Source organism: Oreochromis aureus, linkage group 15 (assembly GCF_013358895.1).
Source record: "Oreochromis aureus strain Israel breed Guangdong linkage group 15, ZZ_aureus, whole genome shotgun sequence".
Lineage (NCBI taxonomy): Eukaryota > Metazoa > Chordata > Actinopteri > Cichliformes > Cichlidae > Oreochromis > Oreochromis aureus.
Genome location: NC_052956.1, coordinates 7345498 through 7417054, shown reverse-complemented (window position 1 = coordinate 7417054; position 71557 = coordinate 7345498). Strand labels below are relative to the sequence as shown.

Below are 71557 nucleotides of genomic sequence, written 5' to 3'. Positions count from 1 at the left end.
CTACAATAATATGGCAACCCCCTCTAGTGGTGCTATAACACAATAAGGGGTTGTTACAACAGACACACAAAGGTGGGCGACAATTTTGGACATACATAGATATGTCATCAGCTCTACATCCTGGATGCCTCACTGGAGACATCCAGGATGTACCCTGCCTGTGGCAGCTGGAGAAAGATAGTGAATGGATAGGCCAGTTGTCATCAGGACCTTAAAAAGCATGTAAATATATGAACACATCAGCGCGTCGTAGTATTTGCCATATTACTGATGTTGGTACGATGGTGAGCTTTATGTATAATTTTGAGCTATCAAATTACTAGGAATTAAATGAAGTCCTTTCTTTATCATTTTATGCATGCAAGCTGTATTAGCACTGAGAATCTTGTGTTAACGACTCTGCTAAATGAGCTGAATTAAATAGTATTCAGCTGTTGGTGAAGGTTATGCTGTGTATGGAAAAGTGCCTGTAAAATAGAAAATAAGATGCTGAGCATAGTTTTGATGAAGACTCATGTGTTTAAGTGTTACTAAAATCAGGGAAGATGGAGAACAGATGCCATGGCATCAGCTCATCGGGCCAGATGAGCTAAAAAAAAATTGAATGTAAGAATCTCATCCGGATTTCTCATCCAGCACTATTCATTCGTTCAGAGTCTATCTACAGATAAAGAGGAGAGCTGGGATGATGATCTTCTCTTGCTAAGTCCCTAAGTCAGGTCGCTTTGTGTTTATGTTTTTAAATCAGCCGACTTTGTGAATTTGGGGTTAATAAAGGGTCTTTTGGTGTGCAATTATCCCATTAATGACAACTTGTCGGCTTAAATTGCACAGAAGTTACATACACTCACCAAAATAAGAGCCAGTCAGTGACGAGGTATCCAATTATAAATGAGAACTGAACAAAAATGCATTAGAATGATACTTCCTGTGAAAAAAATGTGACCGTGTATCATACAGGAAAACACACACACACATTCAGTGTAATTCTGTCTTTAATCTTATCATTTGATATAAATGGAAATAATTAAACATGTGAGTGTCCTTCCGCTTGACGACAAAGCGGCACTCGGAAAGAAATAGCTCTTCCTCTGTGACTTTTCATAGTCCAGTGTTTGCCAGTGATGGAATTTTACTGGAGAGTTTGCCTTGTGTTGGACAGCCCAGCCCTCATACATACGAGTGAATGGCAGATGGAAGGACTTAAGATTTGCCTTCTTTTCAGCGTCCAGTCTTTTGTTGCATCATGTCTCTTTGTTTGACTGAATGTGTCCTCATTAAGCCCAGTGCATAAAGACTGGAGGAACCCTTGACTCTTTGCAGTTCACTGTATGACTTCTTGTCACTGTGGCAAGACAGACTGAACACACACACACACACACACACACACACACACACACACATAGAGCACAAATGGTTTTGGCATTCTCACAGGATAACATAGATTTGGAGATGGTGTTAAAATTGCAACAAAGAAAGGTGGCAGTAAAGACAGGCAAAAAAGGCAAAAAAGAAGTCAGTCTCAAGTTGTTGTTTTTTTGACCCCCAACTGGGAAATGAAGAGAAAACAAGACAGCAGCCTTGGTCCTCATCAAGGAACCCATGTAGCCTTTCTCTTTCGTAGAAATGGACTGAAAACATATTTGAAGGAAAATCATTATGACAGTTTATACATTTATACAGTTAATATCAACAAACCATTACTGACTTCTCTTTTAACAAATATTAAAAAATAGTAGCTTGGCCTGTAGGTTTTGAAAACTGTGTCAATACCCCCATAACAACCACCACGTCTTTCAGTTTATTTATTTATTTTGCCTCTTATTTAATCCTCAAGGTTTTTCTTCCAGCTTCTCTGTACTGCTGAACATCAGGTGAGGATTCAGTCTCAGCAGTGCAAAGCTTTACCTGACAATCACCACTGCCCCCTGCTGGGGAATGGTGATCGTCAGGTGACTCCTGTCCACAATGAAGTTTTTTTCTTTTCTTTTTTGTTCCATATTATTCAACACATTCACTTACAGAAACTGCGACCGACTAATGAGGGATTTAAAGGAAGGCTGCACTGACCTTGTGTCATAGTCAGTTTATTTACAAGCCAGGTGTGGCTCACATAAAGGAGGGCTACAGCCGGCACAGCTGCAGTAAAATATATGCTTTTAAATGCTGCAAATCCCATTGTGTTTTGCGGTTGAGAAGGAATGCGAACAGCGCTGGTAAGCCAATTCATGCTTTGTTGAAATAAGATGTGATGTCAGGTTATGTGTTTGCTGATAAGTGCAGAGACGTTACATCAAAATGTCTGCTTTCACAATAGAGCTTGACCCGAATTTCCCACCTTTTACAAAGAGTGAAAGAAGGACACGTGTTGAAGGCACTCTGAAGTAACAACGTCTGTGATGAAATATGCAGTTTTGACACAAGTGCAAGACTTTGCAAAGTCTAATATAGGGCTGACAAGAACTTATTCTCTGGAGACCAACCTTGTCTGAAGCAGTCAGGGTCAACATCACCCAAGAAGTTTGTTTAAGCACAGGCAACCATGGTAACACACCTTAGAAATAGCAATGGTTTACGAAGGAGAGGGAAGCTACAGAGCCAAATCTGTCACAGGCGTGCAGATGCAGCTTTTCAAAGCCCACATTCATTGTTTTGGTTTTTGCAGCTACCTTCAGTTTTGAAGCAGCAAAAATCCCTTTGGTGGTGCCAAGAACTAGCTGGTGAACATAATTTAACCTTAAAGCATTTACAAAGCCACAATAGTCCACCAGAGCTGGTATTGTTTCCCCCTCTTGATTCTGTTGGTCTATATGTGTATATCATCATGACGAAATGTGGTCACGGATATGCCGACTGTGCCAGGAACTACCACAAAGGCTGTTTTGATGACTTTGTCAGGTGTTTATAGGTCTGTGGACAGAGTTTTTAAAGCCATGCAATCACTGAAGATACAATCAAGCGCTTTACAGACAGACGAGTGTTTGATATCGAAATGAAGACCGACTTCTAAGATTGGCAACGCGGTTGGTATGTTACCATCACAAGAATGTCTCTGGTTCTTCTAAGGCAATGTTTCTTAGATTGTGAGGCAAGATACTCTGCAAGGGGTACAGAGGCACTGTCGCAAGGAGGTGAATAACCAGGGGAAATATAGAGGGAAACTACACTCCAAAAAAATATTCTATGCACTCATAAATATGAACCAATAATAATGAGTAAAATGCAACTGAAATACATAAAATATATACATTTTATTTGTTGAAATACGTAATCATGAAGCAATCATGGTATAAAAGTAACTTTGACCATTTGACCAGATTCCATTGAATGCAATGTTTTACACTGTACAATATAGTACATAGAAAATTTACATTTGATTATATTACTTAAAATATTTTTCTTTCAGGAACTAGAAGGTTTTCCATTTGGGTGTTCATAGTTGGTGAAAAATCCATGAAAAAGGGTGTAACTTAACCAGACTCTACCCCCTGATGCTTAGATGGGTCACTATTGCCAGAGTCAGCTTCAGCCAAGGAGTTTGTTTAAGCAAAGGCGCCATGGCAACTCATCTTAGAAATGACAATGGTTTATAAAGCAAAGGAAAGCTATCGGGCCAAAGCTATCACAGGTTTGGGATGTGTATGTTAACAGGTTTACAATCATTGGTCTAATAATAATAATAATGGATTGGATTTATATAGCGCTTTTCAAGGCACCCAAAGCACTTTACAATGCCATTATTCATTCACGCTCACATTCATACACTGGTGGAGGCAAGCTACGGTTGTAGCCACAGCTGCCCTGGGGCAGACTGACAGAGGCGAGGCTGCCATATCGCGCCATCGGCCCCTCTGGCCAACACCAGTAGGCGGCAGGGTAAAGTGTCTTGCCCAAGGACACAACGACCAGGACAGAAAAGCCGGAGATCGAACCGGCGACCTTCCGGTTACAGGTGCGCTTCCCAACCCCCCTGAGCCACGGTCGCCCTCTAATGAGCTGCTAGAGGCTAAAACAGCATAAAAAGAACATTGAGTTTGATCTATGTTCACAGTGTGGGCACAAACATGGCTTCAAATGCAAATGCTCTTCCCTCCAAGTCTGATTGATGTGCAAATATGTCACTAAATGTTTGCTTCTAATGCCATACCAACTTTATGAGAAAAAAAAGTATATGATGAAGGCAAAGCTAAATACTCCAGCAAACTAATGAAAGGAAATTTGGATGCACATGCTTACCTCATTTGTTACGTGACAACGTGTGGACAACCTTCTTAGCAAAAACATCTTAAGTCGATTGGAAACCATGCGAGAATGCCGCTGCAGGTGTCATAGCAACAGACACTAGTAGGAGGAAGTTAAAGGCAGCGACAGCCATGGTGGGAATCCAATTTGGGCAGTGCTGCACAAATCAGCACAGCATGAGATGACCCCATATCACATTAGAACATCCTTCAGAGGTTCAATAAATCACTGGTTTACTTTTTTGTTGTTGTTCTTGCTCCTACAGGTGTAAAATCCTGCTTTTATTCAAAACAAATGGTGTAACAGCAATTCCAGGGCTGGGCTCTGTTTAATGTTGGGCATCGATCCTGGTGGAAAATACGTTTGTTGTTTCTTTATTCTACTAATCCTTCTCCCCATTCTCTTAACTGACTTTCTTATTATTAGCCACCGTGGGCGAACCCTTTAAAAAGTCAAACGCATCTTATCCAGAGAAAACTTGGCTTCAGGAGGTGCAGGACCAGTTCTAAACTAAAACAAAAACTCTGCAGCCCAGCAGGAAGATGAATGCAAAGGAGGAGAGTGCCGAAACTGTTTTTAAACAGTTCAAGAGGATCCCTAAGGAGCCGAGGAGCTGGGGTAACACCGGCATTGCAAAATGCATCAAAAGCCAAGAAGACCACAGGTTTTTCATAGAGTGTGTATGCTCGAATGAGAAAGACAGATGCACACTCAAGCGTGTGATCGTGCTTGAGCGTGCATGTGTATTTATGGATAGTTTGACTATGTGTGTGTGAGAGAGAGGGGGATAGAAGCCAGCTCTTGCATTTGGCCAAGTGTCAGAAAAACAGGGAAAAAGAGCCTCTTCAAAGAGCGTGGAATTTGTTGAAGAAGCTAGTGCTGTTTAGCACGTACACCCGAATAAGCATGGGGGGGGGGGTAGTGAATGAGAGGTTTTCGATTTGAGGACGTAACGTGATTGAGAGGGGGTGGTTGATGCTTGGGCAGAGATTCATGTAACTTGCACGAAACCTTTACCCAGCATCAGAAAGAAACCAATCCAGTCTTTGATCTCCGCTCCTTAGTTGATAAAGCCTATATTTCTGTTTCCAGTTGTCTGCTCTAGTTGCTTTCTTTTCTCTTTACCTTATTTTACAGCCGCGGAGACCTTACCAAACTCATTTCCTCGAAACGGTCTAATTGTGTTCAGTTGACTTCCTTGGATGCAACAGGCCTTACAAGTTAATCATCCAGGAAAGCCTCTTAGTGACAGCTATGCCTTAATTGCATACCAGACTGAGCCCATCAATTTGGATGCAGCAAATCCAAAATCCACAAATTCCATCTGCATGGGAATGAGGTATTCTGTCAAAACCCTTTGGTTCTCACTGAGAGAAATATACACAGAGCAGTATGAAACATGAGAAAGCCTTACTGGTCAGATTTGTATTAAAGGTGCCACCTCAAATTCTACTGTTCAGATCCCACGGTATTGCTAATATGACCCTCTTTGAGGTCTCCTTTTGTTTAGACTCTTCAGCAGAAGCTATCACCAGGGGCCTTCCAGCATTAAAAGCAAAACAAACAGTCCAGTGTGACAGTAAAAGGGGAATGCATCGGACCGGGTTGGATTTATTTTTGCGAGAAGTGCCGTACCCGCTCTTCCTCATTCCGGTTTCATCTCGTTTGCTTATTCCATGCTGTGTTTTAGCAGTTTATCCAGGAAAGCTGGGCTGAAAACACTAACCTTTTCCACACAGCAATAACTTCCCACCATGACATCGAACCAACATTGCTTCAGGGTCCCTAAGCGCTTGCTGTGAAAATGTCAGACAAGCTCTTTTCATGTGAGGGAAATCCTATCTGATTTACTCTCCCCCTTCTTCCTCAGCTAAGGCGCCTATTTGTACAGGGCCATGTTTCATTTGAATATCAAAGCCGGTGAGGAGCTGGTCAGACACTTTAAATGACATTTTTTGGGCTTCTCTTGAGGAATGTGATTGCTTAAGTGCTCTCGACGGAGGGACCTGATCACGGACACAATGCATCCTTTGTGCCGTCAGTGTGACCGTAATCTCTATTTATCTACACTCTGAGCTCTGTGGACGAGATGAGCACAGAAGTCTATTTGCATCCCAGAGTGCGGCTTTTTTAGGCCTCACAGTTTAGATGGCATTTGAGAAATTGTTCACATTTTTGTCCGTGAAGCCGTGGCGCCACGATGGCGTAGATGCTTCCGACATGACCTACTTGTCTTCACCATGCTTCATTCACCATTGATCACAAACCCAACTGTTGAGGAAATGCACAAGAGAGGCCCTGCTGAGATTTCTATTACACTTCAAACTTGCTTATATTCAGCGCTAGATTCTCCCAAAGTCTAACAAACATGCCAAATTCATTAGCTTCTCATAAAACATTTACAGGGCTTACGTCTTCTGTGCCTTGTTGTGTGATTTGTGTGTGTGTGTGTGTGTGTGTGTGTGTGTGTGTGTGTGTGTGTGTGTGTGTGTGTGTGTGTGTGTGTGTGTGTGTGTGTGTGTGTGTGTGTGTGTGTGTGTGTGTATGGGTGACTGCACCTGCTTTGAATATGCAAAGAAAAAGGAAGACATTTTTGAAAGTTAACCTCTTAACATTCACAAACACAGTACTGGCAGAGTGAAAAGCCTCCATATCTACTTTAAAGTGCAATGGTCCCAAATCACAATCCTCTACAAAAAAAAGTTAGTTTGCTAGTGAGTTTTTACTCTGATTTCCGATATGAAATCAGATTAAACTTGCGAACACATTAAAAACAAGTACGTAAGCTTGTTTTTGATGTGTTTGTTCTGAAAACAAACTACTAGACTCAATTCACTTAATTTTATTTGTATTGATGTATAATGGTAAATCACGACAACAGTCGCTTTACAGACGTAAAGACCCCAAATTACTAGACAGAAAACCCCAATAATTAGATGATGTCCTATGAACAAGTGCTTGTTGACAGTGGGAATGAAAAACATCCTTTTAACGGGAAGAAACCTCTACCAGAACCAGGGTCGGGGAGGGGCAACCATCCGCCATGAGCAGTTGGGAGTGAAGGGAGCGAGACAAGACAAAAGACAAGTTGTGATAACTAATGATTAAATACAAGGTGGTGTGTAAGCACACAGGGAGTGAAAAAAGGTGAGTGAAGAAGAAACACTTATTGACTCAATGGATGCCCCCAGCAGCGTAGGCCTAATGCAGCATAATTAAGGAAGGGTTCAGAGTCACCTGATCCAGACCTAGCTATATGCTTTATCAAAAAGTAAAGTTTTATGCCTAATTTTAAAAGTAGAGAGGATGTCTGTCTCCTGAATCCAAACTGGGAGCTGGTTCCGCAGAAGAGAGCCCTTAAAGCTGAAGGCTCAGCCTCCTATTCTAATTTTAATAAGAACCACAAGCACTTGTGTTTCTGCTTGTCCTGCACGTCCATCTCTGTTTGCAAGAACCAACAGAAGTCACCCATCACACTTGCATTGTTTTCCCTTTGCCAGTTTATCCTTTTATATCTCGATGAAACCTTTTCCCCATGCTCATCACTGACATCGCCCAGATTTGGTGGAATAAAAGTCAAGATGGGAATGTAAAAACTGCATCTTCAGTGACATTCTGGCACTCATTAGCTGATATGCTTTCATCACGTTATCCACGAGCTCAGCATAATTCATAAGCAATTTATCTCTGTGATTGCCAAGAAAAGTCTAGACAACCGCCATGAATGCTTCCCCTTTTGCTGATTCAGCTGGCTTCAGTTTCCTTTTCATTATCGCCAAGCATCAGTTCATGGATTTCAGGACCAACAAAAATAACCTTAACATTAATTTTGGCTTCAATTTTTACACGACCAAACTTTTAAAGCTTTCAAAGCTTTACAAGTGAAATGTTTGGGTTTTTTAAAAAAAAAAAAAAATACGAACATTACAGCAAAGATAAAAACGGGAGCCATGAGGCTTAAGAAACTGCAGTTTCTTCAGATTTTTTCTGCTGTCAGTTAATGCGCTCACTTAACGAATCATTCTCCAAGAGTGCAGTAAACAAGTCTTTCAAGCTTTTCAACATTTTAGTAAAATAATGGGCTGAATGTTAAGTGGTTGAGATTACAGCTTGTCATATTGTGTGCCACATTAAAAACTTTTTCAGTGACATTGAAAGTTATGACAAAAAGTTCTTCATCTAATGTCTTAAATATAAACTTAGCTGTCTTTTGTCTGCAATATCCGATATTTCTCAAAAACTTGAGGCAACCTTGAGTTTCCATTAAGTGTTCCTGATCAAAATGCTGTAAGTATTTAGCCCCAAAGATGATTTTTTAACCTTTACAAATATGCAACAGTGACATCCTGTTTAATTCACATCCTGTTTAATTTCAAAATGACCCAAATGTAGGACATACTATCATACAGGCACGCTGCATTACTAAATAAGGATTTTAAACATCTTGCATAGCAACAGTGGAATGAGGCTAGAGAAGGCAACAAGAACAAAACAACACACAAATAAAGAAAGGAAGTAAGAAAACTGATACATAAGAAGAGTGATCTTTCAAAATAAATAATAGAAAAACTCAAAACCAAGATAGCGCCCCTAAGGGAGGACTCTAAGATGTCCCATGTAAAGAGTCCAAAGTCTTGGGGGATCATATGAAGGATGGCCAGAAGGTTGTGCAAATTGGCAGTGAAATGTGGTCACGGTCTACACTGTCAGTGACAGTGTAGACCTTTCAGGACCAAGGCAAGTGGAGGGTGGTGAGGACAGAAAACCTCTAGAGGCTGGATAGGAATCAAAAACCCTCATAAGGCAGAGACCCTCCGAGGAAGGGAAGTTGTCAGAGGGGAGACTGGAGGTCAGGGCAGAATGCTAAATAACCAGAAGGCTGGAAACTACCCACCCTATAGTGCCCCGCAGACAGAGCAGACCTGCTCCTCAGGCTCTGTCCTTGGCAGGGGGTTGATGACAGCAGGCGGACTTAGGGGTGTAGAGATTGGAAAACTGATTCAGATACAGGATGCAGGGTCGACGGAAGTGGACACCTCTGGGGAATATTTGGCAGGTCAGCCAAGTCTGAGGCACAGGAACTGTAGCCCAACTGTGAGACATTAGTCGTCTCTGACCAAGGTACATCAAAGATGACCAACTCAAGGGGCAATGAGACATTGGCTGACTTTTTTGGCTGGATTAGACAGTCACTTCTGATTCATGATAGGTCAGAATGAGGACTCATTTGTGATGGTGAGAGGCAATGACAAACTCAGTGGGAATAGTGGCCTGGCTTACTTAGTGATACAGATTTAGCCTCGGCTGACTCAAGAATAGTTTGGTGCTGGTTAACCCAAGAACAACAGTTACTGACCAAAACAGGATGAGGCATTGCAAGACCTTGGAAGTGCCAGGCTTGGCATTTGCTGATCATGGCAGGAGCCTGTTAATGCACTTCACATGAAGTCAGACATCAAAATTTCCAAGTTCCCAGTCAGAATGACTTGAATGCCCCCTCAGATTTCCAAGTCCGGAAATTGGAGCAGCTTCACCAGCTTCGAGTTCACAATGCAAGATGGCAGAAGTGACCATACAAAGTAATGCACTGAAAAAAGAGACCTGTTGGAACAATTTAATTATATAATGTCAAATTGTAACACCTGATTTATTTAAGTTTAGAATTGGTAACTTAAGTTCACAAATCACATCAGTCAGACAAAAGTTACACACAGTGCACAATAAAGCCAACACGCACACTTACACTCACACTTTCACTGTCACTTACACTTCCAGTCAAATGTTCGGACACACCTTCTCATTCTATGGTTTTTCTTTGTTTTCACGACTATTTACATTGTAGATTCTCAGTGAAGGAATTACGGAATACGGAATTTTGTAGTAAACAAAAAGTGTGAAATAACTCAAAACATGTTTTATATTTTAGATTCTTCAAAATAGCCATCCTTTGCTTAGATTACTGCTTTCCACACTCTTGGCATTCTTTCCATGAGCTTCATGAGGTCGTCACCTGAAATGGTTTGCCAACAGTCACCATCTCGTTTGGGTGTAAGTCAGGTGACCAGGTGGCCAGGCCATCTGGCTCAGCACATCATCACTCGCCTTCTTGGTCAAATAGCCCTTACACAGCCTGGAGGTGCGTTCAGGCTCATTGTCCTGTTGAAAAATAACCCATCTGGTTTGCATTTAGTTGCAAACCAGATGGGATGGGATGGCGTGTCACTGCAGTGGCTGTGGTAGACATGCTGGTTCAGTGTGCCTTCAATTTTGAATAAATTCCCAACAGTTTCAGCAGCAAAACACCCACACCATCACACCTCCTCCTCCATGCTTCACGGTGGGAACCATGCATGTAGAGATGATACATTTACCTTTTCTGCAACACACAAAAACACGATGGGTGGAACCAAAGATCTCAAATTTGGACTTGTCAGGCAAAAGCACAGATTACCACTGGTCTAATGACCATTCCTTGTGTTTCTGCAGCCACTTGAACCCAAAGGTCTGATTTGTGCAGTCTCCTCTGAACAGTTGATGTAGACATGTCATGTAGACATTTATCTGGGCTCTAATCTGAGGTGATGTTAATTTTGCGATTTCTGAGGCTGGTGACTCGGATGAATTTCACCTCAGCAGCAGAGGTGACTCTTGGTCTTCCTTTCCTGGGGCAGTCCTGATACGAGTCAGTTTTGCCGTAGCGCATGATGGTTTTTGCAACTGCACTTGGGGACACATTTAAAGTTTTAGCAGTTTTCTGGACTGACTGACCTTCAGCTGTTAAAGTAAGGATGCACTGTTGTTTCTCTTTAGCTGATTAGTTCTTGCCATAATATGAATTCTAACAGTTGTCAAATAGCTGATGCTACCAACCCCATTAGTAAGCCAAGAAATTCTACAAATTCTACCAACCCCCGACAGGGCACCATTTCTGATGACTACATCATGAAGCTCATTGAGAGAAGGCCAAGAGTTTACAGGGCTGTCAACAAAGCAAAGGGTGGCTAGTTTGAGGAATCTAAAATATAAGATATATTTAGAGTTATTTAGCAATTTTTTCTTTGCTACATTATTCCATATATCTTGCTTCACATATTTGATGTCTTCAGTATGAATCTACAACATAGGAAGTAGTAAAAATAATAGGAAATAAAAAAAAAATTAAATGAGGTGTGTCCAAACTTTTGACTGGTAGTGTACCTTTCACCACACCTGTTGTTCTTTGCTTTTTTAAAAAAAATTTGAACACTCAACATCGATCTTCTGAGTTATCACAAAGGTGACATATGCTTGGATTGTTCAACCAAGGACCTGACTTCTAGTGGTCAGAATTAATACCAAACGTACCACATTACCCACACTAGCTAGTGTAATTTGTCATTCGTTGGGTTATTTTGACCCCTCTAAGACAAACCTATAAATAAATAATAATAAGAAGAAACATTTTAATAGAGAAAATGTGCATTTAAGACAAGCTGATTTTTTTTTTTATGTAACACTTATTACTAGCTTGGCTTGAAAGCTAGAACTTACAATGAGGAAAGTTTTTTTTTTTTTTTAACTTATCACATGATGTAGGAGCAATTAAGGGTTTCATAAAGGTCCTTTTTTGGAAAACAGATAAAGCCTAGAGATAATGCTTAGAAAACAGCAAAAAAAAAAGAAAGAAAGAAAGAAAAATGGACAATGGCATAGTGTTCAGATGCTAACGTTATCAAACATCAGATACTTTATCTTCCTCTTTATCTGTCCCCAAAGAGTCTACCTGTATCTTCTGCTTTCTGCTCAAAATGTTTTGCATGTTCTGTACAATACTTGTGTTGGTGTCTCTCATACTTCTACATCTGATGAGTGCGGCTTGGATAGAGATGGCCCTATCTCTAAAAATCTAAAAAACAACATCAAAAGGATAAAAGCAATGAGAGGAACCCAAAACACATGATGTGGTTTAGACTAGGCGTTATTTTTCCTTCCTCTGGAACATTGAGTTTAAATCTTCCTTGAAGGCAATTGACTTGTACTGTTATACTCGGCCTCTCTCTGGGTTAAAAAAATATCTCTGAAGCACGCTGCCCCGTTTTGCTGGTTTTCTCCTGTGTATTAGATAAATTGCATACATATCAGCGTGGCATGTCTTTATTGATTTTTCTCTTGTGTTTAATTTTGCCTGATATTCTGCTGCTGTGTTGTTTGTGGGTTAATCTATTAGATTTCAATCTCAGATTGCATTTTGTCATCCTTTGAGGCTATAGGCTTACTTTTCATGAAGGTTCATAAATCTATGAATTAATCTCATTGGACTTGAAAATTAATTTACTTTTGGATATAAAGCTTTTATAAAAGTTGCTTATTAAAAAACAACAAGGTTATCCAAAAGTAACAACATATACAGCTTTTATACTGCAAGTCAGTTATTAAAACAATTAAAACGAACAAATGTCATACACGAACATGGGAACAAAAATGTTCAATAATGTTTCTGTAGTTGTGTAACCTGTGGGATTTTCCCTTTTTTTGTCCATCTTAGATGTAATAAGCGGTTTTCGCCATCGGTGTCGCTCTTTTATTCTCGCGAGATTAACAGACAGGAAGGAACGAAGGAGAAGGTCAAGAATTAAACATGGCAGCCCGCAGTGTGTTCAGGTCTCTCTGGACCTCATTTGCGGGCTTAAAACTTGAATCCAGAGGCACCAACTTGAGTTCTTTAAGGACGATAAATGTTCCGCAGCTTACTGCTTTAACTATCCAGAAAAGGGGGATTCGTCAAGGTGAGACTTGTGTGCAAACGTTACAGCTTTAACCTGTCGGTGGGATAACTAGCATGTTTTCCTAAATACACCGCATGTGTTTCATTTCATATCACTTAAAGGACACGCTATTCTCCTGTTGTGTTTTCCAATAAAGAAACAATACATTAGAACCGTTAAATGATGACGACCACATCTGCATGACACATCAGTCGGCGGCGTCTGCAGGTGTTGACTTTTCAGTTAACTTTCCTGAGGCTTATGCTTTATGCACTGCAAGAACTTCTGAAACCTTTAAGGCGCTTCTTTTTTCAGCTTTCTAACAAAGTTATAGAAACCATTAAAATAATTTTAAAATGCCAGTAAGCTTGCGGCAACGTTGAAAAATCCACATTTTACCAAAATCGAAAACACTAAGCCTAACAACATATTCTAATACAGGTACTACATTCATCAAAACCAACTACAGATCAACTCTGTGTCATGATTATTTCACAAAATTGTCTTTTTGACAGAATTCAGCACGTGCATAAATATTATATAATATGCATTAATATAAAGATTAGTGGTTCATTTTTAACAACTAACTTTATGTTAGTTAAAATGAATGAACTTCTTTCATTTTCGAAATTAAAGGAAATTATAGATATCTAGTTTGAATTTGGTAGACCCAAGACGGATCAAACGGAGGAAAATATTACTTTGAAACTAGTAATGTAAAGATTTTAATATTGCATTGTAAGAAGTTGTAGTCATCTGTTCTCACCTTAGAATCAAGAAATGCAAATTTCTGTAGCTTTAACCAGATGTGTTAAAGCTACAGGAATAGCTTTAACAGTTAATGAAAATAGTTTGAAAGATCAATTCTGTTAATAGTTTTGGAGTTAGTAGTTGAACGAGTAATATTGATTGTTGACTAAAATGGAAAAAGCCCTGTTTATATCTGCAAGTACAGACTAATAAAACTTGAATCTAGGATTTTTATTGTCAGTTACAATGTCAGTGTGGAAACCACTTTTGTTTCCACTATGCAGTAGTTGGCACTGTCACCTCACAATGACTGAGTGGTGGTCTGTATCTCTGTGTTAGCCCTGCGACAGACTGTCCAGGGTGTACTAGAACCTCTCACCCTGGGCTCCAGCCTCATAGCGTCCTACTTTGGAATAAAACAACATTTAATACATGAATTAGTGAAATTCAACTGCAAAATTAAAACGTAACGTAAAGTCTGATGTTTCATAATGTCTGTTGCAGTGTTGGAGAAGCAAGATGGTAAAACAACAAATGTAAGTAAAGCTCAGAACTATTCAAAATTTCATTGTTGTGAAGTTAAATAATTGCATAACTGGTTTTGAATCATCACTGTTTTGGATAATTACACAAAACATTTTGATGTATTTTAATAAGGCCTAATATAAATACGTAATAAACTCTGTAACCAGCAGTGAGAGACCATGTTGGAGTTGAGGAGTTTTATTCCGCACTTGTAAATAAATAACATATGCTATTAGTATAATAAAAATGCTTTGATTTTGATAAAGTAACTGTCATATCTCTTATTTTCATGTTAGATTGAAGGACAAATTCTGGAAGTTCCAGTCGGATCACAGCCTCCAAATCCCACAGCCAAGTGTCCAATCTACAGATGGAATCTGCAGAACAAATACAACTACACAGTAAATACTTTCACTGTTATTAGTGACATTATTATTAATTTTAGTGCATTAGCCTGATTTTCTTTCTTTTCTTTTTTTTGTATTTTTCCCTTCCCAGGATGTTTTGTTGCTCAGTCAGTTCATCAGGTCAGATGGAGGGATGTTGCCCAGGAGAGTCACTGGTCTCTGTCCAGAAGAGCACCGCAAGATTGCCATTTGTGTGCAGATGGCTCACAGAGCAGGTCAGTGGAAGTCCTGCTGTTGTGCTTTAAGTTTTCAAGTTACCCATCGATAGCACCTCCACAGCTCTAGACACGTGTCATATATCATGAAGCCTCCTTGTACTTTCTTTCCGCCTGCAAGTGGGTTCTTTAGTTTACTCAGATAAAATAAACACAAAGATTAATAGCCACTTTGTCTGAGTCTATTTTTATTGAGCTTGGGTTCAGCAGAGTGACTTTTATATGTCCTTTATTTAGCAAGGTAAAAAATGTTTGACAATAAAAATGGTCTTTTTCAAAAGTGATGTAGCCAAGAGGGCAGCAAATTGTAACAAATGTAACATAACAGTTATATAAAGACATTTTAAGAGGCCAAACAGGAATGAATTGATTATAATGTTGGTGCAGTAATGCAGCACTTGCAAAACAGGTCACAATAAACAAAGGAATTCAGTGTTTGGCAGTCAGTCATTTTTTTAAGCACGGCAGGGGAACAAACTGTGTACACTGATCATGATTTTCATACTTTTCCTGAGCCCATCAGAGTATTTCTGCTGCATTAAACACACACGAGGGCCAGAAGATCACAGCATAGTTAATTCTTGGCTTTTTCTCTTGCTTTGAGAGATTTCACCTGAGTACACAATTGTGAAACCCCTCTAAGTCTTTCTCCTACAGATTTATGTGCATTTTTTACGCCCAGTCATTATGCTGACTTGTTGCTAATGAATCTAATGAATTCCTAATGAGTGAGATATTCCACCTGTTGGACCCTTCCAACATTTTTCCTGTTTTAATATAAAACATTGACATAGTCATGGTGATGCTACCCACTATTTTTCAGAGCTATCAGTTACCTTATATGGATGAATACTAGCAACATGCATTACTATATAATGTTTGTTGGTAATTCCATTAAAGGACAGCAGAGAGTTGCAGTTCAGGGAGTCCTGTTATTGGAGGGGGAGCCTAGCAGACACTGAATGGCTCTAGCTGCCTATGTCAACAAACACAACTGTGTCCTTAACTCCAGTATTCAGGTGGATGAGTTGTTTTAAAAACAAGTCTAGTCATGAAATTTCCTCTCTACTAAATATTCCACAGTTAGTATTATTATAATAAAGTGGAAGTGATTTGGAACGACAGCAAATCAGATATGAACCGATAGGCCATGTAAAATTAGAGTGGGGTTACGGGATGCTAAGGCACTTACTGCACTGAGGTCAAAACAACTTTCTGCAGAGTACTCACTACAGACCTCCAAGCCTCATGTGGCCTTCAGATTAGCTCAAGAGCGGTGCGTAGAGAGGTTCATGGAGTGCGTTTTCATGGCCGAGCAGCTGCATCCAAGCCTTACATCACCATGCTGTCTGGCAATCCGATGGACAAGTCTGGGTTTGGTGTTTGTCATGAAACTAGTACTTGGGTGACTCCATTGTGCCAAGTGTAAAGTTTGGTGGAGGGGGGATTATGGTGTGGGGGTTGTTTTTCAGGAGTTGGGCTTGCACCCTTAGTTCCAGTGAGAGAAACTCTTGATGTTTCAGCATCCCAAGACATTTTGGACAATTTCCCTCTCCCAACTTTGTGGGATCAGTTTGGGTTTGACCCCTTCTGGTCCAACATGACTGCTCACCAGTGACAAAGCAATGTCCAAAAAGAAATGGATGAGTGAGTTTAGTGTGGAAGAACTTGACTGGCCTGCGCAGAATCCTGACCTCACCCGACAGAACACCTTTGGGATTAGAGTGGAGACTGTGAGTCAGGCCTGGTCATGAAACATCAGTGTTTGACCTCACAAATGTGCTTCTGGAAGAAATGCCCCAAAATTCCCATAAACACTCTTAAACCTTGTGGAAAGCTTTCCGAGAATAGTTGAAGCTGTTATAGCTGCAAAGGTTAGGCCGACGTCATATTAACGCCTATGGATTAAGAATGAGATATCTCTCGAGTTCATATGTGTGTGAAAGCAGACAAGCGAATACTTTTGGCAGTACACTGCATTTTCTTTGTACTTTTTAAAATCAAGCACAAATAATTTTTCAAACTTTTGTGCTCTGTTTATACCTTCATTTTACAAAGCATCCCAGCTTGTTGTGAAAGGTTTGTGGATATGAAAGGTTTGAGTTTGACACTGCCTAAAGACAAAACATTGTGTAACCTGGACCAAGACATGATAGTAGGGTTGTAAACTTGTTCTTGTTTGTTCCTCAAGTCTTTTATTCATTATAGAACAACCTGGATTTGTCTGCTTCATGTGTTTATCATCTTCTACACAGATGATAAACACTGTCAGCTGTAACATTACATTAAATGAAAACTGAGCAGTAATTTGGTGACTGTAATGACAGTGAGAAGTAAATCTTAATGTGTCATCGGTACATTATGTCTTTATAACTGTCTTTTGAGAGTTTGCAACAGTATTTATTTTTTTTAATACAAGTACTGAGAAATTGAAGTCAATAAATGCATCTTGTTATTTTGTGTGTTCAAGGTCTGCTTCCTGACCATAAACCCAAACTTCCAGAAGGCCACGTCCCAAAGAGACCCAAGCCCAAACTTAACAGGTGACGCATGTATCTATGTTTGTGTATGCTTTTTTTCACCATTTGTATCCAGTGCAGTGCAGTTAATATTTCCCCTGCATCTCTGTTTGTTGTGCAGATACCTAACTCGCTGGTCCATCGACTCAGTGAAACCCATCTATAAAACTGGACTGAAATGGTGTAAGAAGCGCATGCCTGTTGGCCACCCAATACTAAAGAACAATGTGCGTTATGGTGTCAAGCCCTTGTACATAAAACACTGAAGGACCAAAAAGCCTGACAGATTGGTACAACTGGAGGAAAGTGGGTGGGCCCATTTATTCAGGGATGAAACCACCATATCCCTGACTGTTAACCTTGACCGTTGTCATTCAGTTCTGAGAAGGGGGGAAACAATTCCTAAAAGCTTCATCCATCTGTGTTTATTCTAACTTTTGTTTATTAAGCTGAGTCACTCTTTTAAAGAATCACACTCAGACCCACCCGACACCATCTATTCTGACTGTTGCTTTTCAAAAGAAAAAGACTCTTGAAGGAAACCTGCTGACAACTTAATGCAAGCAACAACCTGATCAGTGTTACAGTTTCAAAGTAGGTGGTATGGTGAGTGTGTAAACTCAATGCAACACAGATGTGCAAATAAAATATGTGTGTTTACTTTGCCTCTCAACATGTGTTTACTGTGTAGGCACGGCTTTTGTGAATTGGAAGTAAATACAACAAAAAGTCTGTAGACACTAAACTGACTGTACCAACCTAGTTTTATTTGTTTTATAATACAAGATCTTAGCAGATTTTGGTTTTGTGAATTACTGAGAGTATCCAGCTTGAAAAAAGCTTTTATAGCATGAAAGGAAGGTCCAAATTCTTGGTCCCGTCACCTATGTAGATGTATCCATGCTGTGGTGTCATTGGCACGTGGTAGAAGGTCAGGCCGAGCCACAGCAGGCTGCGAAGCACACACACTTTTCTTGCGAACTCAAACTGAAGACTCCAAGATCCTAAACACAAACACACAAGACTTGTAAACAGTTAATAGTAAAAACAGGACGCTGCTAAATTATGTTCTCCAACTGAACCGTGAAGCTGAGCTGAAATAAAGGCTAAACACTAATCTTTGGAAATCTTACACTATTCAGCCAGAGGATACACCAATGAATCATGCTTTTGTGCTTTTGATGTCTATAGTCTAACCCGTTTGCCAAGTATGTTCGGGGTGTGACCATGAATGCCAAGAACCTAGGGAATTGAAAACAATAATTTAATTGGACCTGCTACTATGAAAACATGTGATTACATAAAAGAGTTTAAAGGCCAATTTTTAAAAAAAGTTGCAACTTTCCCGTTTCTGGATTTAATTTCAAAATATGATGCAACTAAAAGTAAAAAAAACCCACGTCAACAGCATGTAATGTGCGTAGCAGGAGGAGAAACAAACGTAAATCAGGAGCTGGAAGCGGTTTGTGGGATGGTTAAGGAAAAGGGGGAGAGCCCAGCTTAGGGTCTCAGAGGAAAGCACCTGTCTTTTGGTGGAGATACATGATCCTGTTTTTCCCCCAGTGTCCCGTTAAGAAATGTTAACTCTTTATCCTTTCAGGCAGGAACATGCAATCCGCTGCAGTGAGCGTGGCACTGAAACAGCTGTGTGCTGTCTGCTTTAGACATGATGCAGCTGACATCCGCATCAACACAAAGAACACACACCAACTTGTACACATGTGGAAGCTCTCTGTCAGACATCTGCTGCATGTTCGGTTAAGGGTGCTACACTTTTTTTTTTTCTCTCTCTCTCTCTCTCACACACCCTGTTAAATCCAGACACTCACTCTTTACATTCACTCTGGTCTGGAGCGTATCCAGTCGCTAACCTCGCAGACATGACTTTGCATGTCTGATTTCACATTATTCTTTGCACAGTGTTCACTGTTGATGTTTTCCTGCTGGGTGTGATAGTTTTTTTTTCCAATAATGTGCAACCAGGATTATCATGTCATGCTTTCTGCTACATTGCCACATAATGATAGATGGTAGTAGTCTGTAGACGATATTATGGTTTGAGTTTGACTCCCATCCAAATGTGAGAAAATTCCATTAATCATGCAACATCAGTTTGGTTTTTGGTGGTCCTATTTTACTGGTTTCTCTCCTGGTTTTCATTTTCCTCTCTCCCCTTAGGAATTGTTTATGGTAGAAGGCCAAAATCAAATTAATGTGCACTAAATCCTGTACTCAAAGCCCAGATATTCCAAATCCAAAAAGCCTGAGTGTCAGACCAAAGCATATAAACTCTGGGTAAGCAGACACAGGGAAATTCTTCTAAGCATATATTCCCAAAAATCCTTCCCATGTGGCTGGTACGTTAATGTCAGACGGTTTTAGAGGTTTGTGTTTATTGGTAGCCTCACTTGACCCACCGTTTTACTGGTAAAATTATGCAGTTTGTTTCCACTTGGAAGAAGACCCTTATGGTTTTCAATCAGCTGAATCACCACAAGCATTTTGTGTGAAAATCACCCCTTGTAATGCAGCATGGGAAATGGAGCACATGTTAACATCAAATCACTGACCCAATTCTGCTGAGAGATCAGTTATAAAATAAGAGCAATTAGCAGAAAATGAAATACTTGTTAAAAACAAATCTTAAGACCTGCACTGTTGAATTTATGCAATGAAAAAAATATGTGACATGTTCAGGACAGATAAAGCTCTGTAGTGTCACCTTTAGGAATGTCATCACTGAGTGCATCCAGATAGTCCATTGCTGGGTTCCAATCTCCCATGTCCAGGACAGATTTCTTCTTCATATTTTCTGATTGTCTTAAGTGAAGGAAATTGTCAAGCTTCCTTGCTTCTGCCTCAGAGAGACCTGAAGAAAAATCACACAATTTTTCCTATGTTTTACAAAAGATACTTACTACAAAATACTGTATGTGTTGTTGATAAATGCAATAACGTGTCATTTTGTCCATTCCATATAAAAAAGATGTTTTGAAGGTTCATCATCATGTTGGCCCAAAAGTAACATGAAAAGGAATAACAGAAACAATGCACGTGTTTTAGTAGGCAAAAGTCCGGATCTGTACATATGCACCTTTTAATGATAGATCTGATTTCAAGAAAATTATTTCGTGGATCTCTTGGCTGGAAAGGACCACAGCACTTTCTCCAAAGCCATCTCTGAATCATTCAATCAGGGGTGATCGTGGCTCAAGAGTTGGGAGTTCGCCTTGTAATCGGAAGGTTGCCAGTTTTAGCCCCGGCTTGGACAGTCTCGGTCGTTGTGTCCTTGGGCAAGACACTTCACCCACTGCCTACTGGTGGTGGTCAGAGGGCCCGGTGGCGCCAGTGTCTGGCAGCCTTACCTCTGTCAGTGCGCCCCAGGGTGGCTGTGGTAAGCTACAATGTAGCTTGCCATCACCAGTGTGTGAATGTGTGTGTGTGTGTGTGAATGGGTGGATGACTGGATGTGTAAAGCGCTTTGGGGTCCTTAGGGACTAGTAAAGCGCTATACAGGCCATTTACCATTAAGATGTTAACTGGAAAACTTAAGACGAGCCAGTCATGTGCCTTCTTGACTTGGGGAACCTTGCAGGTGCTGCAAGGTTTCGATCCATTACAGAGTAGTGCGTTACCAAAGCTGTTCTTGATGACTGTGGTCCTCCCAACTGCCTTCAGATCATTAAGAGACTGTTCATTTCTTTGTAAGTCAAGTGAAGCAAGGGGATCGAATTGTTATTTTCCCCACAGTATATACATATTTACCACCAAAGCTGCGGTTGAGCTGGACAAGACCACGTGGACTCTTGATGAAGGCACCACGAGGCACCACAGACACTTCTGCATCGATCTGATGAACGGCCACTGCCAGTCTTTTTTCCTCAGTTACTGTTATCTGTAACCAAGAACAAACTGTCACTGTAACCAATATAAGCCAGAAAAAGAAGAAGAAAAAAAATCAGTGAAAAACCTCTCTTCGGCATTTGTCTTGATTGTTTACATTATGTTCAATTTGGTTGCATGTACATTCTTGTTTGAATTCGTTGCATCATCGAACACTGCAGTAACACTTATTGGAACAGGAAAACACTTCATCCTGTAATTCAACTTGCCTTCTTTCTAAACAGCACTGATCACACTTACCACTGCCTTCTCATTTACAGGCTCATTTCCCTCTCCTTGCCTGTGGATCTCTTGATGTTCATACACAAATGAGGGGTCTCCCATGAAGCGACCCTTTGTAGCTTTGGACACTTCCTCTATCATAGAGTCTGACGCAGGGGGAAGTAGGAACCAATCCATGCAATTCAAGCTGAAGTTAACACGACAAAACAGCAGCCAAATGGTATTTCTCACGATGTTAAATAAATGTACAGTGGTTAAAATAAAAATTTAAAAAAAGACACTTGAGGCGGATGTCTTACCTATACAGGTTCTTTTTGTCTTTCATCTCATCTTCTCCTCTCCCCTGAGCAATAAAATAAACCCCATTAATTCCTAATATTTTACCCCAAAACAACACTCGACTGAACTTGTAGTTTTTCTTCAGGAGCACTAAGGAAGACTCCAGGGCGGTTCTTTGCTCGGGGGTTAAAATATGTCCACTACCGGCAACGAGCTCCAAAGAATAATACAACGAATTTGAGTCCATTATGTAACAGGTACACGCTTTTACGAAGTCGTTTTCAATAAATTAACGTGTTTTTTCGACTACTTGTTAGCTAAAATAACAGCTAAAAAGCCCTACAGGTCGTTTCTTTGCACTCTAATGGCAACAAACACAGTTGCCATGGTTACGCAGGGTTATTTTGCTCATCGTGTTTATTTACTATTTTCAATAAATTTTTTCCCCAAGTGTGTCGTGCCTCTACAGGACATAACGGTTAAAACAGACACGAAACATAGTTCATGTCGGGCGTGTTTGCTTATGATGTTTCCATAAACCAGACCACGAGCGACTGACGTCATTAACTCAAGTGTGTGCGTGCCAGCAGCGGGTCGGGGTGAAGCAGGCGGATAAAGTGCATAAACGTATAAATGTCAACCTGTCTGAATACTGTCACGTTTGTGCCGGAGAGAAGATTTAATGAAAGCTTTCCGTCTTAACTCTCGAGACAGGTATTAACACACAAAAACATGTCGGAAGACGAGCCAAATAGACTACTGTGTCTTGGCTGCTGGCGGATTGATTTATTTTCTGTACAAGCAGCAAGTAAAAGTGTCTTAACCGAAACTTTACACAGGGCGTCACAGAAGCCATTTTTACTCAGGTGTTACTAATAACATTAAATTGGCCTCTGTACCTAAATAGAAAAACATCCTGTCAGCGTGAATGTTTTCATTAACATCTGGTCATGCTGCAGTACTGTAAAAAGTATTGTAATATGGCTATTAACATGTAAAATGGGTACATTTGGTTGGGGAAAAGTGCAAAAGGTAACTTCTGCCCCCCCAAACAAAGCAAAACAAAACAAAACATGAAGCCAACATGGAAATGGGGCAAGAACTGAAGTATGACTAAGTGCCACTAGAGCACTCACCCAGCAAAGATTGCAATCTGGCCCACTGAAGAGTTGGAAAATGTGAAGAAGGGTATAGATTTTGGACTTTTTAACTGTATTGTGATAAATATTACAGCTTTATCTGCTGATAAAGAACAAATTGGTCATTTTCTCTAAATTAACAAACTCTCTATTTTTTAATACAACACAGCCTGGGAAATATGCTGCCAGAAATATTTTCTGTAATTTTACACATTTGTTTCTTACAGTTTAAGCCCAAAGATTTGTGCTGACAGATTTCTTACATTTACCATCGCAGTATTTCAATAGCATGTAGAAAACTGAGAGATACTGGTAAAATGACACTTCTTTCTTGTTATTTTGTGATATCTAAAGGGATTAAATGTGTAGTGTTCTTTACACAGACAGAAAAGCCAGTTTGATGTTCTCTGTACTAGAGGCAGGCTCCAAAATGGATCAGATCCACAAAGTCTAGTGTTCAAATGTTCAGTTTAACAGTATTACAAAGCATATTTACAGTCTTAACCTCACATTTCCTCCACTGTTTAACATGGCAAATTGGGCAAGATTAAAACACACAATTTTTTTGTTAGTTTAAAAAAAAAGTTTTTACCATATTTTATTCTTTTACATATGCTGACAGCCTCTTGCAGCTTGCAGCACTATTCCTGGACATCTTCACCTTTCTGCACTCATTCCTGGCTGAAGAATTGTAAAATTTGTTGCTTCTATAGTTAAATAAATATTTGGTACGTTACTAAATATTTACTATCATATAAGTAGGGCGAATGGTGGAGAGATTTTCTTTTAGAGCCATGACTTTAGTAAAAGAAACAATAAAATGCTGAAAACAGCTCTTTACACACGAAACTATATTATTGGCAAATTGTGTAAAAAATCCCCATCAGTGTTATATTGATTAGTAATACTGCTGTAGATGTTTAGAAACTAGCACTGTGTCATGTTAACTGTATGTACCTACAGCAGGATTAAAAATATTAATGAAAAATGAATCTATAAATAAACCTGGCCAACTTGCTGGTTATATTATACTGGATGTGCAGCTTGAAAAGTGCAAGCTACAGCTTTGGTGAGTGAAATTCTAGTCATTTAGTAGTCCTCTACTCACAATGACTTAGCCAATACGACTGCATTGCACCTGTACAGTCTTTGAATACAGATTGCTAACCAAGTTAGCTATCCTGATGGATTATCACTCGATCCTCTCATTCGTATAAGTTAACCTCTAGCTGGAAAAAGCAACAGGGCGGAATGGACGGGTCTCAATGGTCCAGACCAATCTCTCCTGTTTGTATTCTGCTTTGCCTCTGCAATCTAAGAGAGAAAACTGTGACTACATTTCGCTGCGAGTGTACTGTGTGTGGATTGTTGTAAGCGTACAATGAAAGTCCATTATTTATTTATTGTTCGGAATAGCAAAGTGACTTGAGCCCTGCTGTCAAAGTTGGTTGCTAGTTCAGTTCAAATGGTCTGCTGCCGACCTGTTGATGTCATAGTGGCTACGTCCTTTATTTATACTGTCGATGGAAAAGACCAAGGACAATTCCAGGTTTTCTAAATGGTGTGTCACAGAGTTCAAGAATACAGCTCAATTTTCAGGTTCAATTGCCCTCGTACGGATGGTTTTACATGAAAAGTGGCATGGCTTTGCAAAACTAGCCTTTTGACCTGTTATTAAAGTATGGCTCGGGTCACATTCCTACTTAATTGTACAAAAGCGTGCATTATATTATTGGGTCATAATCTTTGTTTTATTAATGTGTAATGAAACAAAGACACATTTTTAGTAATGTGTATCATTTTGAAGTTCGACACAGGTATGATTCTAAAGCAGGGTGTAATATAGGATATCATATTACTATATTTATATTTTAAAATCCATAAAATAACAAGTACTTGAAAAAAAGTATAAAATAAATCATAAGAAGTCCAATAAATGTAACAATAAATCAATTTGGTTTAGACTGTGTTCGCTTTAGGCACTCACTCTCTTTCACCCTTTAAGTTCAAAGAAAGGAAATCATACAGAGGAACCAAACCAGAGACTTTGGTTTGGCAATTTCGACCAAACTATGCATATAATTGGTTAAGCACTATAAACATCTGGTAGGACGCAAGTTTAGATCTCTCTGACTCAATGAGTGATTTGCACATGGAGAAAAAAGCAATGCTAACAGCTTAGTGTGATTTTCCTGGGCTCACAGTCATTTTATGTGTATGACAGTTCACTAAATATGCATAATTAGCGATGAGATGTCATCCTTTCACAGACAATATTTCATCACAGCTTACTGGATTGTAAAAATATATTTGTATGGGTGTCAAGCAATTTAACAACCAGGACTTAAAAGTTAACAGACTCTTCATTTGTCTGTTTCAAGGTCATCAAAGGGCATCAAAAAAGCCAAACACCATTACAAAAAGAAGGTAGAAGAACACTTCTCCAACTCCAACCCCCGACGCATGTGGCAAGGACTCCAGACCATTACAGACTACAGGACCACCAAACCCTCCCCCGCATCCTCTGATGTCTCCTTCCTCAACGAGCTCAACAACTTTTATGCTCGTTTTGAGTGAGGGAACCCCACAACCACAACCAAAACAGACACGACGCCAGACCACCAACCTCTGACTCTCTCCCCACCGATGTAGGGAGCGGTGCTGAGCAGGATCAATGTCCACAAGGCTGCAGGTCCTGATGGCATCCCAGGCGTGTTCTCAGAGCGTGTTCTGGGAGCTTGCAGGAGTCCTGACAGACATATTCAACCTGTCCTTGGCCCACGCTGTGGTACCAGCCTGCTTCAAATCCACCATCCATCGTCCCGATACCCAAAAACTCCAACCCATCTAGCCTCAATGACTACCGCCCAGTAGCACTCACCCCCATCATCACTAAGTGCTTAGAGCAGCTGGTCCTAGCACACTTCAAATCCTGTCTCCCCGCCACCCTGGACCCCCACCAATTCGCATACCGCCAGAACAGGAGCACAGAGGATGCAGTCTCCATCGCACTGCACTCTGTCCTCTCACACCTGGACAACAACAACACCTACGCCAGAATGCTGTTTATAGACTTCAGTTCAGTGTTCAATACAATCCACCCCTCACAACTCATCAGGAAACTGACAGACCTGACAGACCTGGGCATCAGTACCCGGCTGGATAACTGCTGCTCATCAACAATCACAATGAACACCAGTGTACCACAAGGCTGTGTGATGAGCCCTTTCCTCTACTCCCTCTTCACCCATGACTGCAGACCTGCTGATGGTTCCAACACCATCATTAAGTTTGCAGATGACACCATGGTCATTGGCCTCATCATTGACAACGATGAGGCCGCCTACAGGGAGGAGGTGGATCGTCTGGCTGAGTGGTGCAACAGAAACAACCTGCTGCTTAACACTGAGAAGACCAAGGAGCTCATCGTGGACTACAGGAGGAATGCTGACCCACATCTACCCATCTACATTAAAGGGACAGCTGTGGAGCGTGTGAGCAGCTTCAAGTTCCTGGGAGTCCACATCTCCGAGGATCTCATCTGGACGACCAACTGCTCCAAGCTGGTCAAGAAGGCTCACCAGCGCCTCTTCTTCTTGAGGACTCTGAGGAAGAACCACCTGTCCTCAGACATCCTGGTGAACTTCTATCGCTGCACCATCGAGAGCATCCTGACCAACTGTATAACAGTCTGGTACGGGAACTGCTCTGCCTCGGACCAGAAGGCGTTGCAGAGGGTCGTGAAAACTGCCCAGCGCATCGCCGGAGCACCACTTCCTGCCATAAAGGACATCTACAGGAAGTGGTGTCTGAAAAGGGCTGGGAAAATCATCAAAGACCCCAGTCACCCATCACATAAACTCTACACCCTCCTGCCCTCTGGGAGGCGCTACAGGAGCCTCCGGACTAAGACCACCAGGTACCGGAACAGCATCTTCCCCACAGCTGTCAGACTCCTGAACTCTGCCTCCTGACATCTGACCCACGTTAAACTCATGGACTGAACATACACACACCCACAACCACTTACACACACACACAATGGACAACCGTACCCTCAAACACACAATAATAACATGGACTGAACCACCACTCACAACCACTAGCACTTTATATAGCCTCTGTAGAAATTATCCACACCCTCACTTATCTTAACTGCACTACTGTATAGTTCTGTGTAAATAATCATTCTGTACATACAATAATTTTTAATCCTACAACTGTTTATAACTTGCATAGTTCACATTTCTGTATAGCTGTATATCTCATATTTCTGTATAGTTTTTTTATTTCATATTTATATCCTGTTCATAGCCTGTACATAGCTTGTACTCACTACAGCCTGTACATACTTATAGTTATAGAATATTCATAACGTACTTCATACCGTGTACATTATAACATACCATAATAGACCCATTTCTGTAATATACTTACATATCTATATTATTGCTAATATATATTGTAATATATCTATATCATGGCTAAAGCACTTCTGGATGGATGCAAACTGCATTTCGTTGCCCTGTACCTGTGACATGTGCAATGACAATAAAGTTGAATTCTATTCTATTAAAGCAGTCTTGGCATGACATAATCTAGTGTAGGAGAGGAGGGAAAGGATGCTATGTGTCAGTGTGTGGTGTCTGATTTTTGCCATAATATTGAATATTTAGAATCAGTTGTGCTATCTATATTCGACAGTCAAATCAGTTTGCTTTTAAAGGATGATGCAACAAAGAGTTCTTATTTTGATAGAGAGATCAGCTGCTGTGGCTTGGTTTAATCACTTTTTGTAAAACTGGATATTTAAAGGTCAGAATTTTGTGAAGAGACCAAACTTTTTTCCTCTTTAGTTTCTACCGTTATTCTTTTTCCAGAGTTCAAAGTAACTTACTTTCTCTCTGTCTTCTATTTGTAATATAGAGCTGTGGGACATCTTTTGTAGATTACACGGAACAATTAAATCTGTTTTCTCTTTCTTGTGCTGTCAACTCCTTTCATTTACCATGCTGATTCATATCTGATCAGTCATCTGTTTAACAGTCTGCTCATTAAATGTCTTTGTAAATGCATGGGCAACCATCCACCATCCCTTTCACCATGACAATTACCCAGCCATCTTGTAACAATTAACAAAGAGTCTTCATCTTCCAACCAAAAGTGTTTGACTCTAAATGATGATCCCTTCCTGTCTTTCTGACTCTGTCTGGCGCTTCTTTTATTTGTTGGTACTCATACCAGTTTAGTTCTAACAATATATAAACACTCACTGGTCACTTTATTAGATAAACTTTGCAAGCACTGGGTTGGACCCACCTTCGGCTTCAGAATGACCTTATTTCTTTGTGGTACAGATATGTGAGCTTTCTCACATGGTGTAGTATCCTTCGGAATAAGTCATCAGAGTTGTCATAAAGCAGGCGTGTCCAACTCCAGTCCTCAAGAGCTACTGTCCTGCAGCTTTTAGATGCATCCTTGTTCTGACACACCTGAATCAAATGAATGGTTTGTTACCAGGCCTTTGTCAAACTTGATGGCATGCTGAAGAGGTAATCCAATCATTTGATTCAGCTGTGTTGGAGTAGGGATGCATCTAAAAGCTGCAGGACAGTAGCTCTCGAGGACTGGAGTTGGATACCCCTGTCATAAAGGGTTGGATATAGTCAGGAACAACAGTCAGGTCCGCATATTTAAAGTGTGGTGCCAAGAAAACATCCCGCAAACTGTTACATCACCATCACCATATTGATTGAAGGAAGGGTACAGCCATAATTTCATGTTGTACAACCAATTCTGACCCCACCTTCTGAATGTCACAGCAGGAATCGAGGCTTAAATTGAAGAGCAGCAGTTTTCAGCCTTCTCTTTTTCAAGTTTGGTGGGCCTGTGCGAACTGTGGCTTCAGGAGTGGCATTCAGTGTGGTCTTCTGCTGCTGTAGCTCATCTGCTTTAAGGTTTGATATGCTGTGCCTTCAGAGCTGCTCTTCTGCATACCTTGTTTGTAACCAGTTGTTATTTGAGTTACTGTTACTACCTTCCCATCAGCTCGAAGTAGTATGGCCATTCTCCTTTGACCTCAAGGATTTACGAAAACATTTTCACCAAGAGAACAGGCCTCACTGGATATTTCTTTTTTCAGACCATTCTCTGTAAACCCTAGAGATGGCTGTTTGGGGAAATTTCAGCACATCAGCAGTTTGTGAAATACTCAAACCAGCCTGTTTCAAATCAACATGCTCAAAGTCACTTAAGTCACTCAGTTTGAACTCCAGCAGATCGTCTTGAATATGTCTAAATGTCTAAATGCATTGTGTTGCTTTCTTGTGATTGGTCGATTCCATTATTGTATTAATTTGAACAGCTGTTCCTAACACATTGGCTGAGCATATATACTGTATGTACAGTATATAGAGAGACTCAGCAGTGTTGAAATCACTGGCCCCCTTATTGAGTATTGTATGAAGCAAACCTTGTTTGAGAGACACTAAGCGAACATCGGTTGTTTGGTTTATCCTGGCTCACATCCAGCAGTCTTAGCCAGAACAAGCAGCATGAACTTGGCTTAAGTTACAGAGAAAAACATGATTGGCTACTGTCCAATGAATGATTCTGGACAGTCTGCTGGGCAAATCTTGGCCATGATGATCCCATTGTAGGCCTTTACATTGCCTGACAGCTGAGCTTTCCACTATGTAATTTGTGCCATATGACTCGTATGCCCTTGCAATCCAAGAATGTGAGGGTTTCTGAGTTAGAAACCTCAATTACATACATACACAAAAACAACACAGCAGAATACAGGGCATTGTTTTCACTTCTCACCCTTGCACATATATATTTTATTCTTACCCAGCTGTCATAGCCATTGAGAGAATAAATCCATATTTTTGGTCACATTTATAGTAATTTTTTAATGCACTAATCATTCAATTACCTCCTTCTTTCCATGAAGTAGTTTTAATTTTAATTGCGGGGTCCAGTTCACATCTACAGCAGATTTACTGTAATCAAATCCGCCTAATTGCAACTGTATCTCAAGTACACTAGCTTCAGCGCTCACACTTCACAGCAGTGTAGAATTACTGCCAATTCAGCTAATTCAATATCAAATAGAGGCAGTTGGGAGTGTGTGCACCCTGTGAATACTGTGAAAGCATCGTGAATTCAGCCTGGGAGTTAATGGTGGATCCGTTTACTAACAATAAAAACAACTGCATGGAGGATTCATTCGAAAAATGTAAACGCACTGAAGTCTTTGGATTTTCACCCCATTTCTGATCACATTTGTGGTCAACATTTTATTTGCCAAAGGGCTGTAACTCTCAGACCCTTGCAGATGTTTCCTTTCAGCAATCACAAAACAGATAATCAGGTTTTAATTATTACTGCCGTCCATTCATTCCCATGCTCGTCTATTCCCTTGTCACGCTGCATTTCCAGGACTGTGTGTTGGCTGTAACCATCCAAACAAAGGGGCCTCGGTCTGGAGTCACATGCTTCGTCAGCAGCGGTGATTTCAGCTGCCTGGCCCTCCGCCCTTCTGGCTAATGTAGTCCACCAAGAGAAAAGAGAATGAGAGTGGGGTGACTTTTCTACAGAGAGCTCCACAGAGAAGAGAACACACAAGGACGGCCCCTCATCAACCCACCTACTCACCCACACAGACAAAACACACTTTGAGCTTGTGGCTCACATTGGCACCTCATTAGAGTTGGCAGTCTAGGTGGAAGTTTTGGACTTACAGAATGACATGCACGCACATACACACCGGTTCAGTCCAGCTTCCCATTTGGCCAGAGAAGAAGTTAAGACTTGGACTCAAGCGGCCTGCTTCTGTGCTTGTCCCGCTGCTCTGGGAAACTCACCTCCCAGGCGACCAGCGTTGCCATGGCACTAATCCTGACGGACAAAAGATAGGAGTGCCACAGAGCATGATGCTTCCAGGGGCTCTCATTGGTTGGCACCATCCCACGAGATGTTGTGATTGGCCAGAACTGTGTTTATATACAAATTGGAGCAGTCAGAGGTCACTTCCATCGATCTTGGTGGTGACATGAAGGAAATCTGACCCCAAACCCTCAAAACTCTAAATGGGCTTAATTCTTATTTGATACACACACTCATACATGCACACACCCGAACACACACAGCGGCTCTTTCTTAACTTCAGTGTCCTGGGAGTGTGAATACTGAGAGAGAGGGAGGGAAGTGACAAAATAATAGCGTCTGTGGTACACAAAAGCACAGACGTCAACAATACCAAGAATGCTTTTAGGGCACTGAGTTCAACGCTTTACACACCTATACAAAACAGCCAGAGAGGGTTTGGATTAACAGTGGATAAATTGTATTGTGCATGCAAGTACAAGCTAAGTCTCTGCTCTTTCATTTGATGAGGGGCCCCAACAATCTACTCAAACACAGTAATTACTATAATCAATAGGCTTACCCACTCTCCTTAAATTTGCTTATTCTTTTTCTTATATACTTGAGAGTGATATCAAAGTTCCCATCTAAGTCTTGGCAAGACAGCTAAAATAATCTAATTTTAATGCCAGTTTTTAATGAAATAGTATTTCTTGTCGTCCAGATAATTTCTGAATGATCTTTATTAACTGCTTAAATGGTTCCACTAAGCCACCATCCCAGCTGGTACTAATAGAGGCTGTTCAGCTGTTTGCTAGCAAACCTTGAGGGCTATTTAAAGCTGGTTGGCTAAACATGGAAAAAAAAAACCCCAACACTGTAAGGACAGACACACGGTAATGCGCAGAGACAGCATAAGTTTCCAATAATAAGTGAAAAAAGAGGAATATTTGCCCAGGTTTAAATGAAGCATTTCTCCTAAAGACATTATTAATTTCCCTGAAATTTGTACCAAATGACACAACTGTTTTCCAAGAAAAGTCTTGGAAATAAATGAGAAAATTACAGCGCCATATAAATAAAGCTTTAGCAAACAAATTTATGTGATCAAAACTATATTTTTTCCATCTTTCTCTTTATGTGCAGTGTATGAATTCAATACTCAGAGGAGAAAGAAAATGAGAATAAGAGAATATGTGACTATCCAAGAGAATTCCTTGCATGTGAAATGCCACAAACTACTCCCAAGTTTGCATGTGACTGGTTCAAACTTCAGACTTTCACACACCCATGACATAAAGTCGAGCACAATGTGGGCCAAAGCAAGAGCCAATGAGTTTGTGGAGTTTTTAACATCGGGTCAGAGTTTGATGTGTGGTTTTGGAAACTTGTACTGTACACTGTAGTTCTGGCTGCTGCTCAGAGCTCCTTCCTAGGCTCCTGCAGCCTTTAACATCAACATTATTGCCGCTCCACTGAGCCAGCAGAAGGCAAGTTTCTCCAGCAGCGACCATGCATTACATGTACAAAGCACATAGGATATATCAGGTGTCTAATATCAAAATCTAATCTTATTTCACCAGCTCATCTTTGGAGCCACATGAGGATATCTGCAAGTTATTAGTTCCCCTGCATCCCGACCCTCTACAGCTTTTCTCATGTGACTTTCTCCAAGTTTGTTCAGATCTGTTTCCAAAGCTCTTTGCGTTGAGACTCAGGCAGTTTTCCCTTTTCCTTCTCACTATTAGCTTTTCATTAAAAAGGTTATACTGAAAATCGTGTTATGACTTTAAACATACTGGAGATCGAGTAGTACTAAGAACAGAACTTATTGCTTAATCACTTTCACACAATACTAACACTTGAGAAAGGGTAAACATGTGAGAGGCTGTTTTGTAATACTTAATCTTTGTCAGACATTGGGGTAAAGCAGTCAGTAACCTTTGTGCTCAGTGCTTACAAAATTTATATTGCTCAGGGGGAGGTGTTTTTTTTTTTTTTTTTAAATATTTCTTCATTTCTTTTTTTTTTTTAAATCATTTGTACCTTCACTTAAGTAGCTGCTATATAAGGCTTCCAAGCAAATGCATGCACATTTATACTGAATTCTTGGGCCAGGATGTACAAGGACGTAGTTGTCTCAAACCTCTTCAGTAGTTACTCTTCCTGAACTGATTTTTTGCTCTTCAAGAGCTACTGTGAGGCTCCGTTAGTTTGCGCTGATCCTCGTCCAGCAGGTCCGTACGTCTCCTTTCACCACAGCTACTAGATACTTAGCACTTCATTACCCATATTTAACAACTGTGGCACCCTAAAAGCCTTTTATTTGACAACAGTGGTGTTTCTCAGCTGAGGCAGGTACCCGTGGTGAGAAAGGGGAAAAGGCCAAGAAGAAGAGAAAGGGAACAGAAAAGGAGACAATAGCGAGGGATCAGGTGAGGAGGTGGAGCTGCTGGTATAGTCACCCAGTAAACTGGCTCATACCGATGTCAGAGTAAGTTAGAAATCCTTAATGTAGCATTGTGCATTACTGCTTTATGAATATTTCAGAGATCACACGAACCCACTGCAGCTCAACAGTGCCCCCCAATGACAAACAGACTTATGGCCGTTAATGTGTTGCTAATATCTGCATGATCTGAGAACACGTTATCTATTATAACTCCAAAGAATCAACACTCTGTTTACCCGCCACTGAACAAGTTTTCTTTAATAATTTGTTTCTTTGTTAAATGCATAATTTAAGCTGCAAAACGTACATTTGACGCAGATAAACATTGACCTGTTTATAACATTCATTAAGTAATGCTTCAGAATTTTTATCTGACCTTCTGCAACATTGTAAATGGCTCCAACAATCAAAACATTGTTTTGGTTTCCACCTCCTGCAGAACTGATTGTATTAAAAAAAAGCAAAAACTGATTTTTTTTAGTAAACACAAGAAAGATATAAAAAGTGCAATATTAAGGGGACCCTTGGCAAGTGCTCTGGCAATAATCAGCAACCAATCCCTTCGGTATTTGTGTGGCAGTATGTAGCCTGTATGTGTGAGCAATTAATTCTGGTGTTTCTTTGCAAATATTTTGACTCATATTCATTTGTTCATGTCTCCCACCCCCCATTTTGTTCCTTAACATATCTACATCAATTAATGCCCATCTAGTAGATGGTTTGGCATGGTTTTAAACAAAGAATGAGCAGCTGCCTCAAATAAATCTAAGTGCTCGTTGCCCACCATCATATTCCAGCCAGAGCCAATAATGATAACCGTCAGTCTAAAATGTCTCAGCTCTGAGTAAACCACGCCAAATATTCTGTTGCTGGCTGCAAGGGTGAACAAAGACCCTGAGGATTTCTTGTTTTTTTGGTAAAAATGTTTGTACATTAGCACGTTTGGTACCCTTTTTCTTCGTGTACTCATACAGCAAAATTTGCAGTAAAGTGTTCTCATTACAATATTTCCCGGTTTCTGTATTTCAACAAACATGAAATAATGACTCAAAGGCAGCCTGGTGTAATGAAAACCAGCTGTCACTCCAAAGCCTTTTTAACCTGCTGCCCAGATGTTAATACAGCTGTGACGTCACCTGAGAATTAAACCAGTTAGAAAGGTGACAGCGATGTATAAAATGCTCCTTTTAAACAGGCTAAAAATGAAAAAAAAAAAATTTAAAGTTCCCTCCCTCATGCCAGCTGACCAGGCTTTTCGGGAGGGGAGAATTAAAGAGAAAAGCTCAGGAGTGTTTGAGAAGGCTCCTGCAATTTACACTTGACGTGTATTGAAACATTAAACCATATAAAGCTATCCCAGTGGACCCCATAAGGTTGTGAAATGAGCAAAATAACAACTGACATGACATTACTTGGTGAGTTGGTCCTTATCAGGGAGGTCTCAGACAACTGGTTATGCTTTATGACAGATAATATTAAAATCTTGTTTCCTATCTATACTGGTCAAACGTATTCTCTAGATATCCAATAAAAGTCCCACCCGTAAAAAGTAATTTCAAGATGAACAACACATTTTCCCTGACACCATAAACTTATCTCACAGAAGAAATTAAATAAGTTACACCTTTGGAGCATTGTAGGTGCTGGTCTATGAAGGCTTCTGGACTCAACAGGACTGTCTGTAAAACCTCGAAGAAGCAAATTTATGATCAAGACAAAGGAGCATCTTGACTTCCAGGGTTCGAATCACTCTTGGATTCATCCATGTATTTGTCTACTGGTGTGGAGCCGCAGGCTGCAGTGTCATCAAAAGACCCATAAGACTGCGGCGGCTGATCATCATTTTGTGGGATGCTGGCAGGAGATTTAGTATCGAGTACTCTGGGAAGGTAAACCTGTTAAAATACAGCCAAGACAAAATGGATGAGCAGTGAAAACAAAAGAAAAGCATGTTTCTCAATACTGATTTTTGTAAATTCTTAACTCTATGTCATGTGATTCACGCAATGCTGAAAGTGGTGGCCAAAGTATGACCTTGTGAAGAATGAAAGGAAAGATACAGCTTGCTAAAAAACAAAACTGGAGTCAGCTTTGAACATAAGTGCAGAAATGACTAATAAGGCTTAGTGCTGGGCGATATGGAAAAAAATATTTATCACGATATGAATTATTTTATATCACGATAACGATATATATCACGATATACCACCTGACCTGTGGTCATCTGGAAAGTATGCAGTCTTTAAACAGCGAGTGGAGAGGGTGCAGTCTTTGTTTTGAGTTACTGTAAAGCATGTCGCAAATCCGGGTGCATGTAAAGCAGCACCATGTTGCAAAACAACAAGACAGAGTTTCTTTGTGAAAAATGTCATTTTTTTATACTTTATTTTCTCTTGCATAAAGTTAAGAGTATGTAAAGTGAGAAGACAACATTAATATATTTGCACAGGCTATTTAACCCTTTAAGACCTACCATAGAACCAAGTCCACCAGAGCTTATCTTAAAATTGATTTATTTTGAGTGTCTTCATAGTTTTATTTTTGAGATACACAAATTTTTATATACTACAGGAAAAATGAAAATAAATAAATGCAAATTTGCAAAAACACAGCATGTGCATCAAAATAAACGATTTACAGCAGTGTAATTTGACTTCTAAGCATCCCAGAAACGATACAGAAGAACATAAAGTCAAACATGACTTTTAAAAACACCAACATAGGCTTTGAAGCTTAAAAACTACATTTTCCATGAAAATGACATCACTTCGGTTTCGGACATGTAATGGCGGACATGCGATAGTTCGCGCTGAGTTATATTCCAATGTAGGAACTGTTATGAACAGCTGATCGGATCGGCAAAGCCTGTTTCTGGAATATTATGTTTTTGTTGCTGCAAGTCTGGAATATTATGTTTTTGTTGCTGGAAGTGCTTTTTATGCAATTTTTGCAAAGCTATGTGTGGAAGGAAACCGTGACCTAGGGCAAGCTAATGGAATAAGATGTAAGTACAACTCCTACCGTTTCATATGCAAAAAAACCCATTATTGCGCTACCTTACGTGGTTACAGTTCTACAGGGATTTAAAAATAGTTAGGCAAAACGGAGTTTGCCTGCTCCGACCGGTTTTAAAGGGTTAATGATATATTTTATGTAATAATTTGTAAAATTCGGGTTAGAAACGATAGAAACGATAGAAGACAAATGGCACGATAGAAACTTTTCTATCGTCCACACGATATATATCGTCATATCGCCCAGCACTAATAAGGCTCAAAGCTCACGACTTGAACAACCCTCAGGATCCACTGGGTAGACTTCCATTTTAGCTCTCTCAGGTCTATAATCCTCCGTTTTTTTGGGTTTTTTAAGTGCAGTTGCATTTTCTGTGGCAGCTGAAGCCAAAGTAATTCATCATTATGTTAGTCATTGCTTGTTAATGACTAACAGGGCAAATGAATGGACATGCAGGTTGACATAAGTTCAGGCCCCTCTTAAATATGCCTGAGCTTTAGTTATGTTGTGGAAATTTTAAAGAACAAATACAGTACCGAAGTGTTTTCGTCCACGCCCTCTGCTGGATCCTCGTCCTCCTCGTTGACCTGAGAGAGAGCGCAAACACTGTGAGCACTGATTGTGAAGGATGACATAGAAACAATAGAGTACTGCTCACACACAAGAAAATACTCACCATATAGTTAAATGGACTGAGGTACTTGAAAAAGCCAAAGCAGGTATAGCTGAGAGAGATGATAATGGTGATACACAGGATCACCAAAGTAAACAGAGATGTGGGTGCCCAGAAACCTGAAACATTTCATGCAGACAAACACAGATTTCAAATACAGGTATAGAAAACTTTAATTCATAGCTGACGGGGTTGGGGGGTGGGGTGAGGTCCCTTTGGGTTGAATTAACATAACAGTTCAATACTGAAGACGTGAACATCACGTAAGCATTAAGTGTGAATTTATAATTTATCATTAAAAAAACGATCAGGCAAATCAAATTGTGTAACTTTCATTTTATCTTCAAAATAAACTTGTCCTGTATTTTTGGCTGCGTTTGTCTTATCTTGAACTACAACTACATAGAGTTGCTTCTGATGCTTGAAGCAGCAAGAGTTTTTTCCCCAAAATAACATTTTAAAAACTCAGCAGCAATGTCTCTCTGCAGAAATCATGACCCAGTTACTCAATAAAATATCCATAAACCTTGTTGTGAGCTCAAACTACTCAAAACAACTTAAGGAAGCCAGCTAGCACCGTAGTGATAAAACTGTGACTCTCACAGCAAAACAATGTAGACAGGGCATCAAAGGTCAGAGGAAAAGCGTGTAAATTTGACTCGGCGATAAAATGTCCCTCAAGCATTACTGGCCATGTTTATGGTTAAACACAATGGATAATTTATGTTGCAGAATCTTTAAAGTGGCAGTCAGTGCCACCTCACAGCAAGGAGGTTTTGACTCATCTATGCCTAGCTAGCTAGCATGCCACAGTCCAAAGACATACACATTGGATAGCATGTTTATAATGATTATAAATTAGCAGTTTGTATGGATATGAATTAAAATGGTATGGTATTCTACATCTCTGTATTATTCTATCATCCAGTGTCTGCTGGGACAGAGTCTGCCCCTCATGACTATGAATTTGATAAACCCTTATGAAAAAAAGGATAGATTATTTCTCACCCATTCTGAGGACAGAAAAGAAGTAAAGCCACATTAGGCAGATGATGGGTGCGCCCAGAGCTTGATTCACAGCCTCCAGGTGAACTTGGCGGTCTAGGCGAGCAGACAGGTAAACAAAGCACAGGTTGTATCTGTCCACCAGGTACTTCAGGACCATGTAGAGGAGACCTGATACAGTCAGAAACGAGGCAATTAAAAACTGAAAAGTGGAACAAACTATCAGATAATAAAGAAAAAACGAAAAAAAAAAAAAAAAAAAGCATCTAGTGGAGCAACACTACTGTAGATACTCACCGAAAGGCACTATTACAGGACAAATGATGCTGTAAGCCAGGATAACCGTAAATAAACAAAGAATCCAGCCGTACATGGCTCCATATTCAAACTCATATGCCTGTTTCTGTAACAAGATGTTGACACAAGTTATTCACCTTCCAAATACTTAGGGGAGAATCAGAAAGATATTCATAAACAATATATTCTCTTATAGTCGTAGATTTATGACAGAATGAAATTAGAGCAAAGTATAGCAGCTAAAGTCACTACAAACCTCTTTGACGTATTTCCTTTCAGCAGCAGAGCGAGCAATCATCAAACGAATGATGTAAAGCAGTAACCCTGGCAACCGCAACAACTCCATCGCAGAGCCCACGAGGGCTGCTGCAATTACGTAGTTGACAAAAAAAGCCCCTTGGCCAGGTAAAAACACACACCTGGTGTAATCAAACCAGAGACCACCAAAAGAGAAGAACAGGGCAAAACGTTAATTTCAGTAAATAAATAGTTTGTCCAGGATCATAAGAAGCTATATTTAAAAACATTTACCCATATTGTAAGTGTCACACATTGTCTAAGCATGTCAGCTTCAACCAAACCATTATAATGTCAGAAAAGCATCTAGCTGTAAATAAAACAAGCAACAACCATACTTTAAATGTAAAATTTATATTCTAAATCAATGTAAAGAACACGGTACAAAATAATCTTAAAAACAGACAAGTTATTAATATGTTAGTAAAGCTTGTATTATATAATATCAGAGAAATGATGACTTAATCTCAACTCGATTAACTTTCAAAAGAGCTCACTTACTCAAATCTCACTGTCCCATCGGAGAGAAATTTTTTGTCAAACAGCCATTGGAAGAACACAGCGAGACTACACAAAAACACAGAAAGTTAGCCAAGCTTTCTTGGCTACATGTACCGACACCATTAAACATCTCTTCACTTGGGGGAATTTTTATTTTACTGAGCAAAGTACATATGAACATAAAATGGATTTATTTCATGCAAAGCATTTACACTTGGCTGTGGCGGCAGAACTTGGATAGTTTTTGTCAGCGAGTCTTGTGAAATTTAGGCCAACGGTGAGTTATTGCTTCTGATACATGGAAGTGTTTGAGTTCCTCCGTTTCTTGCTGTATGCGATATACACTGAGAAGTAGTTTCAGTGAATAGACAATAAACCTAGTTTTTTTGTAAACTGGTGTTTATTCAAACTGGCAGTAATAAAAATTACCTGGTGAGTCCTAGCGAGGGGAGGAGAAGCACCATGAAGAGCAGAAAAAAGTAGAGCTTGCGCATCATGCTCAGCTGCTCGCTGGACCTGAGACACAGATGGCAGCGGAATAAAACAAATTACCTCTGAAACCAATCAGTACACTACTGCTCTGTGTGTGTGTGTGTGTGTGTGTGTGTGTGTGTGTGTGTGTGTGTGTGTGTGTGTGTGTGTGTGTGTATATGTCCTTTCTACCTGCTCCAGTGTGCCTCTCCTAGTGTAGAATAGTACACTATTGTAGGAAGCAGAGCAGAGAAGGCCCACAGCAGGAACGTGGGGAAGAACTGACTGATGATGGGGCTCTAGGGCAAAAAACAAACAAAACAACCTTTAGACTTGCTGCAAACCTGTGATGGTTAACTGAAATTTAGCATGTGCAAGTCTCACATTAAGAGCGTTGATGGGCTTGGTCACGTTGAACTTATCCATGGTGTTGATAATGATAGTGGGGGTCGTGAATAAGGTCAGCAGGATGAAAAGCAATACATTTAGTGATACATAGCGCGCGTACCAGGAAACACCCTGCACTGAGAGATTTTCCCTGTGGGTTAGGAAAAATGTGAAAAACAGAAATAACAGGAGAGTTACACACAAAGAGAGATTGCAAAGAAAAGGCTCGTGTGCACACTACATACTCCCTCATAAATGTCTCCTGTGTCCGATGTGAACAGTATACATTAAGAATACAAATTCCGCTACACGCAAGCACACAACATTATATAAGACCTGTATTTAAATTACTACGCTGAAGCATTTCCAACTAAGGGTTCTCAGAAAGTCGCACACTATCAGTCAAGTAGTGTGTCCAAAAAACAAAACATAAATTGAATTGATTCACATAAAACATAAAAAACAGTACTAACAGATACATATACACTGAGTATCTAAGTGCAGAGTATAGGTTTTGATGTTAGTACAGGCAGAACTTAGATGCTCAAATTGTAAAATTCTGGGCTGACACAAATAAAGGTACTTTTGACTGCTCCTTTTTTTCTAAATGTTGCAACAGTTTGGAGTGAAAGATAATAAACCAGAGAACTTGCATTACAAGTTACATTCCACAAATACTAATGTTTACTAACAATTTGGCCAGTGTCAATGTATTTTTGTATTATTATTTTGTTATTGTTGCCACTTAGTCCATCTACATATATAAATTAGTTTATGAGTAAAAGTCCATGGAGTACATGGGGAGCATACAGTGTGAAAGGTTAGTGTTTCAGATCTTACCAGTAAACATTCCTTGTATATGGTGCAAACCCGACCCGCCACTTGTTCACTTTCAGACTTTGGCTTTTGGATGACGGTTGGCGCTGCGCTCCACAACAGCTGCTCGTGGTACCACACTTGACTGCATTGAAGTCTTTCAGAATTCTGCAGCAAGTAAATGATAACTTTTACCGATTAACATTTGCATTAGCGTTCAGAAAAACTGCCACGAAGCATTTTCCCACTAAACGTCAACAGAATAAGAAATCTGATGACAACGAAATTAAAAGATCATGGTCATCATCGGGGAAGAGGATAAACCACACAGAATATTGCTGCTTACAGAAAAACACTGACACACTTGGCATGCCAATGTTGGTAACACTGTCAAAGCACGTTGCTCTTACAAAAATAAAAATAATGGAAACAGCAGTCAATCACCAAATGAGTTACAATGCAGTTGGACACATTACATACAAAAGTAGTACATACTGTACAGCAAGTAATGACAGTACAGATAGTAAGAACACTTAAGTCATCGTCAGTGACAACCCCAACTGTAACACTAACCCTAGGCTATTAAAATATGTATGTAATTATGTATATTTTTTGTAAATTTGTGAATTTGGAAATAATCTGACACAGGGCAGAGTTAAGGTTAGGGTTAACACTTATGACTATTTGTACCTAAAAAGGTTACACTAATACTCACAATTTGGCCATGGCCTCAGTCTGTAAGGTGACAAAAGCAATCCCTAGGGGGTACTGTGGTACCATTTCTGCCTCTTGTCTAACCTCTTCCAGCAGTAACCGTTCTTTAGCACGGTAATGCTCTATGGCATCAACCTGAGAAGACACAAACACAGGAAATATTATTTTAAATACATGGTACACGTTTTCTGAATCAATTTCATTTTCAGATTTAGCACTCTGCAGCCAAGATCTTTAATTATATTTCAAAGATAAAGCTAAAAGCTCACCAACTGCTTTAAACGCTTTATGGATCTTGTTCTGCATAGCATTGAAACTGAACATTTAAACATATTCCCTTAAAAAAAAAAACAACCCTCTTTTGTCTTATCATTTTCTAATAACATTTAATTTTACGATACTGGAATACAGAGCAGCAGATAATACATTTCTGGAAGCGCTGTAACTAGATTTAAGCAAGTGTTTCCTCCATTATTTCTTCAACATTATGTGCAAACACAATGTAGACCATCTAAACTCTACTCCTACAAAGGTTGATTATCTTGTTAATAGTGTTAAAGCCTCACTGTAAACAACCCTGGAAACTGTAGCTCTTCTAAAAAAGCAACAAATCAAAGATACTTGACTGTCTGGTATAACTCACAAACAAGCACCATAAAGCAAATAACTCATAAATTAGAGAGGATATGGAGTTGCACTCACTTAAATCAAAACATACCAAACAAACAAAAACACAGAAAACCCCAACAATAAGACAACCTTCTATGAACAAGCACTTGATGACAGTGGGTCATCAAGTGCTTGTGGGAGTGGCAAACATCTGTTGCAACCAGACAGATGGCCAATGAGTGGTTAGACTGACAGTCAGAGCTCTGTTGAGCCAAACATTCCTTTAACCATTAGAATTAAAAAAATAATCATTAAGGATAGCAACTCGAATAACTGCTGATATTTACTATGACTTTCTCTCTCATTGATCTGAGTTAACTTGAATAAATGCTTCCTCTAAACCATTAAGGTCCCTTTTAGACCACATTCTTACAAGACTGCTCAAAAGTAGTTTCACCATTAATTAATGATTCATTTTTAAATATGATTCACCTATCTTTATTAAGAGATTACATACCACAGGCTTTTAGGGTGGCAGTAATTAAATCTTCACTTAAAAAGTAGTCACTTGATCCAGTTGACTTGGCTAATTATAGATTTCTAATCTTCCTTTTATCTCAGGAATTCTTAAAAGAGCAGCTGTAAAACAGATAACTGATCACTTGCAAACAAATGTTTATTTGAACAGTTTCAGTTAGGACTGAGAACTCATAACAGTACAGAAACAGTCTCAGTGAAGGTTGCACATGGTCTTCTTGCATCCACTGACTGTGGATTCATTTCTGTACAGTTCCAGCGAGACTTCAGTGAAGAGTTGAATACAGTTAACTATAATATTTTACTACAGAGATTAGAACCTGCCAGAGGTATTTAAGATGCTATCCTGCAGTGATTTGAATCATATCTATCTGATAGCTAGGTAATCCAAGTTGTGCATGAAACGGCGAGTCTTCTTCAGACATCAAAGTCACTCACGGAGTTCCACAGGGTTCTGTGCTGGGACCAATACTATTTACATTATATGTTTCCCTTGGGCAAATGATTAAAATATTATTTAAAAAATAATGCATACATTTTCATTGCAATGCAGATGATACCCAGCTTTATTTATTCATGACACAAATTAACTAGTTGAACTACTATGTCTTAAAGAGATAAAGACCCAAATGTCCACTAACTTCCTACTTTACTACACAACTGTAATTGTGAGCTGGTGCTATATACATAATATTGAACTTAAAATAGTGCAGAACTCTGATCATCTGGCCTGGCTCACCTTCACACAGCTGGCGCAGCAACATAAGTAGCCACACATACGGGGGCTGATGAACACACGTTCTCCTTTTTTCTGTAGGACGCGCTCATAGTAGCACAGGTTTTTCCCAGCACGTATCCTGAGGTGAAAAAAAGAACAACAACAAAAAAGACAAACTCAAAAACCAACAAAAAACACAGAAGTGACTGACACTACTTAACAGCTATATGTACATTAAAAAAAAAAGTCACACCTCCTAATGCTTGAATTTGCATAAAAGTCACCAATGCTCTGCTGACTCAGTAACTGCAGAGATCCGAACTTTCTCTGAAATTAACATCAAACAAAATCTGTGCACCATGAGCTTCATGACATGGGTTGCCACGGCTGAGCAGCTCTTGTAGCTGTAATGTGTAGGCGGTCCGCTACTTTTGTACATATAGTACAAGTATAAAAGTTGAATATGCTCTACAAGATAGTGTTTGAGAACATTTTGAGGTTAAAAAAACAAATGTGAAACAGTCACACATTTGAACTTACTGATAGAGTATAAAATACACACATGATTTTCTTACCTTTCCTTATCAAGGTACATGAGCTTGGTCACATTATACGCCAAGGTGACAGCACACACTTGACAGGAAGGGTATGCCTCTCTATAAACAAACACAGTTGGTTATAATTACTTGTTTCCACGCTTGAGACAAAATGTGAACAAAACCAGAATTTCTTTATAATCTTTATTATACAATTCTGTTTACTCACACAAAATGGGTCTTTACATCTTCTTCTGTTGCGTCTTTAGGAAGGGAACACACAAACAAGGTGTTTCTGGCCTAGGAAGAGAAAGTCAGAAGGGGAACAACTAAACACTTCTCACAGACAAATACAATCCAATGTAAAAGGATATAGGGATGTAAAAGGATAATAGGAAACTAACATCCCAGCCATATATTATTAAATATCTACGTTAAATACCATCCAGTCTAGTCTGAGTACTCTTGTCTACTCCAGTGCTCTGACACTCACTATCTCTCTGCGCATGCCCTTCATTTGTGACACGTGACGTCGCAGCAGCAAAGCTGTCAGGATCAGGTAGATAACTGCAAATACTGTGTGTAGCCATAACAGGTTGTTTCTACAAGACAATACCAGAAAGACAGTTATTCAAAGTAGATAATAAAGACAAGAAAATACCATCTTCCGGTATCCGAGTTTGTTCAAACGTCATACTTTTATAAAGCAGTTACCCCTTTTTCAGATTTCCAATAGTTGTCTCTCCAAACTTTTGTTTGTCAATATCTGAAAGAAATAAAACCTTTTTTTAAATTATCAAAAATATTAATAGACACATATCACAGAACACAGAACAACTTTTAAAGAAATGCCCCTTAAAAAACATGCTTTATGGTCTGTGGGTACAAATCACTGATTATGAAGTGGACAGCTCAGCTCCTGAGTTCTTGTTGCTTGACTCACGCCTGACCTTTAATCAGTACATTTTTTTAACTTCAGCCATTAAGCTGATTTTTTTTCTTGAAATACAAGTGTGGAGGGTTTAATTTGAAACTCACTCAGAAGGCCTCCAGTCATGTTGACAGGCAGTATGACACCGATGGACAAGACGGTGAGGATCAGCAGCAGGTAAATCAAATGTCGCTCGTATGACAGGTAGTGAATAGCATCCATGCCACACTTGGCTTTTATCTTTTCATCACTGCGACATAAGCATACAAATACAGAATCACACCTCACACATTCTGCCTCATTTTAGAAAGGACGATAAAAGTAGGTTTTTGGAGTGAAACAATGATTAAAGCAGAAAAAAAGAAACACTCACTCTATTGTGAAGATATACCACAGCCAAGAGCACATTCCCTGAACAAAAAGAGAGATCTGTTATTGCTCTAAAATACCCAAAGAAGACCTGCGTAAAGCCCTTCGTGGCCTTTCAAAAACCGACTTCATACAATTGCAAGTCATGGTCACTGAATCAAAAAGGGCATAAGTGTTACCAAAGCGGATTATATTGATATCTTTGAACAACCAACATTCCAGTCGATTAAAACTGTCTGCCTACAATGGTATTAGGTATATGCGGTCAAATGTATTAAGTGAAGCCTGTGAACCAGTTTAGGTGAGGAACTTGAGCTCACTTCATATCCCAAACACACGTCCTAATTTGATGGTTTGTTTATGTTTTAGTGGGTTTCATGCATTTTCAAAAGAAGGTAGTGTTTAAAAAACACAAAACAAAAAAACCCACAAACAAAAAAAATCTGTTTTTCGATCATTACTACATCGAGTATTAACTGAAGTCAGTTTAACTTAACGATACCATTTATCTTTATCAGTACAACCACTGTTTTATGCTTTATTCTCATTTTTAGTGACATTCTTTTACATACCGTGTCATAATCTGGTTCCTCCCTGTTGGACCCAGTGGATGACATACGTCCATAGCGGCGGCGTGATGAGCCAGTGAACCTGATATACAAAGTGGCTGTGTCAAAGACTAATGCAACCAGAAGATTCAGTTTACAATTTCAAAGTCTAGATTCTGGGCAGTATGTGCACCACATGTCCTTCTGCTTAGATTATGCTCAAACTTAACTGACCCGTCATCGTCTGCAACCAAAGCTAAACGTCCGTAGTCCCAGAACCGCTTCCTGATAATCGTGAAGACGATCAGCAGAAACTGTGGATAGCAATACAACTGACCATTTATCACTATTATGTCTTAAATTGCTCTATTGGAAGAATTTACTGTTGCTTTTAAAACATTAAAAGGAAAGAATGTATTCACAAGACAGAGAACTGAGTTTTAAAGTATTTGTAATCATGTCTCCCTTCATCAGAAGTAGATCAGAAAGGGGCAGAAACAAACCACAAAGACAATGAAGTTGATCAGCAGGACATCTGGCACTCCTCCAAATTCGAGTCCTTTTAGGACGGTGCTCTGTGTGGAGTTGAAGCAGTCAGTGTGATTCTTGAAGCCATCACTACGGTTTGCAGCCAGGTGGGACTCTGGCTCCCACCACAGTGATTTCATTACTGGAGTGGACCAGCTGTCTCTCTGCAGAGAATAACAGCACTGCACGATTACAATTAGCCCTCCCATAGTCACAGAAGTGGAAGACGTGTTAACTCAGCTACTGATGACTTGCAAGAGTACCACCATTAAGGCTTTAAACTGTGTGATCACAAACAAATCTCAAACCAATGGTCCCTGAGTGCCGACTTCTGAACCATGATTTCACCGATTAGCAAACCTTTGAATAAGGGATGCAACATTTTCTTTGAAATTGCAACAATCAATCACCAATTACTGCTATTATTGATAATTATATATTTTTCCAAATCAGGTTTTAAGTCTTGAAAATGTTGTGAGGAGCACCTGTCACAAGTTCCAGGGTGAAATTTCCTCCAACTAGCCCAAGTTGAGGGAAGAAACATGTTACAGTAAAATAAATAAATAATCATAATTTATTCATTTAATTATTTTTAATGACTGCATTTACTTTTTAGTAGTGGACATCAGGTCTTTTTAGATCACAAAAAAAATGTGATTAATGTAATTCTACCATTTCCATTTTTGTGTGGATCTCTGGTAAAACTTATTTATTTCTTGAATGGTTAAATGGAGGAAACACATCTGAACACTGAAACACCAATAACTTCTCAGAGTCTAACTTTTAAAAAAAACATTAAAATTCATTCTACACACCTAATAGTCACACAAAGCTGGGTTGTTAAGTCTTGTCACCCATGGCACTAACAATGATTGTGGATGAAAGGACAGTGGGCTGAGTGAGGCAGACAGGATTTTACTCAGAACTGTGAAAGTGGAGTCATACTTAGTGCTGTCAGGAGAGGAGCTGGAGGAGGGCCAGACAGTACTGCTGGACATACCAGCTTTTGAGGACCCTGAGCATTGGCAAACTGACAACCCCTGAAGTCTATTATTGAGTATTGTATAAGCGAGGACTCTGAGGCTGTGGGATTTGGTTTCTGAACTGCCAAACAGGACTCTAGGGGTGGGCGGTATAAGCGGTATACGGTAGAAACGATATGAATTTGGACAAAGATAGAGATTTTGACTATACTGCTGTACCGCGATAGCACATGTTGATGGTGTCATCAAGCTCCGCCTGTTTTGGTCGAAAGCATCGCAGCGGCTGCAGGCAATATCATCTGCAAATTATGCCGGGCAACAATAATAGCGAAGAGACAAAGCATGTTTTGGAATATGAGGAAAGCCAAACACTGCGCTTCCTCCACTTCCGTACCATTGATTCATTAATGTTGAATTCTATCGCAGCTGCTCTATTCCCATGATGTTGCAGTATATTAATGACTAGCCTCGGTATTGACTGAAGTTTCGTCCATTTACAGCATCCTGCCATGCGAATGCATTTGTCCCTAACTATCAGGAACCCTCCAGTAACTTTTATCAAGTGGAAAAAAAGTTAGCATTCATCCTCCAGCTTCACTGTGTTTATGTTATGCTAACATAGCTGTGTCACTAAGGATCACATAGCACATCATTATATACCAGCTAGCCCAACTTCAGTAACCCTAAAAAAGTCACTGCTGTTTAGTTTTCTGTCTTCATTTATGTTGGAAGTGATAGCAGAGCTGTACGTTTGCACCATCAAGCGGTGCAGCTTGGTAGCTTACCAAAGTCGTTCTAAAACATTTTTTGACAGATTTTTGACACTGTCGATTTTTGAGAAAATTAAAGGATTTTAAGTGCGCCTTATAATGTGGAAAATACGGTATACAGAAGAAAAGAATATATCGCAATATACCGGATACCGGACATGCTTCAAATTATACCGAAATATGGATTTTAGGCCATATCACCCAGCTCTTCATGGTATGGTCAAGGGAGTCTCTGCATAATCTCAGCTGACTGAGGAAGGCTTGTGGGATTCTGTTTAAGGAAGTCTCCCCTTAAGAGAGACATCAAGATCATGGGTTATCCTGATGGACTTCCTAATTTTGAAGAATCTGCCTCGACTTATTGAACTGGCTATAACTAGGACCCATTAAATTTGGATCCTAGGTTATCTAAGTCAAGCTGTGGACACAGATATGCTGAAGAATATTTTCAATTTTAATTCTATCTTCAGAGATGACCCTTCCCCTCTCTGGCTTCCCTAGATTCTGTTTGATTTAAATCAGAGGACCACCTCTCTTGTTGGTTGTGTGCTAAAAAACGATTTCAAATCAATTTCAGTACCATTTAAAATGAATTGATAAAGACAGGAGATGCTCAGTTTCATGAACTTTTAACATATACATATATATAAATATAATAAAATCAACAGGGTAAAAGAAGAAATGCTCTCTGCTTCCTGAAGTATGGCCATAGGTTTAAGTCCTGCTGTCCACTTTTGTTTTGGAAGTGGTAAAAATACTGTACATTCCAGAAATCTAATAAGGCAAAGATAAGACTCTAAAATTGAGGAAACTAATTTTTTTTAAGCAAAAGAGTCATAATATTAGCAAGAAAGGATCACTTAGCCTCCCTTGGGGCCATGAAATGTGGAAGCTGCAAATTCCCCGTCATTTTGAAATGAAATGGTAAAAATGGTAAATGGCCTGTATTTGTATAGCGCTTTTCTAGTCCCTAAAGACCCCAAAGCGCTTTACATATCCAGTCATTCACCCATTCACGCACACATTCACACACTGGTGATGGCAAGCTACGTTGTAGCCACAGCCACCCTGGGGCGCACTGACAGAGGCGAGGCTGCCGGACACTGGCGCCACCGGGCCCTCTGACCACCACCAGTAGGCAACGGGTGAAGTGTCTTGCCCAAGGACACAACGACCGAGACTGTCCGAGCCGGGGCTCGAACCTGCAACCTTCCGATTACAAGGCGAACTCCCAACTCTTGAGCCACGATCGAAAGTTAATGTTCTCTCTTAGCCCAACCCCCACAAAAGATTCCTCTTGACAGTACAGCAGGACTCATATAGATTGCATAAATGGTATTTGATGTAGAAGTCTTAGAATTACCCAGCCTGGGTCAAAGGAGGACTATATGCTGGAAAAGCTGAAACAAGCAAATGTTTGCTATTAATCTAGCCATTTTCTTCTGCTCATCCAATTCAAGGTTTCAGTAGTACTTAAGCCTATCCCAGCTGTCACAGAGCAAGAGGCTTGGTACAGGTCTGTCAGACAGGTGAGACAGACAGCCATTTATGCTCACATTCATGCCAAGAGCCAGCTCAGAAGCACTAAACCAGGGGTCCCCAATCCCAGTCCACGAGGGCCGGTGTCCCTGCAGGTTTTAGATCTCACCCTGGGTAGACACACCTGAATCACATGATTAGTTCATTACCAGGCCTCTGGAGAACTTCAAGACATGATGAGAAGGTAATTTATCCATTTAAATCAGCTGTGATGGATCAAGGACACATCTAAAACCTGCAGGGACACCGGCCCTCGTGGACTGGGATTGGGGACCCCTGCACTAAACTAACAGGCATGTGTTTGGACTGTGGGTGGAAGCGGTAGTACCCAGTAAGAACCTTGCTATGAGGCAACAGAGCTAACCACTACATTACTTGCTATTTGACTTAAGTCTGTAATTGATTATCAGAATTTTCAGTGACCAACAGCAAACAAAGAGGCCGTAGTGTTTCATCACAAGTCTGCAACTTTCAGCATTTCAAAAGCAAGTTTCAAATCTTGCAGCTCTAGATTAAATCAGAGGATATCCCAGATTAGGACACTTGAACCGTGTTGCGATAATCAGTTTTTGCTGTCTGTGCGTGCAGTGGCAGCTGCTAGTTATAACTTTGAGAAAAGCACTACAGAGATCTTATAACAGAAGTAAAAGTAGTAAGAGTGTAGTGTAGTAAATGCGTGACTTTTAATTAGGTTTGTATATCCAGCAGGGTCGTCTCTGTAGCTTGTTCATATTAGATACTGTTGAATCTATCAACTATTGTTAGGTAGTTTGTATTTTATACAATTACTTGTTCGTACTATGTGACTTTTTAGACTGAGAAACTAAGTACATGTGCGTTCCCCTCTGCTTGATTAACACTTTACAGCTTCCTGTAGTGTACTGCAGTCTGCTTTCTGAAAGGCGTGCAGAAACCTGATAAGGTCTGTGGCTTTTTTTGTCGTGTGAAGCAATGATGTGTCATTTAGCCACTTAGCTCCATGTTAACTAGCATTCATCTCTAGCGATCCACCATCAAGCCCACCTTCACTGAAACAGATGCGCCACGCTGAGTCACGTGGATCAAAACTGCAATATAGGCCACGAGATAATAACTTTACCCAACGCTAGCACACAAAAAAAAACCTTACGAGCAACAACATTCACAGTACATAAGCGGGACAACGTTGTTTAGTCTTTGAGACATTTCTACCAGTAACACAAGGTGAAACAAGTGTCTCTGAAACAGCTGTTTGACAGTTTGACTGAACTCACACAAAGAGGCTGTTGTTAAACTTAAATAAAATACCCAAGCTCAAAATTAAACAAACGCGTAGTGTAAACTGGTTAACCGAAGCAATGGTTACACCGAAATTAAGCAATAGTTAGAATAGTTAAAGAAAAAACAGTTAGCTAGTGCTAATAAGGTAAACAAAACTTTGCTTACCTACTCCAAGTCACGAAGCTACGTCAACATCCGCTAAACAACTTGATTTACTTGTTCAGACAGGGTGTAGGCGTGGTTTCCAGATTATCCGCATAGGTTTGTGCTGAGTAGCCTTACCGGTATGTCTATGGTTTTTTGTTTTTTTTATTTTGTGTGAACAAAAATTCCTTCTACTTTAAATAACTGAAGTCTGGTAAAACTTTGCCTCCTCCTCCTGTCTCTGCCCTCTTTTAATGAACTGAGTATGCGCAGACGCAGCAGAGGCTGTCTCGCGCTCGGGTCCTGTCATTCCTTCAAACTCTGCAGGGAAGAAGTAGAAGACAGGAAGATCCGCTTACTGCAGACTTTCAAACCACATGCATGCCTTACACTTGCATAAATATCTGGAGGGACTACATTTTTGAAAATATCTGAACTGGTGAAACATGACAGTAATGTGAGAAAGCAATGGCACAGAGAAAGTGAAAACACCCCTAAAACTGGGAAGTATATATACTACGTCTTTTTGTATTGACTAATGGTAACATTAGTTTTTGAACCGTGATTCAGAAAACCGCATGCATAGGTAATGAGGTTTAAATTGGCAAAGTTTAAATTAGTACAGAAGACACCTCTGCCGGGAGTACAAAAATTTGGTTTTTGTTTCTTTTTCTTGATAATCTGTCACAAACTAACATGTCATTCCTGTAAGGTTAATCTTTATTGTATTGGATTGTATCATTGGCATAACTACATAATACACTCTAATCTAAAGCTGACAAAACTTGCATAAGTAAGAACACTGCCACACTGGGTCCTTGTGCTTGAGAGTAGTGGCACTGTGTCCCCTGAGACTCCCTATCAATCAAAAGCTGACAGTCTTGCCAATAAGTACCTGCTGTAGGTATGTCTGTAAAAGCTGTACTTCCGTCTTACTGTCAAGTCTTATCTTTTTTTATTTTATGTGGACAACACTTCCTGCTATTTTAAATATCTGAAGAATGACAAAATCTGCTGCTCCCCTCCCTTCTTTTAATGATCTGAGTATGCGCAGGATCCGCAGGTGTCGCAGAGTCCTGTCACTCCTTCAAAACCTGCAGAGAAGCAGGTAGGAGACTGGAAAATCCACCCTGTGCAGACTTTCAACTGACATGACTCCATTTAAGGCCTTACACTTGTGTGAATGCTATTGTAACAAAATGTGGGAAAGCAATGGCACAAAGAAAGTGATAATAGCCTCAAAAACTGGGAAGTACATAGAGTGAGTTGGTTTGTATGAATGGTTATTAACATTAGTTTGTGAACAATATTGCTGATTGAAATACACAGCATGGCTACTTAGTCTGTGTAAAACGTAGCACAACTCCAACATTACGACAAGTAAACGGATTTAAATTGACAGCCTGTTATAATTCTGTTTCACTTTTAATTTGAGTATTTTGATTGTTAGTATTATGCAAACATGTGCTGCACTGTTTGAAATAACTATTTTGCTTTGAACATGACACCTCAGTGTGTCCGCGGGATATTTTACTGTAAGTCACTTTTGCAATTGTAATTATAATGTATGTAAAGCTCTACTTCAGGTTTTTCCCACTAGAATTGAAACTGTGCCCAGGCCACAAACAACAACTACTTCTTCAAACTCACATCATACACATCATATTTCTCTACAGACTGCATGCTTATCTCTTTTATACAGTCTATGCTGCTAATACAAAGTTATTCACAAGAGAATAATGCTCAAGTTTGATATTCGACGGGTTACAAAAGCAGAGAACAACAGGACTGTGGCATCTTATAAAGAAGAAGATACTTTCCACTCCTCATTTATTCACAAGCGGTCACCACGGTCACCACAGCAATTAGCTCCACGTGCTTGATTTGGCATATTTTTTACATCAGATGACTTTTGTGACACAGCTTCAGTCAGATGCTCCATGTTCCAGTTTTCATGTTGACATGGTGATTTAAATAAGTAAAGCAGTGCCTTTTAACAGTAAAATCATATGTAATAAAAATAATAAATCTGACTTTCCTTCTTCCATTTTGTACTTTGTACTTGTATTTATTTATCAGAAAAAAACTTGTAATTGTTATATTGTCAGAATCAATAAAGAGACATGTAGTGAAACTGACATTCAGTGCACTGGATAGATGGAAGAATGTTACTGATAACTTGATACTTCTGTTTAACTTCCTCTTTCATGTGTGTGACAGTAGCATAAGGTTGCTCCTTGAACCATTATCTCTAAAAAGAACAGAGAAAATATCCCGTGAGCAGAAGTTATCTTAGAGAATGAAAGACTGCTTTCCACTCAAAAGGTGACACTAACTCAAATGGCTCAGCATCTCTTTCAACACATTCCTGAACAAATAAGCTTTCGCTGTCAGCTGTCAGCTAGGAGGAGAAAACTGAGGTTACAATTCACACAGGCTCACCAAAACTGATGAAGATTGGGAAAATGTTGCCTGGTCTGATGAGTCTCTATTTCTACTGTAACATGCAAGTGGTAGGATCACAATTTGGTGCGAACAACATGAAAGAACAGCTCCATCCGGCTGCTGCTGGTATTATAATGTGTAGATGATATTTTCTCTTGCACACTTTGGGCCCTTTGGTATCAATTGAGGATCATTTAAAACCACAGACTACTTGAGTATTATACCTGACCATGTCCATTAATTTATGATCATCTTCTGGTGACTACTTTCAGTAGGATAAAGCACCATATCAGAAGCCTTAAATTTTGTCAGACTGGTTCACTGTACTTAACAAAGAGTGTTTTGTACTCAAATGGCATCCAAGGTCAAGAGATTTCAATCTGAAGTGGAACAGGAAATTCACATCATGATATTTTACAAACAAAGCTGCAGCAACTGTGTGATGCTATCATTTCAATCTGTGAGGAATGTTTCCAGCATGTTGTTGGATCTGTGCCATAAAGAATTAAAGTAGTTCTGAAAGCAAAAGTGAGTCCAACCTGGCAATATCGAGGTGTACCTATTTAAGAGTTTGTGTGGATATTCATTTAGTGACATTGCAAAATTTTTTTTAAGTTTAGCAACAAATAACCAGAAATTAAATTATACAACACATTTTTTGGCACTTGGTAGTGCCAGATTATATGATGTATTATTGCTGAGGGATTACTACCCATTATTAATGATTACTCATTTTAATGGGGCAGCATGATGGTTAGCACCATTGGCTCACAGCAGAAAAGTCCATGGTTAAAATCCAGGCCGGGGACTTTCTTTGTGGAATCTGTACTTGAGTCGTCTCTGGGTACTCATGCTTCCTCTCACAGTCCAAACATGCATAGGCTGGTTAGGTTGATTCTAAATTGTCCATAGGTGTGAATCTGAGCATGAACAGTTGTCTGCCTATCTTTGTTAGCTCTCCAACAGATCGGCAGCCTGTACAGGTTTCACCCAACCTCTTCTCCCGTGGCAGCTGGGATTGGCTCCGGCTCAAGTAGCCCTGAATTGTGTACGTGGAAGAAAATGGATGGACAGCGTGGAAGAAAATGGATGGACAGCATGTTTAGTAAAAGTATTAGATGTAAGGGCTGCCACAAACATTTTTAAATCCTCAAAGCGACTGCTAACAACAGCCTTGATGTGAATGTAGTTAAGTAAAAGTATTAGATGTAGTGGAGTATCAAAAAGCATATAAATCTATAAATTAAGGTCAAACGAACTTAGATACTTTCTGTGCTTGGACGTAATCGTTAGTGTAGCTCTAGATGTTTAGTATCAAAAGCATATAAATCTATATTAAGGTTAAATAGATACTTCACTTGTATTAGCCTTATTATGATAGTAGCAAATTTTCACTTGTATTAATATGATGATATTTTTTACATATTCTGCTTGTGTTCTTTTGTAACAGAACAATTTGGGGTTTTGTTGAGGCAAGAAAATCAGAAAAGCAGCCAAAAGAGACCAGGAAATGCATGCAGTGCAGAGGTGTGTACAACAAATCTTGTTTAACCTGGTTAAAGATCACAGTCAAAGTCACAAACAAATGTTACAGATAAGACATAAGTTAAGAATTTGGCACCAGAGCCCTCTTACTTCTTTTTCTTACTTTAGCATCTATAGAATTATTCTTAAGCCTTTTGGGGAAATACCTAGCATTGTCTTGCCAAGTATAGTAGGATAGTATGTCAGTATTATATAAAAGCACGGTCAACAGATTGGTTTACTGAACTGTAAGCCAAATTATCTTTATATACAGTGGATATGAGTCATGTCAATACAACACCTGTCCAAATACTTCATATCTTTTTTTTTTTTTTAATCTAACCACTGTGAAACTTATCAGAATAATTACCTGGAAAGGAGCGATAACATTGTCACATTCCATGTCTTGAAGTGACATCAAACCCCATGTGACCATAAAAAGCCAAAAAAAACAAAACAAAAAGGATAAGCAGTATTTCAAGTTAAAGAGGTTTATCCACAGCTCTGTCTTCTGCAAACACACTGAAGGGATACACACAAATGATTTTTCAGAGCACGTTTTTGGAGATTCATTGAAGAAAATTTCTACTAACAAGATGGACAGCTGGAGGAAGATAAAACAATCTTTCAGCTTCTGCATCTATTTTGTAGTTTTATCACACCATGGTACCAAATCCTTCGAACAGGCCACAGCAGAAGGCGACATCATTATTGGAGGATTGTTCCCGATACACGAAAGTGTTAATGTCACTGTGAATTATGATGGCAGTGAAAACCAGATATGTGACAGGTGCTGTTACTCTTTAGCAATGAGTGTCAAAGTGTGTGTTAAATTAGGGTATATTTGTATATAACATATCTGATTGTTTCATACAGGTTTAGCACGGCCAACCTGGTCCAGTCTCTGATAATGGTGCAGGCGCTGGAGGAGATAAATCAGAAGCAAGAGTTGGGGAACCTCACCTTGGGATATCTTATACTTGACTCCTGTGGTGACGTTACTACTGCCCTGAGAAAAATCCCATCCTTTATGAAGGGAAACTGTGAGTACTCTGAGGGGGAAAAAAGTGAAAAATATGAGAATTTTATGGCTAGTCAGTTTGATTAATTCCTTTTTCTTAATTGTTGTTTCATAAAAGTATTATTACTTACATGCTGAAAGTTACACTTAGTCAAATTTACACCTAAATAAAGAGCACGTTTTGCCCACAGTTTAGTTAAATGTAAATGTAATTGTTTGTAATCCTACTATCTTAATATAAGTTAATGTAAATCCAAGTAATTGTGTCACTGAATACATTTTTGCAGGTAACACTAGTGCACAGCAGTCTTCCCCTGTCCTTGCTGTCATTGGTGGTTACTACTCAGAGATAGCCATAGCAGTTACAAGGCTACTCAACCTGGAATATATACCCGAGGTATGACTGACTCTTTGGGTCTATTATGATGATGATGATGATGACGATTATTATTATTATTATTATTATTATTGTTAGTAGTAGTAGTAGTAGTAGTAGTATTTATCACTGAATGTAAAGTGTATTATTCAAACAGCAGCAGCTATTATTCAGAGAATAGATGAAATGACCTGATATACCTTTCCATTCAATTTGGAGATAACAGCAGAAGTTCTAGCTTCGCATCAATAACTGAAAACCGGGGGGGGGGGGCTCTACACTTTGTCTTATAATGGCCATGTAACAGTAATGCTTTATCACTTAAGCACTTAAGCAAAAATGTTTATGTACTCAGCTAACAAGCTGTGATAATACAGTGCTTAGTTTTTTCAAACTTATTGTAAAACATAACTATAAATAGCCTTGCAATGTAAAAGAATGAATGCAGGCAGAATATGAATAGCATGTTTCACTTGTCCAAACAATGTTTTGTGATAATTTCCACAGATAAGTTATGGTGCAACCTCTGGCCTTCTAAGTGATAAAACCCGTTTTCCAAGCTTTATGAGGACTGTACCACAAGATGATCACCAAGCTCGTGCCATCTCTGAGATTCTTGATAATAATGGATGGACTTGGGTCGGTGTGCTGACAACCGATGGTGAATATGGTCGCTATATAACTGAGCGGCTCTGGTACTATACAAACCAAAAAGGCATCTGCTTCGCCTTCACCTCTGTTCTTCCAGATGATTTAAATGATTATTCGCTGGGAAAGAGCATTGAGTCTACAGTCAAAACCATCATAGATAATGAAAATGTCAGTGTCATTGTGTCCTTCGCTAAACCAGACCATATGATGTATATTTTTCAAAAACTTCTCAATGATCCTCAAGGAACAAGGAGAGTTTGGTTGGCCAGTGATATTTGGTCGCAATCACCTGAAATACTGAATACAAAAAAACATACCTTGAGTGACATAGGAACAATCATTGGGGTCACTTTTAAATCTGGAAACACAACCAAGTTAGAGCGATATCTCGATGACCTTGATGAAAATCCCAACCACCACAAGAACAACCCATTCTTGTCTACATTTTTAAAGCTGCATGGATTGACTTCATCAGAGGAGTTAAAGACTATGATATATCCATCTGCTGTGTTCAGTATAGAATTGGCGGTTAAAGCAATAGCTCAGGCTGTTGAAGACCTCTGCACTGACAGAGACTGCAAGACAAAACGCTTATCCCCGTTGGAGGTAAATGCGCGGCACACACACACACACACACACACACACACACACACACACACACACACACACTCTCTCACTCTATATATATATATATATATATATATATATATATATATATATATATATATATATATATATATATATATATATATATATATATATATATATATATATATATATATATATATATACATATATATATATATATATATACTAAAACAAAGACAGGGAAGATTCTGACCTTCCCTGTCTTTGACCAACTTCAAGCCAGTAGCACAAGTTGTCATCAAGTGTTGGGTTTACAATGGAGATCCTCTGTCTCCACTGCTCTTCTGCATGGGCCTGAACCCCCTCAGTGAGATCATTAAAACGACTGGCTATGGATTCCGACTATGGAATGGAGTAGTCAACAGCCAACTCTTCTACATGGATAAGATCAAGCTTTATGCCAGGAGTGAACGAGACATCAGTTCACTGATCCACACCACTTGATCTACAGCAATAACATCAACGAAGCTTTAGGAGATATAGCTCCTTCTCACCTGGGCCAGTGACCTCCACACTGGGTGAGTGGCTTTGGCAGATTGCAGGAACAACATCAGAGATCTCTGTCCAGAGAAATGCAGTCCTAGGAACGGCAAAGATATTGCACAGAGACCCCAAGAAGCCTAAAGCTCCCTCCACAGAATTCTCAAGCTGGAGCTTCAAGAAAAAAAAGATCGCACGCAGGAGAAATGGGGAATATATAGTTGTTCTACCAGCCTTCACTCCCCATGTGTATCAGTGAGCATTGGTCACTCATGAGCCTGTCGCTGTTTCTATTGTTGGACTACTTTTAATAGATACTGACTACTGCAGACCAGGAAAAACCAACAAGAGCTGACGTTTTGGGGATTTTCTGATCCAGTCATCTTCCTTGCGCTAGCCAATTTTTCCTGCTTTTAATACATCAACTTTGAGGACAAAATGTTCACATGCTCCCTAATATATCCCACCCACTAATAGGTCCTATAATGAAGATATGTCTCTGGTCATAATGTTGTACCTAATCTGTGTGTATGAAGTTTTGTCCTGTCCACTTTAGGTACATTATTTTTAATCAATATTTTCACACACACTGCAATTTCAGTTACGAGGAGCCTTGCGGAAGGCAAAGTTCCATATGGATGGGAAAAACTATTCATTTGATCCCCATGGTGACCTCAATGCTGAATACGATATCATCCTATGGAATCAGACTTCAGAGTCTCTAGACGTGCATGACATTGTAGCTCATTACAGTATATTGCAAAGTAGCCTGACTTTCATCTCACAGGAAGCAAGAGATGCTGTCTACATTTACATTGTAAGTATAACATCCATTCATTGTTTTTATTTTTTAAATATTCACATTATCTATAGTCAATGTTGGCAGGATTATCATATTGACCAATTGGTGGGTCATCCATCAGCCATGTTGAATTGATATTTAAAAGAAAATATTTAAGGTGTGCAAAAGATTACTCTCACCAATTCTGGTGATTCACTAAAGATTACTCTAATGGAATGCAGAAATTGATATTTCATATTTAAAGAAGTCTCTTTTGATTACCATGGCATTTGATACAGACTTTGGGTTATACTATTAACTTTGGTGAGCTCTTGACTTTTGATCTTGCACTGTCAAAGGTAATAATTTGGCTCTCTAATGATTTTGTGAATGGGTGGTTACCCTTGAAATTAAAGCCAATCTGATCATACTTAGTTGTACTAATAATGGCATACTAACATGCTAACCTAAGTATTTGATCAGCAAGAACGTAGGTTTGTTTTATTTGTCATGCATTTATCAGTGCCAATACTCATATTAAGGAGTTTTTCTAAAAAAAAACTGAATGACTGTGTATCCTCGTATAGCTCCTCAGTTTCTTTCTTTCTTTCTTTCCTTCCTACTTTTTTTGGTTCTTATTTTGTTTAAGAGGCAGTTAGCATCTAAAAACTTGTGTAATCATGATTCTTTCTTCTCTCAGGGAAACGTGACTTCCAAGTGCACAGACAGCTGTCAGCCTGGCTACAGTAAGACTTCAGTTTCAGGTCAGCCTCATTGCTGCTATCAGTGTGAACCCTGTGCTGAGAACTACTTTTCCAATACCACTGGTATGTATTATTAAAAAAAAGTAAACTCCATTTGTATCAGTTAACTGTAAAATTACATAAAAGCCAAAATAAGTGTTTTAAAATGCTTATATTGCAGTCTATTGCATTGACAGTTCAAGGAATTTGAATCCAACTTAAATATTCTAATGATCTTGTGTTCTTTCTTTTCAGATTCAGAGAAGTGTAATCCTTGTGAAAAAAACTATTACTCCCTAAAAGGCAGTTCAAAGTGTTTGCCAAGAAAAATAGATTTCCTGAAATGGGGTGATGTATATCTTATTGTGCTGCTGTCTTTTACTTCTTTAGGAGCAGTGCTTACCATTGTTGTTGGGATCATCTTCCTTGCACACTGGAATACCCCTGTTGTGCGCTCATCTGTAGGCCCAATCAGCATCCTTCTCCTCCTCTCCCTTATGATCACATTTACTAGTGTTATATTATTTGGTGGTCCACCCAATAGCTATCAGTGTCAAGCACGGCAGGTGGTGTTTGGCTTGAGTTTTACCTTGTGTGTCTCCTGCATCATGGTCAAGTCCTTTAAGATCGTCTTAGCCTTTGAGTTTGACCCGGACACTCAAAATGTGCTGAAGAAGCTCTACAAGCCTTACCTTATTATTGCAGTCTGCATGGCAGGTCAAGTGGTTATTGTTACAACGTGGCTTGTACTCAGTCCTCCATCCACTGACTCAGAGATCACAAAGGACAACATGAAACTGATATTTTGTAATGAGAAATTAATTCCTGCGTTTGGAGCCATGTTAGCCTATATTGGCCTTTTGGCTCTCATCTGCTTTGGTGTTGCCTATAAAGGACGAAAGTTGCCTGACAGTTACAATGATGCAAAGTTCATCACTTTTGCAATGCTCATTTACTTCATTTCCTGGATCATGTTTGGCCCGGTCTATGTCAATGTCACAGACAAGTACATTCCAGCAGTGGAGATGGTCGTTATCCTCATCTCAGCCTACGGCATCTTGTTTTGTCAATTCTTCACAAAGTGCTACATTATTCTGTGTAAGAAGGAAGCAAACACAGAGAAATCGTTCCGCCGGGATATTAGGAATTATTCCAGGGATCGCAAAGGCAGTGAGGATGAGCTGTCATCTAAGGGAATTGAAAACCCTAGTTTGTCTTTATCTTTGGAGTCATTGCCAAATTCCCCATTTTCAGGTTCAATCACTGATTGGAGTTCCGTCAGGCAGCCTAGTGTTTCCTCAAACTCTCTCTCCCCAGTGTTGAACCCACAGGAAAACATACTTCAGAACAACCTAAACTCCTCTAAGACCCTAAAGAGAATTTCAAGCTTGCCATCATCACTAATAAAATAATTCACAATTATTAAAAAGGCAACATAATGTTTAGAATTGCAGCACAAAGTGGAATAAATATGAAAGACTGTGCATTTTTAGGACTGCCACTAACATTTTAAGTAATAGATAATAAGCACATTATTTTCTGATTCAGTCAGTTAGTTTGTGTCTTAAAATATGTAATTTCCAACTAATTGTAATGTGTTTGGTCCACACTCTTGATGTGCCAAAAATCCCCAAAACTAATAATATTTAGTTGCTTTCAACAATTTTAGGAATTGACAGTATTCTGCATCTTTAAGTAGATGGCTTGATTGACTGGTTCACAGGAGGATCCTTGCCAAGCCACTACAGACTGTTTATCCATCCATCCATTCTCTTCTGCTTATGCTCATCAGGGCCGCGGGGTGTGCTACTACAGGGTACACCCCGGACAGGTCACCAGCCAGATGCAGTGCTAACACATAGAAACAACCACTCACATTCACACCTATGGACAATTTAGATTCACCAGTTGGGCTTGCTCAGGGTGGTATGGCTGTAAGCTTACAGACTGTTTGTTATTCTTCAAATCATCATTATCTTGCAGATTTATCATTCTATTATTCTGGACTCGTTGAGTCAGAGGGTTAAAGGTCAAAAGAATACAACACAATAAATATAAAGAAAACTTTTAAAAGTGTAAAACATTTGAAAACTTGTAAGCATCTTTCTGCAGTTCTGTAGGGCATATTTGTTGGTGGTGCCTTTTAACATTATGTTGATGATTTACTGACACAGATTTGTTACATATTTGAATTTGATTATGTATTCTGTTATATTTTTGTATCTAAAGGCTTAGTGACTATATATAAGAAATACACATATACACTCACCAGCCATTTCATTAGTTTATAACTTTTTTTCCTGGACAGTGTTGGAAACCCTTTTGGCTAACCATAGAGATGGTTGAGTGGGAAAGCTCAGTAGATTAGCAGTTTTTGAAATACTCAGATAAACAACCATGTCATGTTTAACGTAATTTAAATCACTTTTCTACCCCATTCTGATACTTGCTTTGAACTTCAGCAGGTCATCTTGACCATGTCTACATGCCTAAATGCCTAGAGTTGTTTAAAAATGATTGGCTGATCAGATGTTTGCATTAACAAGTAGTTGAACAGGTGTACCTTATAAAATGGCCTGTGAGTGTATATGTAAGAATATAACTTTTAGAAAATTTTTTTATCATCTGTTTGTATTCAGTGTATTCGGTTCTTGAAGAGTAGTTCAATTCCTTGTAATTGTTCGGCAGCCTGCCTATCGATCCCACTGATCGGTACCACTTGGACTTTCAGTGTGATTTCAGTTTGAGTGCCAGAGGAAGGAAATATGGTCTACACCTGGGATATGGACATTACTTTTATTTTTATTGCGCAAAAGGACACAAGTGAGATATTAAAGGGAAAACTGCATCCAAAACAGAAACAACTGCATTATGCTGCTAACACAATTTCAGCTGTTTGCAAGCTTTTGCACAGATAGTTTGCTAACGCTATGCTAGTCCAGAACCAAGAGTGATGTTAAAGCTGAATGAATTCCGACCCCAGCCCAGCAGTCAAACCCTGAACTTCAACAGGTAACAAACTGATGAGCAGTCAGACTGTGGCGTCCATTTCTATCTGTTCATATTGCTACAGTAGAATCACTGTGATGATTGGTTTAAAATGTCTCTTTGTGCTGGTTTTCATTTTTGCTCTGTGTTTTCAGCTTTGTGTTCATACCTAAATGCTTACTACTAATGTGTCCTCATTAGGATCAGGATTTGTGTTGGTGTGTGGGACTTTAGCCTCAGGTGTATATTGTTAAATGGTAATTATGAGACAATGCATTGCAGATAATGACCAATGGAGACTGGGAACACCCCACAAGAGCTTCAGTTTTGGAGATGCTCTGACCCAGTCGTCAAACTATCATAATTTGGTCCTTGTCAAACAAGCTCAAATCTTAGGCTTGACAAAATGTTCACTTGCTCCCTAATATATCCAACCCACTAACAGATGCTGTAATGAAGAAATAATCCAATGTTATTCACTTCACCTGTCAGTGGTCATAATGGTGTATCTGATATGTGTATGTTTGTTCTTTCTTGAATCAATTAAAAGGAGAGATAATGTGCAAACATTAAAAACTGTAAAAGAACCATAAATAAAAATACCCTCAGCAGACAGTTTATTAGGCACACCTAGGTTGTATCTTGTTGGACTGTTTGAGGAGCATAGATTCAACATGGTGCTAAAAACATTCCTTTTGGTCCATACTGCTCCATGCTAGGCTAAAAGTTCACCAGACGTAGAGTTTATATTCCTAAAATCCCGCCCCTACTATCTGCCACGGGAATTCTCAGCTGTGTTTTTGGCTATTGTTTACATTGAGCCACAAGCTAGCTCCGCAGTAGTGCTCTGCAAACTCCATGATGTCATCAGCGCATTAGAGACAACTCATTTAGACGCTGTTTTTATCGTCACTGGTGACTTTAATAAGTGCAGCTTATGGACTGTACACCCAAAACATCACCAGCATGTGGCCATTCCTACCCATGACAAGAACACCTTGGGTCATGTCTACAGTAATATACCCCACATAGCAAAATTGGTATGGTCCGGATCTGGCCCACACAATGTGCTTACTCATGGCCCACATACCACAAAGAATGACGGCCCTTTGGTGGCCCAGATCTGGTTTGCCAGAGGTGGCCCATACATGAGCCAGCACAAGGCCAGTTGCTGACACACCGGTGGTCCTGTGCTGGCCCAGAACAGTTTCAGCTCTGGCTCCAGATGTCAGCCTAATGTGTACCTTAATCAAGCCATGTAATAACAACATGTGCTGGAACATAATAGTGCAAAAGTAACATGACTAAACTCTGTTCACACAGTGAATGGACTGATTCTTATATAGCGCTTTACTACTCTCCCGGATTACTCAAAGTGCTCTATCCAACATGCCACATTCACCCAATCTCTCTATACTGTGTGCTTCCATGCTACGTTCATACACATTCACACTCTTGACATGCAGACTGGAGGAGCCAGGGATTGAATCACTAACCTTCCGATCAGTAGGTGACCTGCTCTACCTCCAGGGCTACAGCCACCCAGTGGGAAACACGAGTAAACCCTCACTAGGTTTTGGATAAAGTGTACACTCACAAACCTGTCAAACCTGCATTTGAAACGTTGGCTTCAACGTTGGGTCTTCTAACTAAAATAGGAAAATAAGAACATAAATAGTGCCATCATTGCCAGACCTGGCCCACATCTGGTTGACATACTCCCTGGCATGACACCAGTCAGTCAGAAGTACCAGCTTGATGCCGGATCCGGGCCAGACCTGTTTTCTATGAGCCTGTTCCACATGAACTAGACCATAATCGGGCCAGATATGGCATGCCATCACATACACAGTGCTATCATTGCCAGACCTGGCCCACATCTGGTTGACATACACCCTGCCATGACACCAGTCATTCAGAAGTGCCAGTTTGATGCCAGATCCGTCAGGATCGGCAACAGGACTTCAGCCAGCATTAATACAAACACAGGCGTTCCACAGGGCTGTGTCTTCAGTCCCATCCTCTACACCCTGTACACCCATGACTGTGTCACCTCCAACAAGGACAACATCATATTGAAGTTCGCAGAATGACACTGCAGTGATCGGATGCATCACTGGAGGGGACGAGGTGGCTTATAGGAGAGAGGTGGCCAGTCTGGTGTCATGGTGTGAAGACAGCAACCTTACTCTCAAGGAGATGATAGTGGACACGAGGAAGAAGAGGAGGCCTCACCTGCCACTGTTTATCCGGGTGCTTGAAGTGGAGAGGGTGAGCAGCTTTAGATACCTGGGCGTCTACATCACTGAGGACCTCACCTGGTCACTGAACACCACACGGCTGGTCAAGAAGGCTCAACAGCGGCTGTACTTTCTGAGGAGGCTGAGGAAATTTAGTATGTCAGCCAAGATCCTCAGCAGGTTCTACAGCTGCATTGTGGACAGCACATTTACCAGCTGCATCACTGCATGGTACGGCAGCACTACTGCTATGGACCGCAAATGCCTGCAGAGAGTGATAACAACTGCGGAGAAGATCATCAGGACCCTGCTGCCCTCCCTGCAGAGCATCAATCATCACAGAGTCCAAAGGAGAGCGGCCTCCATTCTCAAAGACTTCACACACCCCCAACATAGACTGATCCCTCTTCTCCCCTCGAGACGAAGGTTTAGAAGTGTGAAATCTAGAACATCCTGACTCAACAATTCCTTCTTCCCCACTGCTATCAGACTCTTGGACAGCTGACCTATTTTTAAGAATAATAATAATTTTTGCACATCAGGTCATCTTGCATATTAAGCCAGCACATTAAGCTCATAGATATTTTGCACACACATCCATTTCAAACTTAAATTCTTGTCTTCATTTATTTATTTATACTGTTTTTATTTATCTGTTCTATTTGTATTTGTATATATTAACCTGAATCTGTGTGTGGACAGCAAAGAAAGAATTTCATTGCACAGAGAAATGCTTTCTTAGTACATATGACAATAAATGCTTTGAATCCTTGAATGTGGTCATTTGCCTGCATTTTTGCGCTGAGATTTTGGCTGCTAGATGAAAAAATTGTCATAAGTCTAGCACAATCTGGTATAAATTACATGTTTATCTTCAAAAGACAAAAATTACATGCAGTATCAAATATGGGCATTCATAGGTAATATTTGCTATTTTTTTTTATTACAGGTGTATTTTTAAGGAAGTAGTTGTAGTTAAAAGTTGACATAGTGCAATAGCACTGTGAAGTAATAAGATCATTTTTCAAATGAAGCACCTCAAAACTGAAGTATAGTACTTGAACAGACATGCTTCAGTACTACCTCGTTGATATATGTTTTACTGCCCTACTTTAAACAAATGAAAAATATTTGAGTTATTCACTTGAGTAAAAGTACTAATAGTGTACCAAAACTAAAGAAAATTTTTAAAGTGAAAAACTCATGGAGAGGATTATCAGGAAAACCTCTTTTGCACTCACCACTTCATTAGGTACACGTGTTCAGCTGCTTAAGTTAAATATCTATTCAGCAAATTATAATGCAGCAAATCAAAGCATTTAGGTACATACACATGGTCAAGACACCGGCTAAAGTTCAAACCAAGCATTGGAATGGGGAAGAAAGGAAATTTAAGTGACTTGAACATGTCACAGTTGTCGGTGCTAGATGGGCTGGTCTGGGTGTTTCAGGAACTACTGAATTACTGGGATTTTCCCAAACAATTATCTCTAAGGTTTACCGACTTTACAGCTGAAAAAGAGGAGCTATTCTGGGAGCAGCAGTTCAAATAACCGCACAGACTCGTCTGTTTAGTGATCAGACAGAATGGCTGACTCCATTAAGAGCAAAGGAAAAGGAGTGCACATACGTCCAGTGTACATCTACAGACATTATCACCACGCACTGAACTCCTGATATTGGATATCTGTAACTGAAATGCTGACCATTCTACCCACCAAGAGAGTTTAGTGCGGTCTTAATCACTGCTCGTTATGTTCCACTACAAGCTAATGTTACAGGCCCCCAGATATAGTGTTTTTGACAAGGAGTTGCTGGCCCTGCATCCTGCGACGCGGCATTTCCGTTTTTTTCTCGAGGGTCGTAGCTTTACCGCGTACGTCAATCATAAACCCTTGATGTTTGCGATGTCCAAAGTCTCTGACCCGTGGAGCGCGCGCCAGCAGCGCCAGTTGGCAGCCATTTCCGAGTTTACGACAGACATTCAGTACGTGGCTGGCAAGTCCAACTGCGTGGCTGACTGTCTGTCCCACGCGCTGGTTTCTCCCCTTTATGTTGGCATAGACTTTGACGCTATGGCCGCTGACCAGTGCGCTGACCCGGACGTCCTTGCCCTTTGGTCTGTGCAAACGGGCCTAGTACTGGAGGACAGACTGGTGTGGAACGGCTGGCCTAGCTTGCTTTACAATGTTTCCACCGGCCGTCCAAGTCCTGTAGTTCCCCTTTTTCAACTCAGTACACACCCTCTCTCATCCAGGCGTCCCGGGCCTCGGTCAAGTTGGTCAGCTCTAGATGCGTTTGGCCAGGCCTTAGTAAATCGGTGAAAGACTGGGCAGCAGCATGCATCCCATGCCAATGTGCAGAGATCCAAAGGCACACGGAGGCGCCCCTCGAATCCTTCTGCGTTCCAGGGAGGTGTTTTGATCATGTGCATGTGGATCTGGTTGGTCCTCTGCCGCAGTCACAAGTTTTCATGCACCTTTTAAATGTAGTGGACCGCACGACCCGCTGGCCCGAGGCAGTGTCTGTGGCGTCCACTACAGCAGCACCGGTGGCAAGGGCATTTTTGTCAACGTGGGTTTTGCGTTGTGTGGTGGACCACTGGAGGGCTCCACTTACACCCAGTTTACAGGAAATGTTGTTGCTGTGTTTTGGAGGGAAAAGTATTCAGTTGTGTGGTGATGAGCAGTAAACGAGGAGTGTTAATTGAGAGCTCTCGTGTCGTCTGTGTTTACCTCCACAACATCATTTATTATGAAATGCTATGAGGGACCTTGCTTTATCTCACATCCAGGCCACCGTCCTCATTGTGGAAAAAGACTGATGGAGGACAGACTCTCAAATATTCTTCACACAAACCTGTGCCAATTGGGAGCCTTTTACTGTGTGATAACATTTTAATGTGTAACTAGTAACTACACAACTCAAAGTCTTTAAATTACTACTAAGAACAGTTGCCAGCAAAATGCCAGCATTTAAGTATAAATGTGAAATCTAGTAGAGTATCAAAAAGCATATGAACCTCTAAATTGTGCTTGATTAAGTAACCTTATAGGTACTAGCTATACTTGCATAATGCGTAGTCTTTTGTAACATGTTGCAATATATTAATTTGGCAATTATTTTAGTCAAAACTTTTCACTTGTAATTGTGTGATACAAAATTCAAGGGTTCTTGGACTATTTTGTATTACAGCACTCTTGTTTGTTTGTTTTTTCTTAGCAGACAGCTGGGAAATTAGACAATGGGGATCAGGAAGTATATCTAAAGGAGAAACTTATGCAACAAATCTGGTTTTACCTGGTTAAATATAGCCTCGCAGAGATATTGCAGATAAAACAGCTCTTAAAACGTTTTAATCAAAAGCCTCTTAGGAAATTCCCTTGCATCTAGTTCATGCCAAGATTTAGATGGATAATATGCCTGTATTATATACTTATTTTCCATCCTTTAGTTGCATGACATTTTTGTACTGTCTGCTGTATTGAAATTTCTTTTAAACAAAGTGGACGTGAATTACCTCATCATAAAACTCCAACCACTGGCCAAATAATTACCCATTGCTCCTAATGTTAAAAGAACTACCAGGAAGTGAGAAGAGATAACATTTTTGCGTTTCATAGTTTTCCCGACAGTGATATCCAAGGTCATGTGACAAAAACAAAAGGATAAGAGAGATGATAGGTAGTATTTCAAGTTGAAGAGGTTTGTCTGCAGCTCTGTCTTTCTTAAACACAGTGGAGGGATGTTCAGAAGCAGTATTTCAGTTTAGACTTTAGTAACTAACAAGGTGTGCAGCAAGAAGAAGATGAAGCGTTTTTTCAGCTTCTGCATATTGTTTGCAGTTTTATCACATCTATTTTTCAGTGTCAAATGCTTCAATCAGGCCAAAGCAAAGGGCGACATCATGATTGAGGGATTGTTTCCGATTCATGAAAGTGTTATTGTCACTGTGAATGATGATGGCAGTGAAAACCGGACACGTGACAGGTAATATATGCTGGATATATGTCATTACTCATCAGTAATGAGTATCAATATCTGTTTTATATTAGGGTATATTTGTGTGTAATGTCTGATTGTGTCATACAGGTTTAGCACAGCTCGTCTGGTCCAGTCTCTGATAATGGTGCAGGCACTGGAGGAGACAAATCAGAAGCAAGAGTTGGGGAACATCACCTTGGGATATCTTATACTTGACTCCTGTGGTGAAGTTACTACTGCCCTGATACAAACCAAGGCCTTCACAAGGAACAACTGTGAGTACTCAGGATGAGAAATGTTTGTCACTGATTGAAAAGTCTCTTGTGATGTACAGTAGACCTTATTAATTTCATTTTTGGGATCACTCAGGAACATAGCACATTAATTGTGAGAGATGTAATGGATACAAAAATGGGCACTTGTGTATTTTGTGAAAATAAAACACATTTACTTTGGGTAGTTAGCTAGCTTAAACACAATTCCCATTTTAACAAATTATATCAAATGTAAAATAAAGGGAAAAAAATCATTATGGAACAAGCTGCTGTGGCTCTGCTTAAGAACTGTGACATACAATAGTGCTATTGGGGTATACAAAAGGCAACTGGGAATATGTCTTTACACTGAAACACTGAAAAGGAACTTATATAATTTAGTATAATCTAGAAAAACAGAAAAAGATGTTACATGTCTGAGTCACGACCTGCGAGCTGGTGGCCTGAAAGAAATGCTTCATCTGGTTTTGCAAGATATTAATGCACATTATCCCTGCTTGGATAAATGGTTCAGAACAAAGCTGTAGCAGGAAAGAAAAATGAAACTCAAAGTACGTTTGAAAAAGTAATGAAAGGCTAAAGACATTACAAACACACCAAGGTGTATCGGCTTACATCTTCTTCAGCGCGTTGAAAAACAAAGACACAAACAGAGTAATTATAGCTTCACTCACCACAGGTGTGCAGCTTTGATTACAGGCACCATTTTCTTTCACTTCCAGAAGCAATGACAAGTTAAGCATTTGTCTAGCCTTTAAGGCCAGTAGGAATGCACCTGAGTACATTTACTCGAGTGCTTTATTAAAGTACAGATTTAAAGAACTTGTACTTAATGTAAGTATTTCTATGTTATTTCTATGCTATTCTCTGCTTTCACTCCACTACATTTTGTTGTTTTGCAGGTAATGTCAGTCAGGATAGTACACAGCAGTCCTCTCCAATTGTTCTTGCTGTCATTGGTGATTACTACTCAGAGATATCCATAGCAGTTACAAGGCATCTCAACCTGGAGGACATCCCTGAGGTATGACTGCTTTTTAGGGTATTATATAAACCTCAAAACATTCCCAAAATGTTGGGATGCTATGTATTTCATTCACAATAGAACATTGAAAACATATACAATTATTTATACCCAGAAAATGTGCCATTTTAAGAAAAAACAATAGGCTCAATTAGAATTTAATGACATCAACATGTCTCAGAAAAGATAGGACAAAGCCATGTTTGCCCCTATGTAGCACTATTCTTCCACACTTCTTAAAAAAACATCCTGTAAATGTCTGGGAGTTATAGAGACCAGACATTTGACCAGACAGAGACCTGGAATGGTGGAAGAGGAATGTTATCTCATTCCTAGGAGGCAGACACTGAACTCAAAGATAACAACATAAACCAGGAAGTAAAAAAGTCCAAAAGTCTGTCTCAAAAAACTGGAAACATCAAGGAATATCAGAGATTACAAACAGGGAACCTCAGAGCAGGATGGCACCCAGCGGGACAGATGACTCAAAAATGACAAAGGAAGATAGAGACAATAAATAAAAAAAAGTAATGAGGCAAGTGGAAACGGGTGGTGAGCACAGGTAATCTAAAAACTAACCACAGAAGACATGACAACAACATATATATATATATATATATATATATATATATATATATATATATATATAGAATACATTAATAAAACACGAGTAGGTAATAAATGACTTTTAGTATCATGAATTTTATACCACAAAATATGTTTTAAGAAAATGAATAATGGCATATGTGGCTAGAACAACATCATCTACGGACACTGGAAAAATCAGACTGCCACTCGTCACCTGGACAAGAACCAAAGTGGTAAGGAAGCTGCCTTTATATTAAAGACTCAACACAGGGCATTAGGCATCCCAGTTCCCAAGCATGCTACTGAAAAGCACATAAATGCCTGTAAAGGTGTTTTTTCTGGCTAAACAGTTATAGGTTTCCATTTTATTTCATTATCTGAAAATGAGGCAAATAAACAATATTTCTGATATAATTTATTGTAAGGTGTATCCACATTTGATAACATATTGACCTTCTTTTTCAGTTTTTCTTTCAATACTTTAAAAGATGTACTTTAAATTTAAAAATTAAACAAAGCACAACTCAACCAGAGCAGGAAATTTTGACAAGCTAAAATAATAAAAGATATCAGCCCCTTGGCTGGCAGCTAGTGATATGCCAGCAGACTAGTGATGAAAAAGTCTAAAATAAGCTTACAATCTCCAGCATTCAATCAATATCAATGTGTGAACACAAAGTACAAGAAAAATCTAAAGCTGAGTAAACTTAAACAAGTAAGGCCAATGCTACACTGGTGCAATGGGGAAGCCAAAAGCCGACAGTCTTGCCAATAAGTTTAAAAACTGATCCAAGAAATTAAAGAAACAACCTGCTGCAACTATGTCAGTATCTTGCAAAAATGTGCTCCACTGCTTGTAATGACTAATTTGCTTT

At 39.7% G+C, this 71557-nt stretch overlaps 5 protein-coding genes across 7 annotated transcripts in view; 3 read left to right on the top strand and 2 right to left on the bottom strand.

The window, feature by feature from the left end:
• Positions 1–12817: 12817 nt before the first annotated feature.
• mrps18a (mitochondrial ribosomal protein S18A) lies at positions 12818–18062 on the top strand. Its single transcript, XM_031726260.2, has 6 exons — positions 12818–13007; positions 14241–14272; positions 14558–14662; positions 14760–14883; positions 17354–17426; positions 17524–18062. The coding sequence occupies exons 1-6, from the start codon at positions 12860–12862 to the stop codon at positions 17666–17668; spliced, it is 627 nt and encodes a 208-aa protein (XP_031582120.1). The 5' UTR covers positions 12818–12859; the 3' UTR covers positions 17669–18062.
• Positions 18063–18148: 86 nt separating this feature from the next.
• Positions 18149–22332, bottom strand: rsph9 (radial spoke head component 9). The gene is made up of 5 exons (XM_031726259.2): positions 21827–22332; positions 21546–21714; positions 21168–21297; positions 20125–20271; positions 18149–18406 (listed from the first exon to the last, which is right to left on the bottom strand). The coding sequence occupies exons 1-5, from the start codon at positions 22051–22053 to the stop codon at positions 18246–18248; spliced, it is 834 nt and encodes a 277-aa protein (XP_031582119.1). The 5' UTR covers positions 22054–22332; the 3' UTR covers positions 18149–18245.
• An 11174-nt stretch (positions 22333–33506) lies between these two features.
• tmem63a (transmembrane protein 63A) lies at positions 33507–51183 on the bottom strand. Of its 3 annotated transcripts, none has more exons than XM_039598804.1 (23): positions 50936–51183; positions 46194–46400; positions 45925–46004; positions 45715–45793; positions 45147–45184; positions 44881–45023; positions 44557–44608; positions 44336–44444; positions 44072–44142; positions 43882–43962; positions 43328–43445; positions 41444–41577; positions 40753–40896; positions 39910–40063; positions 39718–39824; positions 39484–39570; positions 39055–39120; positions 38513–38675; positions 38257–38362; positions 37963–38130; positions 36958–37073; positions 36818–36868; positions 33507–35161 (listed from the first exon to the last, which is right to left on the bottom strand). In XM_039598804.1, exons 2-23 carry the CDS (start codon positions 46356–46358, stop codon positions 34976–34978), a joined length of 2418 nt encoding a protein of 805 aa, XP_039454738.1. In that variant the 5' UTR covers positions 46359–46400; positions 50936–51183; the 3' UTR covers positions 33507–34975. The 3 variants fall into 3 exon arrangements, with proteins under 3 accessions (XP_039454738.1, XP_031582034.1, XP_039454737.1); XM_031726174.2 differs by having other exon boundaries at positions 46194–46382; XM_039598803.1 differs by having other exon boundaries at positions 46194–46382; positions 50940–51183.
• LOC116309547 (G-protein coupled receptor family C group 6 member A-like) lies at positions 36257–63646 on the top strand. Its single transcript, XM_039598802.1, has 8 exons — positions 36257–36270; positions 54810–54886; positions 55760–55926; positions 56192–56301; positions 56788–57537; positions 58661–58876; positions 59541–59667; positions 59839–63646. Exons 2-8 carry the CDS (start codon positions 54870–54872, stop codon positions 60993–60995), a joined length of 2544 nt encoding a protein of 847 aa, XP_039454736.1. The 5' UTR covers positions 36257–36270; positions 54810–54869; the 3' UTR covers positions 60996–63646.
• A 6128-nt stretch (positions 63647–69774) lies between these two features.
• Positions 69775–71557, top strand: part of LOC116309548 (G-protein coupled receptor family C group 6 member A-like) — a 12726-nt gene continuing 10943 nt past the window's right edge. Inside the window, exons 1-2 of the mRNA XM_039599329.1 lie at positions 69775–69904; positions 69973–70094. The gene's annotated coding sequence lies outside the window, so the exon portion shown is untranslated. The remainder of the gene's footprint in view (positions 69905–69972; positions 70095–71557) is intronic.

What these genes read in the sequence shown, in the direction of transcription:
- rsph9 (XM_031726259.2), bottom strand. Translation starts at nt 22,053, where the DNA reads ATGGACTCAAATTCGTTGTATTATTCTTTGGAGCTCGTTGCCGGTAGT. An exon ending in GACAAAAAGAACCTGTATAG is followed by an intron (nt 21,715 to 21,826) that starts GTAAGACATCCG and finishes TGTTAACTTCAG; the next exon opens with CTTGAATTGCATGGATTGGT. An exon ending in CTGTAAATGAGAAGGCAGTG is followed by an intron (nt 21,298 to 21,545) that starts GTAAGTGTGATC and finishes TCTTGGTTACAG; the next exon opens with ATAACAGTAACTGAGGAAAA.
- mrps18a (XM_031726260.2), top strand. Translation starts at nt 12,860, where the DNA reads ATGGCAGCCCGCAGTGTGTTCAGGTCTCTCTGGACCTCATTTGCGGGC. An exon ending in AGAACAAATACAACTACACA is followed by an intron (nt 14,663 to 14,759) that starts GTAAATACTTTC and finishes TTCCCTTCCCAG; the next exon opens with GATGTTTTGTTGCTCAGTCA. An exon ending in CCCAAGCCCAAACTTAACAG is followed by an intron (nt 17,427 to 17,523) that starts GTGACGCATGTA and finishes TTTGTTGTGCAG; the next exon opens with ATACCTAACTCGCTGGTCCA.
- LOC116309547 (XM_039598802.1), top strand. An exon ending in ACCTGGAATATATACCCGAG is followed by an intron (nt 56,302 to 56,787) that starts GTATGACTGACT and finishes TAATTTCCACAG; the next exon opens with ATAAGTTATGGTGCAACCTC. An exon ending in CTACTTTTCCAATACCACTG is followed by an intron (nt 59,668 to 59,838) that starts GTATGTATTATT and finishes CTTTCTTTTCAG; the next exon opens with ATTCAGAGAAGTGTAATCCT.
- tmem63a (XM_039598804.1), bottom strand. Translation starts at nt 46,358, where the DNA reads ATGAAATCACTGTGGTGGGAGCCAGAGTCCCACCTGGCTGCAAACCGT. An exon ending in CATGACTGGAGGCCTTCTGA is followed by an intron (nt 44,609 to 44,880) that starts GTGAGTTTCAAA and finishes TATTTCTTTCAG; the next exon opens with ATATTGACAAACAAAAGTTT. An exon ending in ATTGGAAATCTGAAAAAGGG is followed by an intron (nt 44,445 to 44,556) that starts GTAACTGCTTTA and finishes ATTGTCTTGTAG; the next exon opens with AAACAACCTGTTATGGCTAC.